Source organism: Myxine glutinosa, chromosome 7 (genome assembly GCF_964187855.1).
Source record: "Myxine glutinosa chromosome 7, kmMyxGlut1.1, whole genome shotgun sequence".
NCBI classification, from domain to species: Eukaryota; Metazoa; Chordata; class Myxini; order Myxiniformes; family Myxinidae; genus Myxine; species Myxine glutinosa.
In genome coordinates, this window is record NC_136267.1 from 24,599,840 (window position 1) to 24,671,928 (window position 72,089).

The following is a 72,089-nucleotide window of genomic DNA, read 5'->3' on the forward strand; positions in this document are numbered from 1 at the left end:
TATCTCATCTGTAATCCTGGGGGAATTATCTCATTTCTAATCCTGGGGGAATTATCCCATCTGTAATCCTGGGGAAATTATCCCATCTGTAATCCTGGGGGAATTATCTCATCTGTAATCCTGGGGGAATTATCTCATCTGTAATTCTGGGGGAATTATCTCATCTGTAATCCTGGGGGAATTATCCCATCTGTAATCCTGGGGGAATTATCCCATCTGTAATCCTGGGGGAATTATCCCATATGTAATCCTGGGGGAATTATCTCATCTGTAATCCTGGGGGAATTATCCCATCTGTAATCCTGGGGGAATTATTCCATATGTAATCCTGGGGGAATTATCTCATCAGTAATTCTGGGGGAATTATCCCATCTGTAATCCTGGGGAAATTATCCCATCTGTAATCTTGGGGGAATTATCTCATCTGTAATCCTGGGGGAATTATCCCATCTGTAATCCAGGGGGAATTATCCCATCTGTAATCCTGGGGGAATGATCTCATCTGTAATTCTGGGGGAATTATCCCACCTGTAATCCTGGGGGAATTATCCCATCTGTAATCCAGGGGAATTATCCCACCTGTAATCCTGGGGGAATTATCCCATCTGTAATCCTGGGGGAATTATCCCATCTGTAATCCTGGGGGAATTATCCCATCTGTAATCCTGGGGGAATTATCTCATCTGTAATCCTGGGGGAATTATCTCATCTGTAATCCTGGGGGAATTATCCCATCTGTAATCCTGGGGGAATTATCCCATCTGTAATCCTGGGGGAATTATCCCATCTGTAATCCTGGGGGAATTATCCCATCTGTAATCCAGGGGAATTATCCCACCTGTAATCCTGGGGGAATTATCCCATCTGTAATCCTGGGGGAATTATCTCATCTGTAATTCTGGGGGAATTATCTCATCTGTAATTCTGGGGGAATTATCCCATCTGTAATCCTGGGGGAATTATCCCATCTGTAATCCTGGGGAAATTATCCCATCTGTAATCCTGGGGGAATTATCTCATCTGTAATCCTGGGGGAATTATCTCATCTGTAATCCAGGGGGAATTATCCCATCTGTAATCCTGGGGGAATTATCTCATCTGTAATCCTGGGGGAATTATCTCATCTGTAATCCTGGGGGAATTATCCCATCTGTAATCCTGGGGAAATTATCCCATCTGTAATCCTGGGGGAATTATCTCATCTGTAATCCTGGGGGAATTATCCCATCTGTAATCCTGGGGAAATTATCCCATCTGTAATCCTGGGGGAATTATCCCATCTGTAATCCTGGGGGAATTATCTCATCTGTAATCCTGGAGAAATTATCTCATCTGTAATTCTGGGGAAATTATCTCATCTGTAATTCTGGGGAAATTATCTCATCTGTAATCCTGGGGGAATTATCTCATCTGTAATTCTGGGGAATTATCTCATCTGTAATCCTGGGGGAATTATCTCATCTGTAATTCTGGGGAAATTATCTCATCTGTAATTCTGGGGAAATTATCTCATCTGTAATTCTGGGGAAATTATCTCATCTGTAATTCTGGGGAAATTATCTCATCTGTAATTCTGGGGAAATTATCTCATCTGTAATCCTGGGGGAATTATCCCATCTGTAATCCTGGGGGAATTATCTCATCTGTAATCCTGGGGGAATGATCTCATCTGTAATTCTGGGGGAATTATCTCATCTGTAATCCTGGGGGAATTATCCCATCTGTAATCCTGGGGGAATTATCTCATCTGTAATCCTGGGGGAATTATCTCATCTCTAATCCTGGGGGAATTATCCCATCTGTAATCCTGGGGAAATTATCCCATCTGTAATCCTGGGGGAATTATCTCATCTGTAATCCTGGGGGAATTATCTCATCTGTAATCCTGTGGGAATTATCTCATCTGTAATTCTGGGGGAATTATCTCATCTGTAATCCTGGGGGAATTATCCCATCTGTAATCCTGGGGGAATTATTCCATCTCTAATCCTGGGGGAATTATCTCATCTGTAATTCTGGGGGTATTATCCCATCTGTAATCCTGGGGGAATTATCCCATCTGTAATCCTGGGGGAATTATCCCATCTGTAATCCTGGGGGAATTATCCCATCTGTAATCCTGGGGGAATTATCTCATCTGTAATTCTGGGGAAATTATCATCTGTCATCCTGGGGGAATTATCCCATCTATAATCCTGGGGGAATTATCCCATCTGTAATCCTGGGGGAATTATCTCATCTGTAATCCTGGAGAAATTATCTCATCTGTAATTCTGGGGAAATTATCTCATCTGTAATTCTGGGGAAATTATCTCATCTGTAATCCTGGGGGAATTATCTCATCTGTAATTCTGGGGAAATTATCCCATCTGTAATCCTGGGGGAATTATCTCATCTGTAATCCTGGGGGAATTATCCCATCTGTAATCCTGGGGGAATTATCTCATCTGTAATCCTGGGGGAATGATCTCATCTGTAATTCTGGGGAAATTATCATCTGTCATCCTGGGGGAATTATCCCATCTATAATCCTGGGGGAATTATCCCATCTGTAATCCTGGGGGAATTATCCCATCTGTAATTCTGGGGAAATTATCTCATCTGTAATTCTGGGGAAATTATCTCATCTGTAATCCAGGGGGAATGATCTCATCTGTAATTCTGGGGAAATTATCTCATCTGTAATTCTGGGGAAATTATCATCTGTAATCCAGGGGGAATTATCTCATCTGTAATCCTGGGGGAATGATCTCATCTGTAATTCTGGGGAAATTATCTCATCTGTAATTCTGGGGAAATTATCATCTGTAATCCAGGGGGAATTATCCCATCTGTAATCCTGGGGGAATTATCCCATCTGTAATCCTGGGGGAATTATCCCATTTGTAATCCTGGGGGAATTATCCCATCTGTAATCCTGGGGGAATTATCCCATCTGTAATCCTGGGGGAATTATCCCATCTGTCATCCTGTGGGAATTATCCCATCTATAATCCTGGGGGAATTATCCCATCTGTAATCCTGGGGGAATTATCTCATCTGTAATCCTGGAGAAATTATCTCATCTGTAATTCTGGGGAAATTATCATCTGTAATCCAGGGGGAATTATCCCATCTGTAATCCTGGGGGAATTATCCCATCTATAATCCTGGGGGAATTATCCCATCTGTAATCCTGGGGGAATTATCCCATCTATAATCCTGGGGGAATTATCCCATCTGTAATTCTGGGGGAATTATCTCATCTGTAATTCTGGGGAAATTATCTCATCTGTAATTCTGGGGAAATTATCTCATCTGTAATCCTGGGGGAATTATCTCATCTGTAATTCTGGGGAAATTATCCCATCTGTAATCCTGGGGGAATTATCTCATCTGTAATCCTGGGGGAATTATCCCATCTGTAATCCTGGGGGAATTATCTCATCTGTAATCCAGGGGGAATTATCCCATCTGTAATCCTGGGGGAATGATCTCATCTGTAATTCTGGGGAAATTATCATCTGTAATCCTGGGGGAAATATCTCATCTGTAATCCTGGAGAAATTATCTCATCTGTAATTCTGGGGAAATTATCATCTGTAATCCAGGGGGAATTATCCCATCTGTAATCCTGGGGGAATTATCCCATCTGTAATCCTGGAGAAATGATCTCATCTGTAATCCTGGGGGAATTATCCCATCTGTAATCCTGGGGGAATTATCTCATCTGTAATTCTGGGGAAATTATCATCTGTAATCCAGGGGGAATTATCCCATCTGTAATCCTGGGGGAATTATCCCATCTGTAATCCTGGGGGAATTATCCCATTTGTAATCCTGGGGGAATTATCCCATCTGTAATCCTGGAGAAATTATCTCATCTGTAATTCTGGCGAAATTATCTCATCTGTAATCCTGGGGGAATTATCCCATCTGTAATCCTGGGGGAATTATCTCATCTGTAATTCTGGGGAAATTATCATCTGTAATCCTGGGGGAATTATCCCATCTGTAATCCTGGGGGAATTATCTCATCTGTAATTCTGGGGAAATTATCATCTGTAATCCTGGGGGAATTATCCCATCTGTAATCCTGGGGGAATTATCCCATCTGTAATCCTGGGGGAATTATCCCATCTGTAATCCTGGGGGAATTATCCCATCTGTAATCCTGGGGGAATTATCCCATTTGTAATCCTGGGGGAATTATCTCATCTGTAATCCTGGAGAAATTATCTCATCTGTAATTCTGGGGAAATTATCTCATCTGTAATTCTGGGGAAATTATCTCATCTGTAATTCTGGGGAAATTATCTCATCTGTAATTCTGGGGAAATTATCATCTGTAATCCAGGGGGAATTATCTCATCTGTAATCCTGGGGGAATTATCCCATCTGTAATCCTGGGGGAATTATCTCATCTGTAATCCTGGGGGAATGATCTCATCTGTAATTCTGGGGAAATTATCATCTGTAATCCAGGGGGAATTATCCCATCTGTAATCCTGGGGGAATTATCCCATCTGTAATCCTGGGGGAATTATCTCATCTGTAATCCTGGAGAAATTATCTCATCTGTAATTCTGGGGAAATTATCTCATCTGTAATTCTGGGGAAATTATCTCATCTGTAATCCTGGGGGAATTATCTCATCTGTAATTCTGGGGAATTATCTCATCTGTAATCCTGGGGGAATTATCCCATCTGTAATCCTGGGGGAATTATCTCATCTGTAATCCTGGGGGAATGATCTCATCTGTAATTCTGGGGGAATTATCTCATCTGTAATCCTGGGGGAATTATCCCATCTGTAATCCTGGGGGAATTATCCCATCTGTAATCCTGGGGGAATTATCTCATCTGTAATTCTGGGGGAATTATCTCATCTGTAATCCTGGGGGAATTATCCCATCTGTAATCCTGGGGGAATTATCCCATCTGTAATCCTGGGGGAATTATCTCATCTGTAATCCTGGGGGAATTATCCCATCTGTAATCCTGGGGAAATTATCCCATCTGTAATCCTGGGGGAATTATCTCATCTGTAATCCTGGGGGAATTATCCCATCTGTAATCCTGGGGGAATTATCTCATCTGTAATCCTGGGGGAATTATCCCATCTGTAATCCTGGGGGAATTATCCCATCTGTAATCCTGGAGAAATTATCTCATCTGTAATTCTGGAGAAATTATCCCATCTGTAATCCTGGGGGAATTATCCCATCTGTAATCCTGGGGGAATTATCCCATCTGTAATCCTGGAGAAATTATCTCATCTGTAATTCTGGGGAAATTATCATCTGTCATCCTGGGGGAATTATCTCATCTGTAATTCTGGGGAAATTATCTCATCTGTAATTCTGGGGAAATTATCTCATCTGTAATTCTGGGGGAATTATCCCATCTGTAATCCTGGGGGAATTATCTCATCTGTAATTCTGGGGGAATTATCTCATCTGTAATTCTGGGGGAATTATCCCATCTGTAATCCTGGGGGAATTATCCCATTTGTAATCCTGGGGGAATTATCTCATCTGTAATTCTGGAGAAATTATCCCATCTGTAATCCTGGGGGAATTATCTCATCTGTAATTCTGGGGAAATTATCTCATCTGTAATTCTGGGGAAATTATCTCATCTGTAATCCTGGGGGAATTATCCCATCTGCAATCCTGGAGAAATTATCTCATCTGTAATTCTGGAGAAATTATCTCATCTGTAATTCTGGGGAAATTATCATCTGTCATCCTGAGGGAATTATCCCATCTATAATCCTGGGGGAATTATCCCATCTGTAATCCTGGGGGAATTATCCCATCTGTAATCCTGGAGAAATTATCTCATCTGTAATTCTGGGGAAATTATCTCATCTGTAATTCTGGGGAAATTATCTCATCTGTAATCCTGGGGGAATTATCTCATCTGTAATCCTGGGGGAATTATCCCATCTGTAATCCTGGGGGAATTATCTCATCTGTAATCCTGGGGGAATGATCTCATCTGTAATTCTGGGGAAATTATCATCTGTCATCCTGGGGGAATTATCCCATCTATAATCCTGGGGGAATTATCCCATCTGTAATCCTGGGGGAATTATCTCATCTGTAATTCTGGAGAAATTATCATCTGTAATCCAGGGGGAATTATCCCATCTGTAATCCTGGGGGAATTATCCCATTTGTAATCCTGGGGGAATTATCCCATCTGTAATCCTGGGGGAATTATCTCATCTGTAATCCTGGGGGAATGATCTCATCTGTAATTCTGGGGAAATTATCATCTGTCATCCTGGGGGAATTATCCCATCTATAATCCTGGGGGAATTATCCCATCTGTAATCCTGGGGGAATTATCTCATCTGTAATTCTGGAGAAATTATCATCTGTAATCCAGGGGGAATTATCCCATCTGTAATCCTGGGGGAATTATCTCATCTGTAATTCTGGGGAAATTATCATCTGTAATCCAGGGGGAATTATCCCATCTGTAATCCTGGGGGAATTATCCCATTTGTAATCCTGGGGGAATTATCCCATCTGTAATCCTGGGGGAATTATCCCATCTGTAATCCTGGGGGAATTATCCCATTTGTAATCCTGGGGGAATTATCCCATCTGTAATCCTGGGGAATTATCTCATCTGTAATCCTGGGGGAATTATCTCATCTGTAATTCTGGGGAAATTATCTCATCTGTAATTCTGGGGAAATTATCTCATCTGTAATCCTGGGGAAATTATCTCATCTGTAATTCTGGGGAAATTGTCCCATCTGTAATTCTGGGGGAATTATCCCATCTGTAATCCTGGGGGAATTATCCCATCTGTAATCCTGGGGAAATTATCTCATCTGTAATTTTGGGGAAATTATCCCATCTGTAATCCTGCGGGAATTATCCCATCTGTAATCCTGGGGGAATTATCCCATCTGTAATCCTGCGGGAATTATCCCATCTGTAATGCTGGGGGAATTATCCCATCTGTAATCCTGCGGGAATTATCTCATCTGTAATTCTGGGGAAATTATCCCATCTGTATTTCCTGGGGGAATTATCCCATCTGTAATCCTGGGGGAATTATCCCATCTGTAATCTTGGGGGAATTATCTCATCTGTAATCCTGGGGGAATTATCATCTGTAATCCTGGGGGAATTATCTCATCTGTAATTCTGGGGGAATTATCTCATCTGTAATCCTGGGGGAATTATCATCTGTAATCCTGGGGGAATTATCCCATCTGTAATGCTGGGGGAATTATCCCATCTGTAATCCTGCGGGAATTATCCCATCTGTAATCCTGGGGAAATTATCCCATCTGTAATCCTGGGGGAATTATCCCATCTGTAATCCTGGGGGAATTATCCCATCTGTAATCTTGGGGGAATTATCTCATCTGTAATCCTGGGGGAATTATCATCTGTAATCCTGGGGGAATTATCTCATCTGTAATTCTGGGGGAATTATCTCATCTGTAATCCTGGGGGAATTATCTCATCTGTAATCCTGGGGGAATTATCTCATCTGTAATCCTGGGGAAATTATCTCATCTGTAATCCTGGGGGAATTATCCCATCTGTAATCCTGGGGAAATTATCCCATCTGTAATCCTGGGGGAATTATCTCATCTGTAATCCTGGGGGAATTATCTCATCTGTAATCCTGTGGGAATTATCTCATCTGTAATTCTGGGGGAATTATCTCATCTGTAATCCTGGGGGAATTATCCCATCTGTAATCCTGGGGGAATTATTCCATCTCTAATCCTGGGGGAATTATCTCATCTGTAATTCTGGGGGTATTATCCCATCTGTAATCCTGGGGGAATTATCCCATCTGTAATCCTGGGGGAATTATCCCATCTGTAATCCTGGGGGAATTATCCCATCTGTAATCCTGGGGGAATTATCTCATCTGTAATTCTGGGGAAATTATCATCTGTCATCCTGGGGGAATTATCCCATCTATAATCCTGGGGGAATTATCCCATCTGTAATCCTGAGGGAATTATCTCATCTGTAATCCTGGAGAAATTATCTCATCTGTAATTCTGGGGAAATTATCTCATCTGTAATTCTGGGGAAATTATCTCATCTGTAATCCTGGGGGAATTATCTCATCTGTAATTCTGGGGAAATTATCCCATCTGTAATCCTGGGGGAATTATCTCATCTGTAATCCTGGGGGAATTATCCCATCTGTAATCCTGGGGGAATTATCTCATCTGTAATCCTGGGGGAATGATCTCATCTGTAATTCTGGGGAAATTATCATCTGTCATCCTGGGGGAATTATCCCATCTATAATCCTGGGGGAATTATCCCATCTGTAATCCTGGGGGAATTATCCCATCTGTAATCCTGGGGGAATTATCTCATCTGTAATCCTGGGGAAATTATCTCATCTGTAATTCTGGGGAAATTATCTCATCTGTAATTCTGGGGAAATTATCTCATCTGTAATTCTGGGGAAATTATCTCATCTGTAATTCTGGGGAAATTATCTCATCTGTAATTCTGGGGAAATTATCTCATCTGTAATCCTGGGGGAATGATCTCATCTGTAATTCTGGGGAAATTATCTCATCTGTAATTCTGGGGAAATTATCTCATCTGTAATTCTGGGGAAATTATCTCATCTGTAATTCTGGGGAAATTATCTCATCTGTAATCCTGGAGAAATGATCTCATCTGTAATTCTGGGGAAATTATCTCATCTGTAATTCTGGGGAAATTATCTCATCTGTAATTCTGGGGAAATTATCTCATCTGTAATTCTGGGGAAATTATCATCTGTAATCCAGGGGGAATTATCTCATCTGTAATCCTGGGGGAATGATCTCATCTGTAATTCTGGGGAAATTATCTCATCTGTAATTCTGGGGAAATTATCATCTGTAATCCAGGGGGAATTATCCCATCTGTAATCCTGGGGGAATTATCCCATCTGTAATCCTGGGGGAATTATCCCATTTGTAATCCTGGGGGAATTATCCCATCTGTAATCCTGGGGGAATTATCCCATCTGTAATCCTGGGGGAATTATCCCATCTGTAATCCTGGGGGAATTATCCCATCTGTCATCCTGGGGGAATTATCCCATCTATAATCCTGGGGGAATTATCCCATCTGTAATCCTGGGGGAATTATCTCATCTGTAATCCTGGAGAAATTATCTCATCTGTAATTCTGGGGAAATTATCTCATCTGTAATTCTGGGGAAATTATCTCATCTGTAATCCTGGGGGAATTATCTCATCTGTAATTCTGGGGAAATTATCCCATCTGTAATCCTGGGGGAATTATCTCATCTGTAATCCTGGGGGAATTATCTCATCTGTAATCCTGGGGGAATTATCCCATCTGTAATCCTGGGGGAATTATCTCATCTGTAATCCAGGGGGAATTATCCCATCTGTAATCCTGGGGGAATGATCTCATCTGTAATTCTGGGGAAATTATCATCTGTAATCCTGGGGGAATGATCTCATCTGTAATTCTGGGGAAATTATCCCATCTGTAATCCTGGGGGAAATATCTCATCTGTAATCCTGGAGAAATTATCTCATCTGTAATTCTGGGGAAATTATCATCTGTAATCCAGGGGGAATTATCCCATCTGTAATCCTGGGGGAATTATCCCATCTGTAATCCTGGAGAAATGATCTCATCTGTAATCCTGGGGGAATTATCCCATCTGTAATCCTGGGGGAATTATCTCATCTGTAATTCTGGGGAAATTATCATCTGTAATCCAGGGGGAATTATCCCATCTGTAATCCTGGGGGAATTATCCCATCTGTAATCCTGGGGGAATTATCCCATTTGTAATCCTGGGGGAATTATCCCATCTGTAATCCTGGAGAAATTATCTCATCTGTAATTCTGGCGAAATTATCTCATCTGTAATCCTGGGGTAATTATCCCATCTGTAATCCTGGGGGAATTATCTCATCTGTAATTCTGGGGAAATTATCATCTGTAATCCTGGGGGAATTATCCCATCTGTAATCCTGGGGGAATTATCTCATCTGTAATTCTGGGGAAATTATCTCATCTGTAATCCTGGGGGAATTATCCCATCTGTAATCCTGGGGGAATTATCTCATCTGTAATTCTGGGGAAATTATCATCTGTAATCCAGGGGGAATTATCCCATCTGTAATCCTGGGGGAATTATCCCATCTGTAATCCTGGGGGAATTATCCCATTTGTAATCCTGGGGGAATTATCCCATCTGTAATCCTGGAGAAATTATCTCATCTGTAATTCTGGCGAAATTATCTCATCTGTAATCCTGGGGGAATTATCCCATCTGTAATCCTGGGGGAATTATCTCATCTGTAATTCTGGGGAAATTATCATCTGTAATCCAGGGGGAATTATCCCATCTGTAATCCTGGGGGAATTATCCCATCTGTAATCCTGGGGGAATTATCCCATTTGTAATCCTGGGGGAATTATCTCATCTGTAATCCTGGAGAAATTATCTCATCTGTAATTCTGGGGAAATTATCTCATCTGTAATTCTGGGGAAATTATCTCATCTGTAATCCTGGGGGAATTATCTCATCTGTAATTCTGGGGAAATTATCCCATCTGTAATCCTGGGGGAATTATCTCATCTGTAATCCTGGGGGAATTATCCCATCTGTAATCCTGGGGGAATTATCTCATCTGTAATCCTGGGGGAATGATCTCATCTGTAATTCTGGGGAAATTATCATCTGTAATCCAGGGGGAATTATCCCATCTGTAATCCTGGGGGAATTATCCCATCTGTAATCCTGGGGGAATTATCCCATTTGTAATCCTGGGGGAATTATCCCATCTGTAATCCTGGGGGAATTATCCCATCTGTAATCCTGGGGGAATTATCCCATCTGTAATCCTGGGGGAATTATCTCATCTGTAATCCTGGGGGAATTATCTCATCTGTAATCCTGGGGAAATTATCTCATCTGTAATTCTGGGGAAATTGTCCCATCTGTAATTCTGGGGGAATTATCCCATCTGTAATCCTGGGGGAATTATCCCATCTGTAATTTTGGGGAAATTATCCCATCTGTAATCCTGCGGGAATTATCCCATCTGTAATCCTGGGGGAATTATCCCATCTGTAATCCTGCGGGAATTATCCCATCTGTAATGCTGGGGGAATTATCCCATCTGTAATCCTGGGGGAATTATCCCATCTGTAATCCTGGGGAAATTATCTCATCTGTAATTTTGGGGAAATTATCCCATCTGTAATCCTGCGGGAATTATCCCATCTGTAATCCTGGGGGAATTATCCCATCTGTAATCCTGCGGGAATTATCCCATCTGTAATCCTGGGGGAATTATCCCATCTGTAATCCTGGGGGAATTATCCCATCTGTAATCCTGGGGGAATTATCCCATCTGTAATTCTGGAGGAATTATCCCATCTGTAATCCTGGGGAAGTTATCTCATCTGTTATCCTGAGGGAATTATCTCATCTGTAATCCAGGGGAAGTTATCCCATCTGTTATCCTGGGGGAATTATCTCATCTGTTATCCTGAGGGAATTATCCCATCTGTAATCCTGGAGGAATTATCCCATCTGTAATCCTGGGGAAGTTATCTCATCTGTTATCCTGGGGGAATGATCTCATCTGTTATCCTGAGGGAATTATCCCATCTCTAATCCAGGGGAAGTTATCCCATCTGTTATCCTGGGGGAATTATCTCATCTGTTATCCTGAGGGAATTATCCCATCTGTAATCCTGGGGAAATTATCCCATCTGTAATCTTGGGGGAATTATCTCATCTGTAATGCTGTGGGAATTATCTCATCTGTAATCCTGGGGGAATTATCTCATCTGTAATCCTGTGGGAATTATCTCATCTGTAATCCTGGGGGTATTATCCCATCTGTAATCCTGGGGAAATTATCCCATCTGTAATCTTGGGGGAATTATCTCATCTGTAATGCTGTGGGAATTATCTCATCTGTAATCCTGGGGGAATTATCTCATCTGTAATCCTGGGGGAATTATCCCATCTGTAATCCTGTGGGAATTATCTCATCTGTAATCCTGGGGGAATTATCCCATCTGTAATCCTGGGGGAATTATCCCATCTCTAATCCAGGGGAAGTTATCTCATCTGTAATCCTGGGGGAATTATCCCATCTGTAATCCTGGGGGAATTATTTCATCTGAAATCCTGGGGGAATTATCCCATCTGTAATCCTGGGGGAATTATTTCATCTGAAATCCTGGGGGAATTATCCCATCTGTAATCCTGGGGGAATTATCCCATCTGTAATCCTGGGGAATTATCCCATCTGTAATCCTGGGGGAATTATCCCATCTGTAATCCTGGGGAATTATCCCATCTGTAATCCTGGGGAATTATCCCATCTGTAATCCTGGGGAATTATCCCATCTGTAATCCTGGGGGAATTATCCCATCTGTAATCCTGGGGAATTATCCCATCTGTAATCCTGGGGAATTATCCCATCTGTAATCCTGGGGAATTATCCCATCTGTAATCCTGGGGGAATTATCCCATCTGTAATCCTGGGGAATTATCCCATCTGTAATCCTGGGGAATTATCCCATCTGTAATCCTGGGGAATTATCCCATCTGTAATCCTGGGGGAATTATCCCATCTGTAATCCTGGGGAATTATCCCATCTGTAATCCTGGGGAATTATCCCATCTGTAATCCTGGGGGAATTATCCCATCTGTAATCCTGGGGAATTATCCCATCTGTAATCCTGGGGGAATTATCCCATCTGTAATCCTGGGGAATTATCCCATCTGTAATCCTGGGGAAATTATCCCATCTGTAATCCTGGGGGAATTATCCCATCTGTAATCCTGGGGAATTATCCCATCTGTAATCCTGGGGGAATTATCCCATCTGTAATCCTGGGGAATTATCCCATCTGTAATCCTGGGGAAATGATCCCATCTGTAATCCTGGGGAATTATCCCATCTGTAATCCAGGGGAATAATCCCATCTGTAATCCTGGGGGAATGATCTCATCTGTAATCCTGGGGAAATTATCCCATCTGTAATCCTGGGGGAATTATCTCATCTGAAATCCTGGGGGAATTATCCCATCTGTAATCCTGGGGGAATTATCCCATCTGTAATCCTGGGGGAATTATCCCATCTGTAATCCTGGGGGAATTATCCCATCTGTAATCCTGGGGGAATTATCATCTGAAATCCTGGGGGAATTATCCCATCTGTAATTCTGGGGGAATTATCCCATCTGTAATCCTGGGGGAATTATCATCTGAAATCCTGGGGGAATTATCCCATCTGTAATCCTGGGGGAATTATCCCATCTGTAATTCTGGGGAAATTATCATCTGAAATCCTGGGGGAATTATCATCTGAAATCCTGGGGGAATTATCCCATCTGTAATCCTGGGGGAATTATCCCATCTGTAATCCTGGGGGAATTATCATCTGAAATCCTGGGGGAATTATCCCATCTGTAATCCTGGGGGAATTATCCCATCTGTAATTCTGGGGAAATTATCATCTGAAATCCTGGGGGAATTATCCCATCTGTAATCCTGGGGGAATTATCCCATCTGTAATCCTGGGGGAATTATCTCATCTGTAATCCTGGGGGAATTATCTCATCTGTAATCCTGGGGGAATTATCCCATCTGTAATTCTGGGGAAATTATCTCATCTGTAATCCTGGGGGAATTATCCCATCTGTAATTCTGGGGGAATTATCTCATCTGTAATCCTGGGGGAATTATCCCATCTGTAATCCTGGGGAAATTATCCCATCTGTAATCCTGGGGAATTATCCCATCTGTAATCCTGGCGGAATTATTTCATCTGAAATCCTGGGGGAATTATCCCATATGTAATCCTGGGGGAATTATCCCATCTGTAATCCTGGGGAAATTATCCCATCTGTAATCCTGGGGAAATTATCCCATCTGTGATCCAGGGGAAATTATCCCATCTGTAATTCTGGAGGAATTATCCCATCTGTAATCCTGGGGGAATTATCCCATCTGTAATCCTGGGGAAATTATCCCATCTGTAATCCTGGGGGAATTATCCCATCTGTAATTCTGGAGGAATTATCCCATCTGTAATCCTGGGGAAATGATCCCATCTGTAATCCTGGGGGAATTATTTCATCTGAAATCCTGGGGGAATTATCCCATCTGTAATCCTTGGGAATTATCTCATCTGTAATCCTGGGGGAATTATCTCATCTGTAATCCTGGGGGAATTATCCCATCTGTAATCCTGGGGGAATTATCCCATCTGTAATCCAGGGGAATTATCCCATCTGTAATCCTGGGGGAATTATCCCATCTGTAATCTTGGGGGAATTATCTCATCTGTAATCCTGGGGGAATTATCTCATCTGTAATCCTGGGGGAATTATCCCATCTGTAATCTTGGGGGAATTATCTCATCTGTAATCCTGGGGGAATTATCTCATCTGTAATCCTGGGGGAATTATCTCATCTGTAATCCTGGGGGAATTATCCCATCTGTAATCTTGGGGGAATTATCCCATCTGTAATTCTGGAGGAATTATCCCATCTGTAATCCTGGGGAAATGATCCCATCTGTAATCCTGGGGGAATTATTTCATCTGAAATACTGGGGGAATTATCCCATCTGTAATCCTGGGGAATTATCCCATCTGTGATCCAGGGGAGGTTATCCCATCTGTAATCCTGGGGGAATTACCCCATCTGTAATTCTGGAGGAATTATCCCATCTGTAATCCTGGGGAAATTATCCCATCTGTAATCCTGGGGGAATTATCCCATCTCTAATCCAGGGGAAGTTATCTCATCTGAGGCTGTTGCCTGTTGCCCAGAAACAGTGAGGCTGTTGAGGTGAGGCTGTTGCCCAGAAACAACTTGCCTTCGTCTCCTGGAAAGCAAATCCAACGGAAGGAAATCTCATTTCCTTTCACAAAGCCCGAAACAAGTGTGTGTCCACCCTCAGGAGAGCCAGGAAACAATATCTCTCCGTTCTCAAGACCGAACTCTCTTATCTGTCTCCCTCTTCCAAATCCTGGTGGCGTCTGGTCAAATCCGTTTCTGGTGTTTGTTCCCCCTCCATCCCCTCCCTTACCTCAAACGGCTACACAGCTGACTCCGCACGTGAAAAAGCTGAATGCCTCAACTCTGTGTTTGCCTCTAAATCTTGTGTCCCAAACCCATCCCTCTCTGTACCCACCATACCCAGTCGTACCCTGCTGCTCCTGGACTCCGTGTCCTTTCCTCCTGACAAGGTGGAAAAGTTTCTGTCAACCCTCGACTCTGATTCTGCAACTGGACCCGACGGCATCAGCCCACGGGTCCTAAAATCCTGCTCTGCTGCTCTATCTCACCCTCTCTCTGTTCTCTTCACCCTCTCTTTTGCTCAAGGTCAACTGCCATCTGCTTGGAAATCAGCCAACATCACCGCTTTGCACAAAAAAGGTGCAAAAACAGATCCTAGCAACTACAGACCAATCAGCCTTCTCCCAATTATCAGCAAAGTCATGGAATCCATCATTGCTTCGGATATGAAATCTTTCCTCTTCTCCAATGGCTTGATCTCTGATCATCAATTTGGTTTCAGACCAGGTCACTCTACTCTGGACATGCTGCTTCTGCTGTCTCAACAATGGATGGAGGTCCTCAATGCCAAACAGGAAATTAGAGCTGTCTCCCTCGACATATCACGTGCCTTCGACACGGTCTGGCACCCCGCTCTGCTCACCAAACTCTCCTCCTTTGGTATCCATGGAAATCTCCACGCATGGCTGGCGGACTTCCTCTCTAGTCGTTGTCAACGTGTGGCCCTGAATGGGTTTCTCTCATCTCCTCTTCCTGTTCAGGCTGGAGTTCCCCAAGGCAGTGTTCTGGGCCCCGTGCTTTTTCTGGTCTTCATCAATGATCTCTCTGACTCTCTCGAAAATCCTCTCTATCTCTTTGCTGATGACTCCACTCTTTGCCGCTCCATTCCTCTTCCCTCAGATCGGCAGTCTGCTGCCTCCTCACTCTCTGAAGACCTGGACAAAATCACAGACTGGTCAAGCAAGTGGAACATGTCTTTCAATCCTGACAAATCTCACACTCTTACTATGTCTCTCCGAAAAGATCGACTGGACAACCCTCCCATCTACTTTCTCAACAATCCTCTCCAAGAAGTTCTGTCGCTCAAGATTTTGGGTCTCACTATCTGCCATGATCTTTCTTGGGAAAACCACATTTCCAAGCTGGCCTCCAAAGCCAGTCGCCGTCTGGGCATCCTCCGTCGTGCGAAGTCCTTCCTCGGCACACCTGAGCTCCTCACCACATACAAGGCTTTCATCCGCAGCTCAATGGAATACTGTTCTCCCCTATGGGCCGGTGCTCCTGCCTCACACCTAGCTCGGCTTCACGCTGTTGAAACCAAAGCTTTCAGAATTATTGGAATCTCCCGCGATGAAGCTATCTCTGAGGGCCTTTCACTCACTCACCGCAGGCAGGTAGGTGGTCTTTCTGTCTTCTACCGACTCCTCTCCGGCCTTGCACCCCCAGCTCTCTCTGTGCTCTGTCCCCCAAATATTCCTACAGGTCGCACAAGATCTGCCAGCAACCCTCTGATGGTTAAACTGCCGAAATCTCGGCTCTCTGCTCACCTTCACTCTTTCATTCCTCTTTTCTCCCGCCTCTGGAACAAACTCCCTCACTCCCTTCAATCCCACTCCTCCCTCCACGTCTTTAAAACAGCTGTTCACCACCATCTCTTATCTTCCCCCATCCAAAACCTTGATCTTTTCTACCCCCGCTAATTCACCCCAGATCCACCTTGTTTGAAATTCCAACTTCTTTCCTGGAAGTCCTGGCAGTGTCCATATGTTTTATACCTCTCCCACCGCCCCCTTCCCATGCTCCCCCCCCCCCCCCCAAAGCCCTCGCCCTCTCTCAGATCTCTCGATGTCTCCATGTCTCTCGGTCCCTGCTCTCAAATGTTGTGTTTGTGTCCTTCCCCCTCTCTCCCCATCTTGTCTACCGCTCCCGATGTTATATGTTTTATGTGTCGGTTTGTCTTTCTGTGTGATTAATGTTCGCTCTTTCACGAGCCTCGATCTTGTATACAAAAAAAAAAAAAAAAAAAAAAAAAAAAAAAAAAAAAAAAAAAAAAAATCTGTAATCCTGGGGGAATGATCTCATCTGCAATCCTGGGGGAATTATCCCATCTGTAATCCTGGGGGAATTATCTCATCTGTAATCCAGGGGGAATTATCCCATCTGTAATCCTGGGGGAATGATCTCATCTGTAATTCTGGGGAAATTATCATCTGTAATCCTGGGGGAATTATCCCATCTGTAATCCAGGGGGAATTATCCCATCTGTAATCCTGGGGGAATGATCTCATCTGTAATTCTGGGGAAATTATCCCATCTGTAATCCTGGGGGAAATATCTCATCTGTAATCCAGGGGGAATTATCCCATCTGTAATCCTGGGGGAATGATCTCATCTGTAATTCTGGGGAAATTATCCCATCTGTAATCCTGGGGGAAATATCTCATCTGTAATCCTGGAGAAATTATCTCATCTGTAATTCTGGGGGAATTATCCCATCTGTAATCCAGGGGGAATTATCCCATCTGTAATCCTGGGGGAATTATCCCATCTGTAATCCTGGAGAAATGATCTCATCTGTAATCCTGGGGGAATTATCCCATCTGTAATTCTGGGGGAATTATCTCATCTGTAATCCTGGGGGAATTATCCCATCTGTAATCCTGGGGGAATTATTCCATCTGTAATCCTGGGGGAATTATCTCATCTGTAATTCTGGGGGAATTATCTCATCTGTAATCCTGGGGGAATTATCCCATCTGTAATCCTGGGGGAATTATCTCATCTGTAATTCTGGGGAAATTATCATCTGTAATCCAGGGGGAATTATCCCATCTGTAATCCTGGGGAAATTATCCCATCTGTAATCCTGGGGGAATTATCCCATCTGTAATCCAGGGGAATTATCCCATCTGTAATCCTGGGGGAATGATCTCATCTGTAATCCTGGGGGAATTATCTCATCTGAAATCCTGGGGGAATTATCCCATCTGTAATTCTGGGGGAATTATCTCATCTGTAATCCTGGGGGAATTATCTCATCTGTAATTCTGGTGGAATTATCCCATCTGTAATCCTGGGGAAATTATCCCACCTGTAATCCTGGGGGAATTATCCCATCTGTAATCCTGGGGGAATTATCCCATCTGTAATCCTGGGGGAATTATCCCATCTATAATGCTGGGGGAATTATCCCATCTGTAATCCTGGGGGAATTATCCCATCTGTAATCCTGGGGGAATTATCTCATCTGTAATCCTGGGGGAATTATCTCATCTGTAATTCTGGTGGAATTATCCCATCTGTAATCCTGGGGAAATTATCCCACCTGTAATCCTGGTGGAATTATCCCATCTGTAATCCTGGGGGAATTATCCCATCTGTAATCCTGGGGGAATTATCTCATCTGTAATCCTGGGGGAATTATCTCATCTGTAATCCTGGGGGAATTATATCATCTGTAATCCTGGGGGAATTATCTCATCTGTAATCCTGGGGGAATTATCTCATCTCTAATCCTGGGGAAATTATCTCATCTGTAATTCTGGGGAAATTATCCCATCTGTAATCCTGGGGAAATTATCCCATCTGTAATCCTGGTGGAATTATCTCATCTGTAATCCTGGGGGAATTATCCCATCTGTAATCCTGGGGGAATTATCCCATCTGTAATCCAGGGGAATTATCCCATCTGTAATCCTGGGGGAATGATCTCATCTGTAATCCTGGGGGAATGATCTCATCTGTAATCCTGGGGGAATTATCCCACCTGTAATCCTGGGGGAATTATCCCATCTGTAATCCTGGGGGAATTATCCCATCTGTAATCCTGGGGGAATTATCTCATCTGTAATCCTGGGGGAATTATCTCATCTGTAATCCTGGGGGAATTATCCCATCTGTAATCCTGGGGGAATTATCCCATCTGTAATCCTGGGGGAATTATCCCATCTGTAATCCTGGGGGAATTATCCCATCTGTAATCCAGGGGAATTATCCCACCTGTAATCCTGGGGGAATTATCCCATCTGTAATCCTGGGGGAATTATCCCATCTGTAATCCTGGGGGAATTATCCCACCTGTAATCCTGGGGGAATTATCCCATCTGTAATCCTGGGGGAATTATCCCATCTGTAATCCTGGGGGAATTATCTCATCTGTAATCCTGGGGGAATTATCTCATCTGTAATCCTGGGGGAATTATCCCATCTGTAATCCTGGGGGAATTATCTCATCTCTAATCCTGGGGAAATTATCCCATCTGTAATCCTGGGGAAATTATCCCATCTGTAATCCTGGGGGAAGTATCTCATCTGTAATCCTGGGGGAATTATCTCATCTGTAATCCTGGGGGAATTATCCCATCTGTAATCCTGGGGGAATTATCCCATCTGTAATCCAGGGGAATTATCCCATCTGTAATCCTGGGGGAATTATCCCATCTGTAATCCTGGGGGAATTATCCCATCTGTAATCCTGGGGGAATTATCCCATCTGTAATCCTGGGGGAATTATCCCATCTGTAATCCTGGGGGAATTATCTCATCTGTTATCCTGGGGGAATTATCCCATGTGTAATCCTGGGGGAATTATCTCATCTGTAATCCTGGGGAATTATCCCATCTGTAATCCAGGGGAATTATCCCATCTGTAATCCTGGGGGAATGATCTCATCTGTAATCCTGGGGGAATTATCTCATCTGAAATCCTGGGGGAATTATCCCGTCTGTAATCCTGGGGGAATTATCCCATCTGTAATCCTGGGGGAATTATCCCATCTGTAATCCTGGGGGAATTATCCCATCTGTAATCCTGGGGGAATTATCCCATCTGTAATCCTGGGGAATTATCCCATCTGTAATCCAGGGGAATTATCCCATCTGTAATCCTGGGGGAATGATCTCATCTGTAATCCTGGGGGAATTATCTCATCTGAAATCCTGGGGGAATTATCCCATCTGTAATCCTGGGGGAATTATCCCATCTGTAATCCTGGGGGAATTATCCCATCTGTAATTCTGGGGGAATTATCTCATCCGTAATCCTGGGGGAATTATCTCATCTGTAATTCTGGTGGAATTATCCCATCTGTAATCCTGGGGAAATTATCCCACCTGTAATCCTGGGGGAATTATCCCATCTGTAATCCTGGGGGAATTATCCCATCTGTAATCCTGGGGGAATTATCCCATCTATAATTCTGGGGGAATTATCCCATCTGTAATCCTGGGGGAATTATCCCATCTGTAATCCTGGGGGAATTATCTCATCTGTAATCCTGGGGGAATTATCTCATCTGTAATTCTGGTGGAATTATCCCATCTGTAATCCTGGGGAAATTATCCCACCTGTAATCCTGGGGGAATTATCCCATCTGTAATCCTGGGGGAATTATCCCATCTGTAATCCTGGGGGAATTATCCCATCTGTAATCCTGGGGAAATTATCCCATCTGTAATCCTGGGGGAATTATCCCATCTGTAATCCTGGGGGAATTATCTCATCTGTAATCCTGGGGGAATTATCTCATCTGTAATCCTGGGGGAATTATCTCATCTGTAATCCTGGGGGAATTATCTCATCTGTAATCCTGGGGGAATTATCTCATCTGTAATCCTGGGGAAATTATCCCATCTGTAATCCTGCGGAAATTATCCCATCTGTAATCCTGGGGGAAGTATCTCATCTGTAATCCTGGGGGAATTATCTCATCTGTAATCCTGGGGGAATTATCCCATCTGTAATCCTGGGGGAATTATCCCATCTGTAATCCAGGGGAATTATCCCATCTGTAATCCTGGGGGAATTATCCCATCTGTAATCTTGGGGGAATTATCTCATCTGTAATCCTGGGGGAATTATCTCATCTGTAATCCTGGGGGAATTATCCCATCTGTAATCTTGGGGGAATTATCTCATCTGTAATCCTGGGGGAATTATCTCATCTGTAATTCTGGGGGAATTATCTCATCTGTAATCCTGGGGGAATTATCTCATCTGTAATCCTGGGGGAATTATCTCATCTCTAATCCTGGGGGAATTATCCCATCTGTAATCCTCGTGAAACTATCCCATCTGTAATCCTGGGGGAATTATCTCATCTGTAATCCTGGGTGAATTATCTCATCTGTAATTCTGGGTAAATTATCCCATCTGTAATCCTGGGGGAATTATCTCATCTGTAATCCTGGGGGAATTATCTCATCTGTAATCCTGGGGGAATTATCCCATCTGTAATTCTGGGGGAATTATCTCATCTGTAATCCTGGGGGAATTATCCCATCTGTAATCCTGGGGGAATTATCCCATCTGTAATCCTGGGGAAATTATCCCATCTGTAATCCTGGGGAATTATCCCATCTGTAATCCTGGGGGAATTATTTCATCTGAAATCCTGGGGGAATTATCCCATCTGTAATCCTGGGGGAATTATCCCATCTGTAATCCTGGGGAAATTATCCCATCTGTAATCCTGGGGAAATTATCCCATCTGTGATCCAGGGGAAATTATCCCATCTGTGATCCAGGGGAAGTTATCCCATCTGTAATCCTGGGGAAATTATCCCATCTGTAATCCTGGGGAATTATCCCATCTGTAATCCAGGGGAATTATCCCATCTGTAATCCTGGGGAAATTATCCCATCTGTAATCCTGGGGAAATTATCCCATCTGTGATCCAGGGGAAGTTATCCCATCTGTAATCCTGGGGAAATTATCCCATCTGTAATCCTGGGGAATTATCCCATCTGTAATCCAGGGGAATTATCCCATCTGTAATCCTGGGGGAATTATCCCATCTGTAATCTTGGGGGAATTATCTCATCTGAAATCCTGGGGGAATTATCCCATCTGTAATCCTGGGGGAAGTAACTCATGTGTAATCCTGGGGGAATTATCTCATCTGTAATCCTGGGGGAATTATCTCATCTGTAATTCTGGGGGAATTATCCCATCTGTAATCCTGGGGAATTATCCCATCTGTAATCCAGGGGAATTATCCCATCTGTAATCCTGGGGGAATGATCTCATCTGTAATCCTGGGGGAATTATCTCATCTGAAATCCTGGGGGAATTATCCCATCTGTAATCCTGGGGGAATTATCCCATCTGTAATCCTGGGGGAATTATCCCATCTGTAATTCTGGGGGAATTATCTCATCTGTAATCCTGGGGGAATTATCTCATCTGTAATTCTGGTGGAATTATCCCATCTGTAATCCTGGGGAAATTATCCCACCTGTAATCCTGGGGGAATTATCCCATCTGTAATCCTGGGGGAATTATCCCATCTGTAATCCTGGGGGAATTATCCCATCTATAATCCTGGGGGAATTATCCCATCTGTAATCCTGGGGGAATTATCCCATCTGTAATCCTGGGGGAATTATCTCATCTGTAATCCTGGGGGAATTATCTCATCTGTAATTCTGGTGGAATTATCCCATCTGTAATCCTGGGGAAATTATCCCACCTGTAATCCTGGGGGAATTATCCCATCTGTAATCCTGGGGGAATTATCCCATCTGTAATCCTGGGGGAATTATCCCATCTGTAATCCTGGGGAAATTATCCCATCTGTAATCCTGGGGGAATTATCCCATCTGTAATCCTGGGGGAATTATCTCATCTGTAATCCTGGGGGAATTATCTCATCTGTAATCCTGGGGGAATTATCTCATCTGTAATCCTGGGGGAATTATCTCATCTGTAATCCTGGGGGAATTATCTCATCTCTAATCCTGGGGAAATTATCCCATCTGTAATCCTGCGGAAATTATCCCATCTGTAATCCTGGGGGAAGTATCTCATCTGTAATCCTGGGGGAATTATCTCATCTGTAATCCTGGGGGAATTATCCCATCTGTAATCCTGGGGGAATTATCCCATCTGTAATCCAGGGGAATTATCCCATCTGTAATCCTGGGGGAATTATCCCATCTGTAATCTTGGGGGAATTATCTCATCTGTAATCCTGGGGGAATTATCTCATCTGTAATCCTGGGGGAATTATCCCATCTGTAATCTTGGGGGAATTATCTCATCTGTAATCCTGGGGGAATTATCTCATCTGTAATTCTGGGGGAATTATCTCATCTGTAATCCTGGGGGAATTATCTCATCTGTAATCCTGGGGGAATTATCTCATCTCTAATCCTGGGGGAATTATCCCATCTGTAATCCTCGTGAAACTATCCCATCTGTAATCCTGGGGGAATTATCTCATCTGTAATCCTGGGTGAATTATCTCATCTGTAATTCTGGGGAAATTATCCCATCTGTAATCCTGGGGGAATTATCTCATCTGTAATCCTGGGGGAATTATCTCATCTGTAATCCTGGGGAATGATCTCATCTGTAATCCTGGGGGAATTATCTCATCTGTAATCCTGGGGAATGATCTCATCTGTAATTCTGGGGAAATTATCATCTGTCATCCTGGGGGAATTATCCCATCTATAATCCTGGGGGAATTATCCCATCTGTAATCCTGGGGGAATTATCTCATCTGTAATTCTGGGGAAATTATCTCATCTGTAATTCTGGGGAAATTATCTCATCTGTAATCCTGGGGGAATTATCTCATCTGTAATCCTGGGGGAATTATCTCATCTGTAATCCTGGGGGAATTATCCCATCTGTAATCCTGGGGGAATTATCTCATCTGTAATCCTGGGGGAATTATCCCATCTGTAATCCTGGGGGAATTATCTCATCTGTAATCCTGGGGGAATGATCTCATCTGTAATTCTGGGGAAATTATCATCTGTCATCCTGGGGGAATTATCCCATCTATAATCCTGGGGGAATTATCCCATCTGTAATCCTGGGGGAATTATCTCATCTGTAATCCTGGAGAAATTATCTCATCTTTAATTCTGGGGAAATTATCCCATCTGTAATCCTGGGGGAATTATCCCATCTATAATCCTGGGGGAATTATCTCATCTGTAATCCTGGGGGAATTATCCCATCTGTAATCCTGGGGGAATTATCCCATCTGTAATCCTGGGGGAATTATCTCATCTGTAATCCTGGGGGAATTATCCCATCTGTAATCCTGGGGAAATTATCCCATCTGTAATCCTGGGGGAATTATCCCATCTGTAATTCTGGAGGAATTATCCCATCTGTAATCCTGGGGAAATTATCCCATCTGTAATCCTGGGGGAATTATCCCATCTGTAATCCTGGGGGAATTATCCCATCTGTAATCCTGGGGGAATTATCCCATCTGTAATCCTGGGGGAATTATCTCATCTGTAATCCTGGGGGAATTATCCCATCTGTAATTCTGGGGGAATTATCTCATCTGTAATCCTGGGGGAATTATCCCATCTGTAATTCTGGGGGAATTATCTCATCTGTAATCCTGGGGGAATTATCCCATCTGTAATCTTGGGGGAATTATCCCATCTGTAATCCTGGGGGAATTATCTCATCTGTAATCCTGGGGGAATTATCTCGTCTGTAATTCTGGGGAAATTATCTCATCTGTAATTCTGGGGAAATTATCTCATCTGTAATCCTGGGGAATTATCCCATCTGTAATCCAGGGGAATTATCCCATCTGTAATCCTGGGGGAATGATCTCATCTGTAATCCTGGGGGAATTATCTCATCTGAAATCCTGGGGGAATTATCCCGTCTGTAATCCTGGGGGAATTATCCCATCTGTAATCCTGGGGGAATTATCCCATCTGTAATCCTGGGGGAATTATCCCATCTGTAATCCTGGGGGAATTATCCCATCTGTAATCCTGGGGAATTATCCCATCTGTAATCCAGGGGAATTATCCCATCTGTAATCCTGGGGGAATGATCTCATCTGTAATCCTGGGGGAATTATCTCATCTGAAATCCTGGGGGAATTATCCCATCTGTAATCCTGGGGGAATTATCCCATCTGTAATCCTGGGGGAATTATCCCATCTGTAATTCTGGGGGAATTATCTCATCCGTAATCCTGGGGGAATTATCTCATCTGTAATTCTGGTGGAATTATCCCATCTGTAATCCTGGGGAAATTATCCCACCTGTAATCCTGGGGGAATTATCCCATCTGTAATCCTGGGGGAATTATCCCATCTGTAATCCTGGGGGAATTATCCCATCTATAATTCTTGGGGAATTATCCCATCTGTAATCCTGGGGGAATTATCCCATCTGTAATCCTGGGGGAATTATCTCATCTGTAATCCTGGGGGAATTATCTCATCTGTAATTCTGGTGGAATTATCCCATCTGTAATCCTGGGGAAATTATCCCACCTGTAATCCTGGGGGAATTATCCCATCTGTAATCCTGGGGGAATTATCCCATCTGTAATCCTGGGGGAATTATCCCATCTGTAATCCTGGGGAAATTATCCCATCTGTAATCCTGGGGGAATTATCCCATCTGTAATCCTGGGGGAATTATCTCATCTGTAATCCTGGGGGAATTATCTCATCTGTAATCCTGGGGGAATTATCTCATCTGTAATCCTGGGGGAATTATCTCATCTGTAATCCTGGGGGAATTATCTCATCTGTAATCCTGGGGAAATTATCCCATCTGTAATCCTGCGGAAATTATCCCATCTGTAATCCTGGGGGAAGTATCTCATCTGTAATCCTGGGGGAATTATCTCATCTGTAATCCTGGGGGAATTATCCCATCTGTAATCCAGGGGAATTATCCCATCTGTAATCCTGGGGGAATTATCCCATCTGTAATCTTGGGGGAATTATCTCATCTGTAATCCTGGGGGAATTATCTCATCTGTAATCCTGGGGGAATTATCCCATCTGTAATCTTGGGGGAATTATCTCATCTGTAATCCTGGGGGAATTATCTCATCTGTAATTCTGGGGGAATTATCTCATCTGTAATCCTGGGGGAATTATCTCATCTGTAATCCTGGGGGAATTATCTCATCTCTAATCCTGGGGGAATTATCCCATCTGTAATCCTGGGGAAATTATCCCATCTGTGATCCAGGGGAAGTTATCCCATCTGTAATCCTGGGGAAATTATCCCATCTGTAATCCTGGGGGAATTATCTCATCTGTAATCCTGGGTGAATTATCTCATCTGTAATCCAGGGGAATTATCCCATCTGTAATCCTGGGGGAATTATCCCATCTGTAATCCTGGGGGAATTATCTCATCTGTAATTCTGGGGAAATTATCTCATCTGTAATTCTGGGGAAATTATCTCATCTGTAATCCTGGGGGAATTATCTCATCTGTAATCCTGGGGGAATTATCTCATCTGTAATCCTGGGGGAATTATCCCATCTGTAATCCTGGGGGAATTATCTCATCTGTAATCCTGGGGGAATTATCCCATCTGTAATCCTGGGGGAATTATCTCATCTGTAATCCTGGGGGAATGATCTCATCTGTAATTCTGGGGAAATTATCATCTGTCATCCTGGGGGAATTATCCCATCTATAATCCTGGGGGAATTATCCCATCTGTAATCCTGGGGGAATTATCTCATCTGTAATCCTGGAGAAATTATCTCATCTTTAATTCTGGGGAAATTATCCCATCTGTAATCCTGGGGGAATTATCCCATCTATAATCCTGGGGGAATTATCTCATCTGTAATCCTGGGGGAATTATCCCATCTGTAATCCTGGGGGAATTATCCCATCTGTAATCCTGGGGGAATTATCTCATCTGTAATCCTGGGGGAATTATCCCATCTGTAATCCTGGGGAAATTATCCCATCTGTAATCCTGGGGGAATTATCCCATCTGTAATTCTGGAGGAATTATCCCATCTGTAATCCTGGGGAAATTATCCCATCTGTAATCCTGGGGGAATTATCCCATCTGTAATCCTGGGGGAATTATCCCATCTGTAATCCTGGGGGAATTATCCCATCTGTAATCCTGGGGGAATTATCTCATCTGTAATCCTGGGGGAATTATCCCATCTGTAATTCTGGGGGAATTATCTCATCTGTAATCCTGGGGGAATTATCCCATCTGTAATTCTGGGGGAATTATCTCATCTGTAATCCTGGGGGAATTATCCCATCTGTAATCTTGGGGGAATTATCCCATCTGTAATCCTGGGGGAATTATCTCATCTGTAATCCTGGGGGAATTATCTCGTCTGTAATTCTGGGGAAATTATCTCATCTGTAATTCTGGGGAAATTATCTCATCTGTAATCCTGGGGAATTATCCCATCTGTAATCCAGGGGAATTATCCCATCTGTAATCCTGGGGGAATGATCTCATCTGTAATCCTGGGGGAATTATCTCATCTGAAATCCTGGGGGAATTATCCCGTCTGTAATCCTGGGGGAATTATCCCATCTGTAATCCTGGGGGAATTATCCCATCTGTAATCCTGGGGGAATTATCCCATCTGTAATCCTGGGGGAATTATCCCATCTGTAATCCTGGGGAATTATCCCATCTGTAATCCAGGGGAATTATCCCATCTGTAATCCTGGGGGAATGATCTCATCTGTAATCCTGGGGGAATTATCTCATCTGAAATCCTGGGGGAATTATCCCATCTGTAATCCTGGGGGAATTATCCCATCTGTAATCCTGGGGGAATTATCCCATCTGTAATTCTGGGGGAATTATCTCATCCGTAATCCTGGGGGAATTATCTCATCTGTAATTCTGGTGGAATTATCCCATCTGTAATCCTGGGGAAATTATCCCACCTGTAATCCTGGGGGAATTATCCCATCTGTAATCCTGGGGGAATTATCCCATCTGTAATCCTGGGGGAATTATCCCATCTATAATTCTGGGGGAATTATCCCATCTGTAATCCTGGGGGAATTATCCCATCTGTAATCCTGGGGGAATTATCTCATCTGTAATCCTGGGGGAATTATCTCATCTGTAATTCTGGTGGAATTATCCCATCTGTAATCCTGGGGAAATTATCCCACCTGTAATCCTGGGGGAATTATCCCATCTGTAATCCTGGGGGAATTATCCCATCTGTAATCCTGGGGGAATTATCCCATCTGTAATCCTGGGGAAATTATCCCATCTGTAATCCTGGGGGAATTATCCCATCTGTAATCCTGGGGGAATTATCTCATCTGTAATCCTGGGGGAATTATCTCATCTGTAATCCTGGGGGAATTATCTCATCTGTAATCCTGGGGGAATTATCTCATCTGTAATCCTGGGGGAATTATCTCATCTGTAATCCTGGGGAAATTATCCCATCTGTAATCCTGCGGAAATTATCCCATCTGTAATCCTGGGGGAAGTATCTCATCTGTAATCCTGGGGGAATTATCTCATCTGTAATCCTGGGGGAATTATCCCATCTGTAATCCAGGGGAATTATCCCATCTGTAATCCTGGGGGAATTATCCCATCTGTAATCTTGGGGGAATTATCTCATCTGTAATCCTGGGGGAATTATCTCATCTGTAATCCTGGGGGAATTATCCCATCTGTAATCTTGGGGGAATTATCTCATCTGTAATCCTGGGGGAATTATCTCATCTGTAATTCTGGGGGAATTATCTCATCTGTAATCCTGGGGGAATTATCTCATCTGTAATCCTGGGGGAATTATCTCATCTCTAATCCTGGGGGAATTATCCCATCTGTAATCCTGGGGAAATTATCCCATCTGTGATCCAGGGGAAGTTATCCCATCTGTAATCCTGGGGAAATTATCCCATCTGTAATCCTGGGGGAATTATCTCATCTGTAATCCTGGGTGAATTATCTCATCTGTAATCCAGGGGAATTATCCCATCTGTAATCCTGGGGGAATTATCCCATCTGTAATCTAGGGGGAATTATCTCATCTGTAATCCTGGGGGAATTATCTCATCTGTAATCCTGGGGGAATTATCTCATCTGTAATCCTGGGGGAATTATCCCATCTGTAATCCAGGGGAATTATCCCATCTGTAATCCTGGGGGAATTATCCCATCTGTAATCTTGGGGGAATTATCTCATCTGTAATCCTGGGGGAATTATCTCATCTGTAATCCTGGGGGAATTATCCCATCTGTAATCTTGGGGGAATTATCTCATCTGTAATCCTGGGGGAATTATCTCATCTGTAATTCTGGGGGAATTATCTCATCTGTAATCCTGGGGGAATTATCTCATCTGTAATCCTGGGGGAATTATCTCATCTCTAATCCTGGGGGAATTATCCCATCTGTAATCCTGGGGAAATTATCCCATCTGTGATCCAGGGGAAGTTATCCCATCTGTAATCCTGGGGAAATTATCCCATCTGTAATCCTGGGGGAATTATCTCATCTGTAATCCTGGGTGAATTATCTCATCTGTAATTCTGGGTAAATTATCCCATCTGTAATCCTGGGGGAATTATCTCATCTGTAATCCTGGGGGAATTATCCCATCTGTAATTCTGGGGGAATTATCTCATCTGTAATCCTGGGGGAATTATCCCATCTGTAATCCTGGGGGAATTATCCCATCTGTAATCCTGGGGAAATTATCCCATCTGTAATCCTGGGGAATTATCCCATCTGTAATCCTGGGGGAATTATTTCATCTGAAATCCTGGGGGAATTATCCCATCTGTAATCCTGGGGGAATTATCCCATCTGTAATCCTGGGGAAATTATCCCATCTGTAATCCTGGGGAAATTATCCCATCTGTGATCCAGGGGAAATTATCCCATCTGTGATCCAGGGGAAGTTATCCCATCTGTAATCCTGGGGAAATTATCCCATCTGTAATCCTGGGGAATTATCCCATCTGTAATCCAGGGGAATTATCCCATCTGTAATCCTGGGGAAATTATCCCATCTGTAATCCTGGGGAAATTATCCCATCTGTGATCCAGGGGAAGTTATCCCATCTGTAATCCTGGGGAAATTATCCCATCTGTAATCCTGGGGAATTATCCCATCTGTAATCCAGGGGAATTATCCCATCTGTAATCCTGGGGGAATTATCCCATCTGTAATCTTGGGGGAATTATCTCATCTGAAATCCTGGGGGAATTATCCCATCTGTAATCCTGGGGGAAGTAACTCATGTGTAATCCTGGGGGAATTATCTCATCTGTAATCCTGGGGGAATTATCTCATCTGTAATTCTGGGGGAATTATCCCATCTGTAATCCTGGGGAATTATCCCATCTGTAATCCAGGGGAATTATCCCATCTGTAATCCTGGGGGAATGATCTCATCTGTAATCCTGGGGGAATTATCTCATCTGAAATCCTGGGGGAATTATCCCATCTGTAATCCTGGGGGAATTATCCCATCTGTAATCCTGGGGGAATTATCCCATCTGTAATTCTGGGGGAATTATCTCATCTGTAATCCTGGGGGAATTATCTCATCTGTAATTCTGGTGGAATTATCCCATCTGTAATCCTGGGGAAATTATCCCACCTGTAATCCTGGGGGAATTATCCCATCTGTAATCCTGGGGGAATTATCCCATCTGTAATCCTGGGGGAATTATCCCATCTATAATCCTGGGGGAATTATCCCATCTGTAATCCTGGGGGAATTATCCCATCTGTAATCCTGGGGGAATTATCTCATCTGTAATCCTGGGGGAATTATTTCATCTGTAATTCTGGTGGAATTATCCCATCTGTAATCCTGGGGAAATTATCCCACCTGTAATCCTGGGGGAATTATCCCATCTGTAATCCTGGGGGAATTATCCCATCTGTAATCCTGGGGAAATTATCCCATCTGTAATCCTGGGGAAATTATCCCATCTGTAATCCTGGGGGAATTATCCCATCTGTAATCCTGGGGGAATTATCTCATCTGTAATCCTGGGGGAATTATCTCATCTGTAATCCTGGGGGAATTATCTCATCTGTAATCCTGGGGGAATTATCTCATCTGTAATCCTGGGGGAATTATCTCATCTCTAATCCTGGGGAAATTATCCCATCTGTAATCCTGCGGAAATTATCCCATCTGTAATCCTGGGGGAAGTATCTCATCTGTAATCCTGGGGGAATTATCTCATCTGTAATCCTGGGGGAATTATCCCATCTGTAATCCTGGGGGAATTATCCCATCTGTAATCCAGGGGAATTATCCCATCTGTAATCCTGGGGGAATTATCCCATCTGTAATCTTGGGGGAATTATCTCATCTGTAATCCTGGGGGAATTATCTCATCTGTAATCCTGGGGGAATTATCCCATCTGTAATCTTGGGGGAATTATCTCATCTGTAATCCTGGGGGAATTATCTCATCTGTAATTCTGGGGGAATTATCTCATCTGTAATCCTGGGGGAATTATCTCATCTGTAATCCTGGGGGAATTATCTCATCTCTAATCCTGGGGGAATTATCCCATCTGTAATCCTCGTGAAACTATCCCATCTGTAATCCTGGGGGAATTATCTCATCTGTAATCCTGGGTGAATTATCTCATCTGTAATTCTGGGGAAATTATCCCATCTGTAATCCTGGGGGAATTATCTCATCTGTAATCCTGGGGGAATTATCTCATCTGTAATCCTGGGGAATGATCTCATCTGTAATCCTGGGGGAATTATCTCATCTGTAATCCTGGGGAATGATCTCATCTGTAATTCTGGGGAAATTATCATCTGTCATCCTGGGGGAATTATCCCATCTATAATCCTGGGGGAATTATCCCATCTGTAATCCTGGGGGAATTATCTCATCTGTAATTCTGGGGAAATTATCTCATCTGTAATTCTGGGGAAATTATCTCATCTGTAATCCTGGGGGAATTATCTCATCTGTAATCCTGGGGGAATTATCTCATCTGTAATCCTGGGGGAATTATCCCATCTGTAATCCTGGGGGAATTATCTCATCTGTAATCCTGGGGGAATTATCCCATCTGTAATCCTGGGGGAATTATCTCATCTGTAATCCTGGGGGAATGATCTCATCTGTAATTCTGGGGAAATTATCATCTGTCATCCTGGGGGAATTATCCCATCTATAATCCTGGGGGAATTATCCCATCTGTAATCCTGGGGGAATTATCTCATCTGTAATCCTGGAGAAATTATCTCATCTTTAATTCTGGGGAAATTATCCCATCTGTAATCCTGGGGGAATTATCCCATCTATAATCCTGGGGGAATTATCTCATCTGTAATCCTGGGGGAATTATCCCATCTGTAATCCTGGGGGAATTATCCCATCTGTAATCCTGGGGGAATTATCTCATCTGTAATCCTGGGGGAATTATCCCATCTGTAATCCTGGGGAAATTATCCCATCTGTAATCCTGGGGGAATTATCCCATCTGTAATTCTGGAGGAATTATCCCATCTGTAATCCTGGGGAAATTATCCCATCTGTAATCCTGGGGGAATTATCCCATCTGTAATCCTGGGGGAATTATCCCATCTGTAATCCTGGGGGAATTATCCCATCTGTAATCCTGGGGGAATTATCTCATCTGTAATCCTGGGGGAATTATCCCATCTGTAATTCTGGGGGAATTATCTCATCTGTAATCCTGGGGGAATTATCCCATCTGTAATTCTGGGGGAATTATCTCATCTGTAATCCTGGGGGAATTATCCCATCTGTAATCTTGGGGGAATTATCCCATCTGTAATCCTGGGGGAATTATCTCATCTGTAATCCTGGGGGAATTATCTCGTCTGTAATTCTGGGGAAATTATCTCATCTGTAATTCTGGGGAAATTATCTCATCTGTAATTCTGGGGAAATTATCTCATCTGTAATTCTGGGGAAATTGTCCCATCTGTAATTCTGGGGGAATTATCCCATCTGTAATCCTGGGGGAATTATCCCATCTGTAATCCTGGGGGAATTATCTCATCTGTAATCCTGGGGGAATTATCTCATCTGTAATTCTGGGGGAATTATCTCATCTGTAATCCTGGGGGAATTATCTCATCTGTAATCCTGGGGGAATTATCTCATCTGTAATCCTGGGGGAATTATCTCATCGTAATCCTGGGGGAATTATCTCATCTGTAATCCTGGGGGAATTATCTCATCTGTAATTCTGGGGAAATTATCTCATCTGTAATTCTGGGGAAATTATCTCATCTGTAATTCTGGGGAAATTATCTCATCTGTAATTCTGGGGAAATTGTCCCATCTGTAATTCTGGGGGAATTATCCCATCTGTAATCCTGGGGGAATTATCCCATCTGTAATCCTGGGGGAATTATCCCATCTGTAATCCTGGGGAAATTATCTCATCTGTAATTCTGGGGAAATTATCCCATCTGTAATCCTGCGGGAATTATCCCATCTGTAATCCTGGGGGAATTATCCCATCTGTAATCCTGCGGGAATTATCCCATCTGCAATCCTGGGGGAATTATCCCATCTGTAATCCTGCGGGAATTATCTCATCTGTAATTCTGGGGAAATTATCCCATCTGTAATCCTGGGGAAATTATCCCATCTGTAATTCTGGTGGAATTATCCCATATGTAATCCTGGGGAAATTATCCCACCTGTAATCCTGGGGGAATTATCCCATCTGTAATCCTGGGGGAATTATCCCATCTGTAATCCTGGGGGAATGATCTCATCTGTAATCCTGGGGGAATTATCTCATCTGTAATCCTGGGGGAATTATCCCACCTGTAATCCTGGGGGAATTATCCCATCTGTAATCCTGGGGGAATTATCCCATCTGTAATCCTGGGGGAATTCTCCCATCTGTAATCCTGGGGGAATTATCCCATCTGTAATCCTGGGGGAATTATCCCATCTGTAATCCTGGGGGAATTATCCCATCTGTAATCCTGGGGGAATTATCTCATCTGTAATCCTGGGGGAATTATCTCATCTGTAATCCTGGGGGAATTATCTCATCTGTAATCCTGGGGGAATTATCTCATCTGTAATCCTGGGGGAATTATCTCATCTCTAATCCTGGGGAAATTATCCCATCTGTAATCCTGGGGAAATTATCCCATCTGTAATCCTGGGGGAAGTATCTCATCTGTAATCCTGGGGGAATTATCTCATCTGTAATCCTGGGGGAATTATCCCATCTGTAATCCTGGGGGAATTATCCCATCTGTAATCCAGGGGAATTATCCCATCTGTAATCCTGGAGGAATTATCCCATCTGTAATCCTGGGGGAATTATCTCATCTGTAATCCTGGGGGAATTATCTCATCTGTAATTCTGGGGGAATTATCTCATCTGTAATCCTGGGGGAATTATCTCATCTGTAATCCTGGGGGAATTATCTCATCTGTAATCCTGGGGGAATTATCTCATCTGTAATCCTGGGGGAATTATCTCATCTCTAATCCTGGGGGAATTATCCCATCTGTAATCCTGGGGAAATTATCCCATCTGTAATCCTGGGGGAATTATCTCATCTGTAATCCTGGGGGAATTATCTCATCTGTAATTCTGGGGGAATTATCTCATCTGTAATCCTGGGGGAATTATCCCATCTGTAATCCTGGGGGAATTATTCCATATGTAATCCTGGGGGAATTATCTCATCTGTAATTCTGGGGGAATTATCTCATCTGTAATCCTGGGGGAATTATCCCATCTGTAATCCTGGGGGAATTATCTCATCTGTAATCCTGGGGAAATTATCCCATCTGTAATCCTGGGGAATTATCCCATCTGTAATCCAGGGGAATTATCCCATCTGTAATCCTGGGGGAATGATCTCATCTGTAATCCTGGGGGAATTATCTCATCTGAAATCCTGGGGGAATTATCCCATCTGTAATCCTGGGGGAATTATCCCATCTGTAATCCTGGGGGAATTATCCCATCTGTAATCCTGGGGGAATTATCCCATCTGTAATCCTGGGGGAATTATCCCATCTGTAATCCTGGGGGAATTATCTCATCTGAAATCCTGGGGGAATTATCCCATCTGTAATCCTGGGGGAATTATCCCATCTGTAATCCTGGGGGAATTATCCCATCTGTAATCCTGGGGGAATTATCCCATCTGTAATCCTGGGGGAATTATCCCATCTGTAATCCTGGGGGAATTATCTCATCTGTAATCCTGGGGGAATTATCCCATCTGTAATTCTGGGGGAATTATCTCATCTGTAATCCTGGGGGAATTATCCCATCTGTAATTCTGGGGGAATTATCTCATCTGTAATCCTGGGGGAATTATCCCATCTGTAATCCTGGGGGAATTATCCCATCTGTAAATCTCAGTTCCTTCCACCAAGCTCGGAACAAGTGTGTGTCTACCCTCAGGAGTGCCAGGAAGCACTATCTCTCCTCACTCAAGAATGAACTCTCAAACCTGTCTCCTTCCTCCAAATCCTGGTGGCGTCTGGTCAAATCCGTTTCTGGTGTTTGTTCCCCCTCCATCCCCTCCCTTACCTCAAATGGCCACACAGTTGACATCGCACATGACAAAGCCGAATGCCTCAAATCTGTGTTTGCCTCAAAATCCTTAGTCCCAAACCCATCTCTCTCTGTTCCCACCTTTCCCAGTCGAACCAAACTGCTCCTGGACTCTGTGACCTTCTCTCCTGACAAGGTGGAGGAGTTTTTGTCAAACCTCGACTCTGATTCTGCAACTGGACCAGATGGCATCAGCCCACGGGTCCTAAAATCCTGTTCTTCCGCTCTTTCACTCCCTCTCTCTGTTCTCTTCACCCTCTCTTTTGCTCAAGGTCATCTGCCAGCATCTTGGAAATCAGAAAACATTACCACTTTCCACAAAAAAGGTGCAAAAACAGATCCTTGCAACTCCAGACCAATCAGCCTGCTCCCAATTATCAGCAAAGTCATGGAATCGATCATTGCTTCAGATATCAAATCCTTCCTCTTCTCCAATGGCTTGATCTCCGATCATCAATTTGGATTCAGACCAGGTCATTCTACTCTGGACATGTTGCATCTGCTGTCTCAACAATGGATGGAGGTCCTCAATGCCAAACAGGAAATCAGAGCTGTCTCCCTTGACATATCACGTGCCTTCGATACGGTCTGGCACCCAGCTCTGCTCACCAAACTCCCCTCCTATGGTATCCATGGAAATCTCCTTGCATGGCTTGTGGACTTCCTCTCTGGTCGTAGTCAATGTGTGGCCCTGAATGGATTTCTTTCATCTCCCCTTCCTGTTCTGGCTGGAGTTCCCCAAGGTAGTGTTCTGGGCCCTGTGCTATTTCTGGTCTTCATCAATGATCTCTCCGACTCTCTGGAAAATCCTCTCTATCTCTTTGCTGATGACTCCACTCTCTGCCGCTCCATACCTCATCCCTCAGATCGGCAGTCTGCAGCCTCCTCACTCTCTGCAGACCTGGACAAAATCACAGTCTGGTCAAACAAGTGGAACATGTCTTTCAATCCTGACAAATCTCACACTCTTACTATGTCTTTCCGAAAAGTCCGACTGGAAAACCCTCCCATCCACTTCCTCAACAATCCTCTCCAAGAAGTTCTGTCGCTCCAGCTTTTGGGTCTCACTATCTGCCATGATCTTTCTTGGGAAAACCACATTTCCAAGCTGGCCTCCAAAGCCAGTCGCCGACTGGGCATCCTCCGTCGTGCGAAGTCCTTCCTTGGCACAACTGAGCTCCTCACCACAAACATGGCTTTCATCCGCAGCTCAATGGAATACTGTTCCCCCCTCTGGGCCTGTGCTCCTGCCTCACACCTGGCTCGGCTTCACGCTGTTGAAACCAAAGCTTTCAGAATCATTGGAATCTCCCGAATAACAGGCGAACTATCTCCGGAATCATGGCCAAATTGCAAATTCGTGCCTCGAGTTTGGATTCCTGCACGAAGCAGGAATTGAAAATCAAATCGGAGAAGTGAAAATCCACCTGATGAGCAAGCAGATAAGCCGCGAAAATCCACCTGAAGATAAGCCGCGGTTGAATCCGGATGATTGATACCTGGTAATCAGGGAGCCATTGTTAAGTACGTGAAGCGATTGTGCATGGACGTGCAATGGCGACGGTGAATGAATGCGATGAGCAGGGATATTGGGCTTGAGATAACGACTTTGCTAAATTACCGCACAATTACAACTTTCCATTCGAGTCTGCGGAGGTTTAAAGTTGGAGAGGATATTTAAGAGCAGGGCGTAACGAATACGCAATTAACGTGACCAATGGGGTAAATTAACGATCTCACTTAAAGAAGAAACAAGCAAAGTGCAATTGACTGATGTGCAAGATCGGGCTCGGGGGATTCGCACTCCGGACCCTCCGGGTTTCCTCGCACGGAATTGGGTCGAAAACGAATATTCGTTAAATCGTACGACTTGCGATAAAATGATGGCGCGATGAAAGAGTGCTCGGTGTTTACCGTGTAAGCACGCAGGTGTCGCTTCTATTTGAGTTTTAAAAGGCCAGATAAACAACGCCATCGGATGGTTAAAAGGGAGAGCAGAGATTAGACATCCTCCGTCCACCTCCATCATTCATAGGAGGAGGTGATTAAGATTGGCCCTTCAATTTTGGGGCATTAAGAGGTAACAACAGAATTAATCAGTGTCCCATTATTCGACCACTGTACACTTAACTGCAAGTGAGCAGGCCTGCATCAGGGCAGATCCAGGATTTTCGCCTCATCTGGGATTTTAACTTCATCTGTGATTTTGACTGCATCTAGCATTTTCACCTGATATGGAATTTTAACCTCATGACAGCATTTTAACCTGATCCAGGATTTTCACTTGATTCAGGCCGGCATTCCATCACAAACATGCATTCCATCACACACACACACACACACACACACACACACACACACACACACACGCTTGTGTGTGTGTGTGTGTGTGTGTGTGTGTGTATTATGTCGGTGGGGTAGAGTGATATATAGAGTCATGTAGATCTGTATAGGTAGTGTGCTCCGATTATCGTGATAGGGAACGCCACATGTAATACGTTTGTTGAGGCGGTTTGTTCGCGTAAGTGTATCTCCGTGGTCATGCAAGGATGACCCTTGTGCTAATAATTATCGTAGGGATTATGTTAATTCCCCTGTCCGTACAACCTGGTAATCATCCCGTTGTCCCTTATCGCACTGCACAAAGACACGAGTGAGAATGGCTCAGGTACACTAATTAAAGAACCCTCCCCCCACACTCAAACCACCCAACAAGTCAGTTCGACATCACCGGCTACATCATCAACTTGTATGGCAACATCGAGCAAGCAGGCAAAAGATACGCCCAGAGGGGCAGCGATTGGACGAGACACCACCAATAGGGAGATGAGGCAGGATGAAGCCCGCCGATTGGTAGAGGGAGGAGCAAGAAGCGACTCGCTATTGGGCGGGAGTTGACCAATGGGAAGGACGGAGTAAGGAAGGACGCATGATTGGTCGGAGGTGAGCAAGAAGCGGTGCGCTGATTGGAGGAGAAGTGCCGGTGACGTCACGAGCTGACGTTAAAAAGCACTCGAGGATGGACATTTTCTCTTCTCCTTGCGTTGGACTCTTTTCTTCTTGCCCTCCGCCTTGCTCGCTGACTCTGGACCCTTGCTTGCTTATTGCCCTTCCTTGCTTCTCGCTCACCCCTGGCCCTAGACACCCTTGCTGACACCGGCATCGTCTCATCGTTCCCCTGTTCTACTGACGCGAGCGAGGAGAGAGCTGCAGTTTACCAGGCAGAAACGAACCGTGGACGAACACTTGGGCCTGCGCGCTCGAGGCCTGTTTTGCCGCCAACAACCAGCGGTTCCCGCCAACACCAGAGCCGCATCCGGACTGCGCGCTCAAGTTTGACGAACCCTGACGAGACTCCGAGCCAGTTGAGCTAAGTGCAAGAATTACATGTTTATATTTCCAACGTCCGTCTATTCGCCCCCCCCCCCGCCCCCCCGTTTATGTTTAAGGCTGGGGTGGAGGATCCATATTGGAACATTATTCATTATCGTCGCGCTTTCCTTGTCCCGTCATCGTTATAATAAATCTTTCCATTATTTTCCCTGTACATTTCTAAATCCGTGTTTGTGTGAGTTCTTTTTTTTTGCAGGCTTTGGAACTGCCGGCGATCGTGAAGGTAAGCTTCATCTTCCCCTCCCCCCTTTATTCCACCGGCGCGTATATAGTACAATCCGCTATTGAACTAAACACCTTTGGAGTTAAAGCTGGTTTTGGCTATCCGTGATTTCCCCGGTATTAACCAAGGGGGAGTCCCGCGACAGTATATATATATATGTATATATATATATATATATATATATATATATATATATATATATATATATATATATATATATATATATATATATATATATATATATATACTATATATATATAGGCTACGGTGAGTCAGTCTGTCTGTCTGTCCGGGGGTGTGGCTTACTCCGTTTACACAGTAGCTCCACGCATTCTTGGAGAGGCTTCATGTAAACAAATATCCACCATTTTATTAACTCGCATAGCTTTGAGGCCTGTTTAGTTAGGCCCGTGCTGTCTTTCTCTCTCACACAGGTTTATTTCCACTCAAATTCGATATATCATTTCATTTTTAACAGTCGCTAACATAGTTTTAGACTCGGTTGAAAAAAAACGGGAAGAGAATCCCATGAAAGTTTCCGTTTATAGAATGAAATGATTTCTCAAAGGCCTGGAAAATAAAGCCCATTCATTGAGTCACCCTCACGATTTTATCTCGAATTCACCATCTGATTTATTTTTTATCAATGGTTTTAGACTCGGTGTCAGAAATCATTGAGGACATTCACGCACACACGGGAAAATGCAGAGATATATTTTTTAAAATCACGCTACGATGATACACGAAAATACACTGCCTAAAATAACAGTCACGGAAAATGTCGACATATATTAAAAATTCGCTTTTTCTTTTCCGTTAAGATATATTACTTTTACTTTTGATGACAGTCGTCACAAAACGACATATATTTCTTCGTTCTTATTTCATTCAACATTATTATCGGGAAGTAAAAACTAAAATATGTTTCAGGAAATTACCGAGAGATATCTCTTCTTTTTTTATTTATTAGTTATGTGCGCATACACTTTAAATAGGTTTATTTGAAATCTTTAATTTTCACAATGTAATTTACTTTCCATTTGTCATTTGATGATTACGAGACACTTCCTCTTGAGGATCGTGACAATTCATGCGTTCCGTGGAAACTTCCATTTCCAAAATGAATGAGACGGGAGAGGAGCAAGGAGTTGACACACACACACACACACACACACACACACACACACACACACACACACACACACACACACACACACACACACGGCCTGCATGGGTCTCTGCTGATTATACACTGTCCGGTTTTGTTGTGTCAGACTTCCATTGGCTTTCTTTGTGTCGAGTGTTAAATTATTAATGAGGTTTAAGCAAGCCCATACATGCCTCCCGAAAAAAATAGTTACGTAATTTTTGACGGTGCCTCATGTGCATCAAATATGCGTGTCCCAATTGGCCGTTAAGTGAGGAGCGAGGGGTTGGAGAGTGAGGAGCGAGGGGTTGGAGAGTGAGGCGCGAGGGGTTGGAGAGTGAGGCGCGAGGAGTTGGAGAGTGAGGGGCGAGGGTTTGGAGAGTGAGGAGCGAGGGGTTGGAGAGTGAGGGGCGAGCAGTTGGAGAGAGGAGCGAGGGGTTGGAGAGAGGAGCGAGGAGTTGGAGAGTGAGGAGCGAGGAGCGAGGGGTTGGAGAGTGAGGAGCAAGGGGTTGGAGAATGAGGAGTGAGGGGTTGGAGAGTGAGGAGCGAGGGGTTGGAGAGTGAGGGGCGAGCAGTTGGAGAGAGGAGCGAGGGGTTGGAGAGAGGAGCGAGGGGTTGGAGAGTGAGGAGCGAGGGGTTGGAGAGTGAGGGGCGAGGGGTTGGAGAGTGAGGAGCGAGGAGTTGGAGAGTGAGGAGCAAGGAGCTGGAGAGCGAAGAGTTGGAGAGCGAGGAGCGAGGGGTTGGAGAGCGAGGAGCGAGGGGTTGGAGAGTGAGGAGCTAGGGGTTGGAGAGCAAGGAGCGAGGGGTTGGAGAGCTAGGGGTTGGAGAGCGAGGAGCTAGGGGCTGTGGAGTGAGGAGCGAGGGGTTGGAGAGCGAGGGGCGAGGGGTTGGAGAGCGAGGAGCGAGGGGTGGAGAGCGAGGAGCTAGGGGTTGGAGAGCGAGGAGCGAGGGGTTGGAGAGCGAGGAGCTAGGGGTTCGAGAGCGAGGAGCGAGGGGTTGGAGAGTGAGGAGCGAGGGGTTGGAGAGTGAGGAGCGAGGAGTTGGAGAGTGAGGTGTGAGGGGCGAGGAGTTGGAGAGAGGGGGGAGGGGTTGGAGAGTGAGGAGTGAGGGGTTGGAGAGTGAGTAGCGAGGGGTTGGAGAGTGAGGGGCGAGTGGTTGGAGCGTGAGGAGCGAGGAGTTGGAGAGTGAGGAGCGAGGAGTTGGAGAGCGAGGAGATGGAGAGCGAGGGGTTGGAGAGTGAGGAGCGAGGGGTTGGAGAGCGAGGAGCTAGGGGTTGGAGAGCGAGGGGTTGGAGAGCGAGGGGTTGGAGAGCGAGGGGTTGGAGAGCGAGGAGCTAGGGGTTGGAGAGCGAGGAGCTAGGGGTTGGAGAGCTAGGAGCGAGGGGTTGTAGAGCGAGGAGCGAGGGGTTGGAGAGTGAGGAGCCAGGGGTTGGAGAGCGAGGAGCTAGGGGTTGGAGAGCGAGGAGCGAGGAGTTGGAGAGCGAGGAGCTAAGGGTTCGAGGGTGAGGAGCTAGGTGTTGGAGAGTGAGGAGTCAGGGGTTGGAGAGCGAGGAGCGAGGGGTTGGAGAGCGAAGAGCGAGGGGTTGGAGAGCGAGGAGCGAGGGGTTGGAGAGCGAGGAGCGAGGGGTTGGAGAGCGAGGAGTGAGGTGTTGGAGAGCGAGAAGGGAGGGTTGGAGAGTGAGGAGCAAGGAGTTGGAGAGTGAGGGCCGATTGGAGCGGAGAGTGAGGAGCGATTGGAGAGGAGAGTGAGGAGTGATTGGAGAGGAGAGTGATGAGTGATTGGAGGGGAGTGCGAGGAATTGGAGAGGAGTGTGAGGGATTGGAGAGGAGTGTGAGGGATTGGAGAGGAGTGTGAGGGATTGGAGAGGAGTGTGAGGGATTGGAGAGGAGTGTGAGGAAGTATTGGAGAGGAGTGTGAGGAGGTATTGGAGGGGAGTGTGAGGATGTATTGGAGGGGAGTTTGAGGAGGAGTGGGATTGGAGAGGCATGAGGGTGGAGAGAGGAGAGTGTCGGGTGGAGAGGAGTGAGGGGTCACATATTATGTGAAATAAATAAATTGTGTTCATTACACCATTTCTGGATCTGATGAATTGCCAGTAACCATTTTGTAAAATTTAATGTGCAGCATCTAAATCAAGATGTCCAAATGTCACACACGTCCATGCCGGTGGGATTCCCATGGGTGACCCCACTAGTATATATATATATTGCATAGAAAATGAGGGGGGGGGGTCCATAGCCAGAGTGTGGTAAGTGTCGTATATTCCGTATGTTTCGAGTAGCGGTTAGATTGCCATGACAGGGACCTATCAGGTTAAGTCGTTTGTTGCATGTGATGCTGAGGAGGCAGTGTATGTAATTTACAGACAGTTTAGACCTTAATTTGTGGGCGGGAACACCTCATGTGGTAGGCTTGGCTAATGGGCAAAAGCATCTCATGAGAGAGACACACATCTGTCTGGCCATCACGATCCGTCTGATTTTAACCTGATGACGGAATTTTAACTTGGGATTGACCCAAGTTGGGATCACCCTGTGTTTGTGGAGCATGGAGGGAGAAGACGCAAAGCAGACCAGGAGGCGATCGCAAAAAGAACAAAGGGGTCCACAATGCCTGGTTTAGGAGACGAATCATCGCTGGCATTGCACACCAAACACCATCTTCATCATGCTCGTTTTGGCTCTTGGGAGCTATTATCTCGCACCTGTTTCCCAAAGCGATCTCTTTTGAGTCTGGCATCCATCAGAAAATGGGAAGTCTTGCCTACAATTGTTTTGTTGCATGAGTGTGATCTGTGGAGCCGAGTGGGTTAGGAATTCCTTTTTTCCAATCATTGTACATAAGTTTGAATATTGCCTTTTACCTCTTTGTGTGTGTGCATTTGCGTTGCTTGGTTCATTTGTTTCTGTCTATAGCATCGTGTTGCCCTCTTCCGTGTTTACTTTATAAATAAATCCTTTAAAAGGTAAGAAAAGGTGTTTCAGCCATATGTTTTTGTGTGTGTTTGCCACCATTATTTTAGCCCAATTGAATGAACCAATGAGAACAGTAAAGTCAGAATCAATTAATTGAACACAGTGCAATAAAAGATCGTATGGTACATTTCCTGAAACTATGGTCTCGGCGCTGAGGTTTTGTGTTAATGGGAGCTGCAGACGTGACTATATATATATATATATATATATATATATATATATATATATATATATATATATATATATATATATATATATACATATATATATATATATATATATATATTGTTGCGGGGGCCGGAGGTACGAGGTGCTGCTGCGGTGAGAGCGTCTAATCCTAACCACTAGACCACACCTTATTCAATTGCGTGCCGAGCGGTTTTGCACGGTGTGGAAAGCGGCGTTACCCCACGAGATTTATGGACCTGAGTCTAGCCAAATTCGGTCCCGGATGATGCTAGGCCAATGTAGAAAATACGTACCGAACAGGTTGGAAGTATGAACAAAATGTACAGCCTTTTATTTGGAAGGCACAGAGAAACAGAGATGAAGATTTACCTTAACCATTCTTACCTATCCTAAGAAACCCCACTGGCACCTTCACACTCTGACACACACTCATGGAATAGCACTCTGGTTAAAGGGCGTACCGATGTACGTGCTGGGATTCCTTGCTGGTGAGCACATGGTCTGGTGTGTGCGGCTCGCAGTTCGATGAAGTCAGGTCCGCCGGGACGAACCGCCGCCTCGAAGTTGGCACAGACGAACTTCGCACAGGTAGATGAACTTCAGCGCAGATGAGTCGTGTAGAAAATGCCAACGCTTGCGGGTCAGCCAGATGGCGCAAAAGATCGGCGCAGATGCGATGGTTGTCGGGCGTCGAACAAAGGCCAAACACGTGTTGTGGGAGATATGAAAAAGCAAGCGAGGTCTCGTCCTGGGCGTGGCGAAAGGGGCAAGAGCTCAGGTATGTCCTCCGTCAAGTCCCATAAAGCAAGAGGATGATAATGCCTGCGCGTGGGCTATTATCAGAACTGGTCCCGCCCTTCAAAATGTTCCAGAGCCTCCCATTGGCTGAGGCTTGTCGCATCATGGCGACGGGTTCCCGGCTCGCCATTGGTCACGTGGGCCGTGCTTTTGGCCATGCCTTTCTGCACATCTGGTGTTATGGCTTCCCTTAACCAACCAAGGTTCGACATCCTGCCTAACTCAACGCATATTTGGTCTTTTTTTTACGACTCAATGGGAAAGGGCTAATCTTTACATTCAATAAGACATAACTGACTACTGCAGGCTACATGCTGTTGTGCAAATTGACTATAGGGAGTTTGCCTTTATGGCACAATCCCAACAATATATATATAAATATATATATTGTTGTGGATTTGAGAATTGCTGTGTTTTTTTTTATTGTTGTGTCATGAGAATTGTTGTAAATATCACCCTCCGTGTTGTGTGTAAAGGTCAAAGGTCGTCCTCCTAGTTAAGCCATGAACATGCACGTAGCAAATCATATATCCTTCTAAACAGTTATCTCCTTAGTCTATGTAGTTGAAGGCTCTGTTCCCACTAGTTAACACTGCATTGCATCAAATTGAAATAAGATAGATTCCCTTTCATTCCCATTCCCAAAACCTCCATTTCCAACTGCGTCATTGCCATTCGCATTGCCAACTACATTTGCCGCCATCACCCGAGGTAATCTCGGAGAAGAAAGGCGTGTCTCCACCTCGTTATAGAGGGGAGGAGTGAGCCAACCCCGAACAACCAACCAAGTACAAGGGGTTTGGCTTGAGAGGGTGGAGAGAGAACGCTCGGGGAGGTTCGCGAAGGTTCGAGGGTGTGGCCTATATAACCCGCGGCCCCGACGCCCCCACGAGAGATGAGTAGAGGAGCCCCACGAGCAGTTCTGCAGAGAGAGAACCCGTCACGCAACGCCCCCACGAGAGAGATGCGGCAGATGGGAGATGAGCTTTGAGTCCACCACGCAGCTTTGAATCCACCACGCAGCTTTGAATCCACCACGCAGCTTTGAGACCACGCAGCTTCGACCCGCTGCTACGCGGGAACCAGATTGCAGTGGCATCGGTGGCCGTCGAGGTCCAGCCCGACGTCCCGTGCGGGATCAAGCTCCAGCCAGCGTCCAGCTGAACCTTCCTCTCCTTCCAGCCATTCGTTCCTGCTTCCATTCCCCATTCGTGTGAGTTTGATTGTCGTCTGTTTTGTGTGTCTTGTCCTGGGTTAAGTAAGACTGTTTATAGGTAAGCTAAATATTTGCACTGTGTCTTCTGGTTCTTCCATCCTTCTGTATTTATTTTATTATCCTTCCTCCTCCTTGGTTCTATTTATTGTGTAAATAATAGCAAGTAATAAATTATATTTGTATTTCCTACCTTTGTTCTTCTTTCCTTTACATCCGTTTCGCCCTTGTCTTTTCCCTCATTGAATACCTGTGGCACGATTTGGCCAACGTTACGAATCGGGTCTAGTTCTTGTTAATAGTTCGTGCCGCGGTTGCTAAACCGCTCGGCAATTAACATCTGTCCACGGTTGCGAACGGGGTTGCGCACCTGTCTCTCCGGAGGGAGCTGTGCAGCGTCAGGGACCACGTCGGTCAGTCATAGACGAGGGGATTAATCCCCCCTCGATAAGGGGAACAGAGGCCGACGTTGGGTTCCGTAACAATATATATATATATATATATATATATATATATATATATATATATATATATATATATATATGTATATATATATATATATATATATATATATATATATATATATATATATATATATGTATATATATGTATATGTATATATATATATATATATATATGTATATGTATATGTGGAGAACTGTTATGCCTTCTTAAGGTAAAGGTAAAAAATACCGTTATGTATTTTTACCAATAACCAAAATATGTTTCGTTTTAACTGATTGCTGTATGCTCCGAAGAGTTGTCGTAAAGCCAAAGGGGGGACATGGGGGGCACACCACGTGACAGAGGGCACCTGAGAAATATATATTTAATTGTGTCTTTCTTTTGCTTGCTTCAAAAAACTAGATTCACTGCAAAACATGTTGATTCACGACTCGGTCATATCCAACCTTGGGGACATTTTTCCACCATCTTCTAAGGAAGAAAGTTATGGGAATAGTTGTAAGTTAACCTCGAACAGGGGATGATGTAATATGTATCCCTTGATCTTTGTGTGCCTGGTTTCTTATGTTTCACTACCAAATGTTCACATCATAGAACTTTATTATGGGAATGCATCGCTGGGCCTTGGAAAGCCCAGCTTGTTTGGAATTAGAGCCTGAGAAATATCTTCCTTTTTGTGTCTTCAAAGGCCCTCTCTTGTCTGAGGTCATAATTAGCGCAGCGTTTTTCCTGTTATTTCATGTATATAACAAATTGTATTTTGCGGAGTTTTTAGAGGGTGGCTTGGACTTGCAGGTCTTGTGTGACAAGGCCCTGTGATTTCAAGGCATGCTCCACAATATTGTGTTTGCTCGATTTTGTATTAAACCTCATTTTGCTGCTTCAAGGTGCCCCTTCTTGAGTTCCAAAGGGGGGGCCAAACCGTCATCTGGTGTCAGAAGTGGGATTCATCCAGGTGCATGTCGACGGGGGCCACGCTCCTCAGGTCAGGGAGAGGCCAAAAAGCCAGCGCTGGCACCATTTGGGCTGAGGTAAGCATATTTGCACTCCCAAATTTAAAGCCTCTCTTTTCCATTTGGATGCGTGGGGCCTCTGGACTGTACTTGAGCATGTATCTCGAACCAAATTGAAGCAACCAGTGGATTAATGAATCGAGCAAGGAGGGCGCCCTAGGTTAGGAGGGATAGCCCTCGAGGGATAGCCTCAGGATAAGGTACCCCCGGCGTGGGAGTAGTTAACTAGCCCCCGGCGAGGGAAGGAAGAATAGACCCAGGCGTGGGTGGATATGGATAAGGATATGGATAAGGATATGGAAGAAGAAGGATAAGAATGGGTAATAGATATTGGTGTTAAGAATACTCCGGCGTGAGTACTGTGTTAAGAGAAGGGTATTAGAGATCGGGGGGCGGCCCGATCTTCGACCCGCTGGAGGGACTAGCCCAAGGAAGGTAGGACGATGAGTATTTTAAGTTAAGCTACGCACTGGATGTGTGTATCTGATAAACCCCCCCCCCCCCCCCCTCAAGGCCTTCTTTGTCCTGTCTCAGGATTTAAGGCATGCACATCCGGTGCAGTTTTTACCCAAAGGAAGGAGTTCTGACAATATGCTATAGGCAGGTCAAGTATTAGCTCTTTCTGGACAAGAGATGAGGTTAGATCTGGAGAAATAAAACAGAGAGGATTATAATGTACGAGGTGTGTGGAATCCAGCTGTGAACACGTGAGCCGAGACATGCAGGCAGGTTACCGGGGCAACCGAGTAGCTGCCTCGCGGGGAACAGCGAGGTGGGACGGAATCGAGACAGGAATGTGGACCATGCTGTGCACAAGCAGGGGACGCATTCGTGTGTGTGAACAATGCGAGTGATGAGGTGGCTTGAAGTGATGTGTTGGAGTGAGCACATGTATGTTGTGTGCTGAGTGGAAGCGGTGCTGCATTGTCGAGCATGCTTCCAAGGAAGACTTTGGGATGCTAGAGTTGGAAGCGTTTTTGTTTTGTATCTCAAGGGAGATATTGGTTATTTCTTATATGTGGAAATAGGAAATGTTTATGTGATTTTTGGAGAAGGATAAATTAAACTGGAATCAGAAAAGCGCAGGTACCAGATAGGAGAAAGGCAGGAGAAGTGCTGAGACTTCAAGAGCAGAGGAAGAAGCAGATAAAGCACAGGAAGAAAGAAATCCAGGTAGAAACCAAGGGATGGATAGGCTCACAGCAAGGGGCCAGGTAAGTTCACAGGTAGGTAGGATTGGAGTGTGCATGAGTGTGCATGAATTTATACTGTATTGTATGGAGAATGAAGGGTCAGTCACATGGTATGTGTGTATAAGGGAATGAATGATCTGTCATTGCAGCGTGTATTTGTGTTTATTGTGTGTGTGTCATTGATGTGTGTCATTGATTGACAAGGGGTTCCCCAAATTGCCTGCAGGCGTTGGGCAATCCGGATGAGTACTTTGGAATGATATTATTTATATGTTGTGAAGGTGAAAATTGATTGAGTAAATTTGGGGAAGAAATAAAAGGTATCAGTTTAGATTTTGAGATGCCATGTGGGACTCAGTCTGCTGGGGAAAATTGGCAGGGAATAATGAGTATGTTATGGAGAGCATGTGTAGACAGGGCTTTAAAACAAGTCTTCAATTACATCCCCACATTAACGGCTCTCCAGATGTAGCAAGGGAGAATGGGAGTAAAAGTCAAAAATGATAGGCTGTCAACCGACTGGGTGTTTATTCAACGGCATGGCCGGGGCTTGTATTTGGCCGACTTGGGATGGCAGAATGCGTTGAATGAAGGCAAGAATGACATGTGATGCTGGCGTGAGTCCAATCGGAAGGATGGATGGTTATGGTTTCACCCGGTCTGTTTATCTGTCTGTCTGTCCGGACACGGAGCTCTTGGGGAGAGCCAGGATGGGTTGGGGTGACCAAGATGAATGTGGACAATATATTAATTGTTTGCCATTGTGAAAATTTGCCCTCGATTTGGGACGAAGACATATGGCATTTGCTGTCCGGCTCATTGATACTCCTATGTGATGCAGGGTATGTGTGTGGTGATGGTGTCTGGGGCCTCGGGGTTTGCCCCTGCCTATTTGCCGGTCCGTCTTGGCTGTCTGTTACATTTGACCCTCAGAAAAGGTTTCGTGAAAGGGGTTACACTTGATGGGCCAACTTATGGACAGGAACATGGAATTTGTACAGAATGCAGGCGATAACCCACCTGTGTCTATCTGTGTGTGTGTGTGTCCGTATTTGTCTGGCTTTCTGGCTGTCCATGGAGTCATGTCTCTGAACACTGATTTTGAGGGAGTTGCGGGTGTGCCATGGAGTTCAGGTGCACCTGCGGTGGTTGGAAGGTGGTGGTGGAGCGGGTGCGAGGATGCACGCTTGGATTAAAACATGTATTTAATTATCTGAGGATGTGTGCCGAGGTGCAGTGTGGATCAATTAAGGGAGAGGGCACTTCGACTTTGTACATCCGTGGACTTTGCCATGCGTGTGAAAGCGCAAGTCGATGATAATAATGTCTTGTCCAGCACAATATTTTCGCAGCTATGGAATGTGCTCGAATTCCATGTTGGTGCAATACGAGTGTGATTCCCGCCATGCATGCCGCGAGAGATACGTTGTTTGTGATGGGACTGTGGCGAAAAGTTGGATAGCAATGTGTAGAATATAAGATGCGTCGGTACATTTGTGTTGATCGATGCGCCGAAAAAGAAGTTGGAGGCGCGTGATGGAGTTGCAGGTGCGGACCAAAGCGGTGTCCGCAGTGTTTACTGGGGGTCGAATGTCACTCCCTCAGTGTCTGCAGACTTGTCGTTCGGCAGTGTCGAAAGACAGGTTCGATTGTCGGTCTGTCTGCTTGATTTTCGGGTCTTACTCTGAGTATATGGTATATACTCTGAGTATATGGTCGTTTTCTGTTTTGTGCTTTAATGGTGGTTGATTTGACTTCCCTGAAAGGGGGACAATAAATATTTGGTGTTAGCTGTTGTCATTTCGGATGTTTGCAGTTGTAATGTGGAGCCAGTCTGTCTGTCCGACTGGGTGTGTCTGACTGCGTCTGCAGATATGGATCAAGGAGGAGCAGTGTCTGCGGTGTCTGTTATGGTGTCGAATGTCATTCACTGTGTCTGCTGACGTGTCGTGTGACTATGGTGACTATGATGGTGTGTCCTGGCGGGAAGAATCGTGGCAGCCTACAGATTTGAATGGAATGGCCTCTGTGAGACCATCCTGTTAGTACGTTGGGGGTTCGTCTGTCTGTCTGTCTGTGAATGGAAACTCAGAAAATTGGACTGGACTTCGACAGAAGGCAGGTGGGTGGTCACCTGCTGTGAATTGTGGTGGAACATTTGTGATGTCCCCTAATACGAGGGGACGAATTGGTTTGTAAATGTGTTGTGCAGGTACTTTCTCTGTAGGTAGCCAAATTCTACCTGGGGTAAGTCCAGGTGGAGAGGGGAGTTGTCTCTGATGCCTTGCTCCACGGGGCAGTACTATTGTTGTCAAGTCTCATGTAACCTTGGTTAACGTATATCTACGGACAAGAGCTGCACTTTATTTTAGTAAGTGACTGGGAAAGTTTGTTTTAAAAAGTGCCAGTGGAGTTGTTTAGAGTTATGGAGGTCACAGCTCACTGGAACCTCTTTGTTTATGTTTGGCTGACTTACACTGGCTAGTGTATGGGAAAAAGGGGGACTGAAAATGCTTTGAATTTGCAGCCTGGCAGACAAGAGCTGTGTTTGGGAAGGTTAGAATCCAGCATTTTGCAGCCCTGAGCAGAGGGGATTGCCCATTGGGCATGTTTAGGATTTAACAAAGTGGTGGAGTTCTGTGGAAATATGAATCCAATGTTTGATGGATACCATGTCGGTGTGCTCTGAGTTCGAAGGAAGATGATGCGATTATTTCAGATTTATCATAGTTAAGTTTGAGAAAGTTGATTTGAAGCCAGGATTTTATTTCAGTGATGCAGTCCATCAGGATAGAGTTGAGCAGTGGATTTGTGTCTGTCAGAGGTAAGATTTGAACCAAGAAAGGGCGGTGGTTAAAGGTGCGATTCCAGGGAGGGCTATTCGGGTACTTTGAAGTGATTTACATCGGAATGCATCTCTTGGAGGACTCCCGCTGTTCAAGGGAGGAAAGGTGTGAAATAGTGACGTCATCCTCGCTGGAAATGAATCGCAGACGAGCATTCCCGACATTCTCCGCGCTCCTGCGAGGCCCACCTCGGAGAAGAATGACCGGCGGAGGACCCGTCGAGCTAGCTCCAGCTACGGAGCTCCGACTACTCTCGCTGCCGGTCTGCCTCGAAAGGACCGGATGCGATGGGGACCTCGCAAGCCTTTTGCGGGACCGCGTCGTCAAAAGGCGAACTGCTCTCCTGAGGCCCGAACGCCGGAGCAGGCATGACGGACTCCGGCAAGACGCCTGGAGAACGATGCTACTGGGCAACGTCCTGCGGCCGAAACCCCGTCGGAACGACGGACCCGCTTGGAGCCGACGGCCTACCCGACCAACTGATTTGCGTGCCTCGGCCCGAGATGAGATGTCCACGCGAGTGTTCACGACACCCTTGACTGTCATGCCGCGCTCGGAAGCACCTCCACGCGCGAATCGCGCGCGCGGCACCCATCGCGTGCACTGCTCTGTGAGGCCTACGATTCCGATCGCTGCTCGGAATCACCTCCTCCTACGCGACGCCGCACGCTGCACCCATCGCGTGCACTACTCTGTGCCCGACCGAACGCTGCTCGGAAGCACCTCCCCGCGCGAATCGCGCGCGCTGCACCCGTCGCGTGCACTACTCTGTGAGGCCTACGATTCCGATCGCTGCTCGGAATCACCTCCTCCTACACGAAGCCACGCTGCGCCCAACACGGGCACCACTCTGCAAGGCCGGCGATTCCAATCGCTGCACGTCGGAATCACCTCCTCCCACGCGAAGCCACGCTGCGCCCAACGCGGGCACCACTCTGCGAGGCCGGCGATTCCAATCGCTGCACGTCGGAATCACCTCCTACGCGCGAATCGCGCGCTGCCCCATCGCGGGCACAACCCGATCAATCGCTGCTCGGTGGAATCACCTCCTACGCGCAAATCGCGCACTGCGCCCTTCGCGGGCACCACTCTGCGAGGCCGGCGATTCTGATCGCGGCTCGTCAAAATCCCACCTACATGTGGCTACTCAAATGAGGCCGGCGAACTCCGCTGCCCGGAATCGCCTCAATGGAGGCTCGCTTGGCACCATACGAGGACTCGCGCAGCACGGATGAGTTTCTAAGGACGTCGAGCGGGACCTTCATAGCCTTTCACGACACTCGGGCTCATGCTTATGATAGATGATCGTATACGATGTGTATTCTATATGACTAACTATGTCTAAAACTCCGGACAAAACACGGCCCGAAAGCTAAACAAACGAGACGCTACTTCAGGTCGTGATATGTATTCGATCCTTTGACCCGACAGCTAAACAAACGAGACGCTACTTCAGGTCGTGCAGTTTATCGCTGCCAAGCATGCTCGCCCACTCGACTCGGCGTGCTCGCCCACTCGACTCGGCGTGCTCGCCCTCTCGACTCGGCTTGCTCGCCCTCTCTACTCGGCGTGCTCGCCCTCTCGACTCGGCGAAGCCGCACTGGTTCAAGGGCCGAGCTCAACTTTCGGTTTCCCTCATACGCGGTGCCCCCTAGATAAGACATTTCACTCGTCGGCCGGGTTCGTATTCCGTACACCAATCTCGAGCCCGCCCGAATGCTGCTGCCCAATGGACGCGAGACTATAGATTTCGGTGTGCTACTTTACTCCGTCTGGGGATACCGCTCAGCTGGAACTCGCCGTCAAACCCGCCCGCACGCGCCCGAACCAATTGATGACGTCCTCGACTAAATCACGCGTTTGCTCTACAGCACCATTAACTGCTTCCCACGCTAGCGTCATCAGAGTACGTCTACCTGAGTTCGTCTACCTGGGTACCTCTACAGATAGCAGAAATACTCAACCTGACCGCCCCTGCCCGAACGTGCGTGTCATAACGTGGCGGCCTTCGAGGGCGACTAGCCAACATTGAGGATTTATGCCGTTAATCGATAAGGCACGGGGCATTTGGGGGTGCACGGTGACCCCCACGACACGGTAACATTGAGCGTTGCGCCCGACTCCCTCGTCTCCTGAGCAAGCCACGTGGGCACCGGCCCGCCGGATCGCCCTTGACTCTGGGCTTGTTGCTTCTAGGACTGGTCTCTTGGCTCGCCTCCACACATTTCGAGACTGCGAGACGCCTCGCCCGGTCGCTGCCTGATTGCGTTCCCTCTGACCCAGACTGTGAAGGTCGCTCGACTTCGGTGCGCGGTGCGCGGCTGCTATCTCACACTTCACAACGGGGGGGGGGGGGGGGGAGGATGAGGGAGGGGGTGAGATGATGGTCCATCCATCCGGGCCATCCTCTCGGTATGTCGATCCATCCATCCGGGCCATCCTCTCGGTATGTCGATCCATCCATCCGGGCCATCCTCTCGGTATATCCTCTCGGTATGTCGATAGGACGGGCCATGGATGGACCATCATGGATGGCCGATCCCTCCGGAACGTTTTCCATTTCTCGATCTCGACGTTTTCTCAATCCATCCGGGACAATCCCTCCGGGACGGTAGCCGGTATAGCCGGTATCGCCGCGTAGTCAATAGGACGGGCCATGGATACAATCCATCCGGGACGTCTCTCGGTAGCCGGTATAGCCGAACGGGCCATGGATGGACAATCCCGTTCTCTCGGTAGCCGGTATAGCCGAACGGGCCATGGATGGACAATCCATCCGGGACGTTCTCTCGGTCGCCGGTACAGCCGGTGGTATAGCCGAACGGGCCCTGGATGGACAATCCATCCGGGACGTTCTCTCGGTAGCCGGTAGCCGGTATAGCCGATCTTCTCCGATCCTCTGCGCGCTGTGCTGCAGGTCGGGAGATTCTGCGCGCTTCGCTGGGAAGGCGCATTTTGGTCGTTTTGTGCGTCGTCGTAATCTGCCATGCCGGTCGTTCGGGCAGCCTTCGGAGGGCACTCGTGGCAAACGTTTTGCTTGTAAAACTATTTGCCGGAGCTTGTAATTCGTACGCACTGCCGTCAGAGGGCGCTCGAGTCTCGTGATTTCAAAACGGGGAACTCCGGGGTATCGAGTAACTCTCGTTATGGCTCTCGTCGGTTCTCTCCCTCGGCAATTCCATGACGTGGATCTAACGTGGATCGACCATGTACCCTTGGGAGCCAAGGCAGGTACAGACTTACTGTAATGGACTTACTGTAATGGCCTCCTGTCATGTAATCTTACTTACTGTTACAACTCCTAGGCCGGTACAGACTTACTGTAATTGACTTACACTGTCATGGCCTCCTGTCATGTAATCTTACTTACTGTTACAGCTTACTGTAAAGAGGCTTACTGATTTACACATCTTCCACATCGACACATCTGCCTGAAATGCGTTGCATTGCGACGAATGGACATTCGCTCTTCGACAAGGTACACCTTACATGCAAGGTACACCTTATGTAATGGGTTGCATATCGAAAAGGTACACCTTATCCAGCACATAGGCCTGTGAGACTAGACTATTGTGACCCACAGGCTCATCGTCTGCCAGTATCGGACATGTTTGCTAACCAGGCTATGAGTGTGCCTTGAGAACATCCGCCGTCCCTCCCTTCGCCTGATACACCCCTGCCTGAAGCGGTGAGGGCACTGAGGTGCCCCTCCGACACCTGCCTCCAGCGGCTACTCCGAAGCAGGGGACTCCGGGTTTAGGGACGTCGTACCCGGTAGTTTCCGAATCTGTGCTGGCAGGGTAATTCGCCACACTGACCGCTACGGATGGACCGACTGACCTGTACTACTGATAATGGATTTGTTTCGTATAGCGCTTTCCAGGAAGCCCTGAAGACACTTTGACAGTGTGCGAAACATAACACAATGGCGCAAAGACAAGAATCAATAGGAATATTTATTTGACACCCCAATAATGATATAATGACGTCCTCTACCCATTAATGCTGACGCGCGCTCGCTTCCTGCCTAGTGGCAGCATAATTCTAACGGCGGGGAGAATGTGGTGAAAATGGATTAAAGTTGAACCCAGGTGTGACGCTCACTTAAACCACTGGGCGGTGTCTATAAGACCTCGGGACGTCCGCGACTCGAGGCCACTCCTGCGACTTTATACAATGACATGTAGAATTGAATGGTACGTACCCACTTATATTCTAGGCTTGCTTGCATTGACTGATATATCCAATCTTTCTCATATGATGCCTTGATCCTGACATATATATTGCATGGTGTATTTTACAGGATGATGTCACGATCTTATTGAAATTAAACCTAACTATGGGACGAGTTGTGGATTTGGTTGATTTTCACAACAGTGTCTGTTATGGTGTCGAATGTCATTCACTGTGTCTGCTGACGTGTCGTGTGACTATGGTGACTATGATGGTGTGTCCTGGCGGGAAGAATCGTGGCAGCCTACAGATTTGAATGGAATGGCCTCTGTGAGACCATCCTGTTAGTACGTTGGGGGTTCGTCTGTCTGTCTGTCTGTGAATGGAAACTCAGAAAATTGGACTGGACTTCGACAGAAGGCAGGTGGGTGGTCACCTGCTGTGAATTGTGGTGGAACATTTGTGATGTCCCCTAATACGAGGGGACGAATTGGTTTGTAAATGTGTTGTGCAGGTACTTTCTCTGTAGGTAGCCAAATTCTACCTGGGGTAAGTCCAGGTGGAGAGGGGAGTTGTCTCTGATGCCTTGCTCCACGGGGCAGTACTATTGTTGTCAAGTCTCATGTAACCTTGGTTAACGTATATCTACGGACAAGAGCTGCACTTTATTTTAGTAAGTGACTGGGAAAGTTTGTTTTAAAAAGTGCCAGTGGAGTTGTTTAGAGTTATGGAGGTCACAGCTCGCTGGAACCTCTTTGTTTATGTTTGGCTGACTTACACTGGCTAGTGTATGGGAAAAAGGGGGACTGAAAATGCTTTGAATTTGCAGCCTGGCAGACAAGAGCTGTGTTTGGGAAGGTTAGAATCCAGCATTTTGCAGCCCTGAGCAGAGGGGATTGCCCATTGGGCATGTTTAGGATTTAACAAAGTGGTGGAGTTCTGTGGAAATATGAATCCAATGTTTGATGGATACCATGTCGGTGTGCTCTGAGTTCGAAGGAAGATGATGCGATTATTTCAGATTTATCATAGTTAAGTTTGAGAAAGTTGATTTGAAGCCAGGATTTTATTTCAGTGATGCAGTCCATCAGGATAGAGTTGAGCAGTGGATTTGTGTCTGTCAGAGGTAAGATTTGAACCAAGAAAGGGCGGTGCCGGTAATGTTAAAGGTGCGATTCCAGGGAGGGCTATTCGGGTACTTTGAAGTGATTTACATCGGAATGCATCTCTTGGAGGACTCCCGCTGTTCAAGGGAGGAAAGGTGTGAAATAGTGACGTCATCCTCGCTGGAAATGTGGTTGGGAATGGCAGGATTGACGCGAGAGTCACAGTGGGTGAAAAAATTGACCAACATGAGAATTAGGTCTATTTCAATAAATAGATCAGGTTATTTTCTTTTTATTATTTGTTTATTGGGCAGCTATTGGGCCAGAGGCTAAAACAGGTGTCTGCAACAGGTGCATGGGATGCTAAGAGAGGTATTAGAGGACATTGGATTGACTTTAAATTGAAATGAGAATTGAACAGGTGGATTAGGAAAATGGGTTTGTTAAAATAATCGTGGCATCTGTGGGATGCAACAATTTTGTGCCAGAATAGTGTATGGGGAACCGTCATCTGGGAAGCGTCGTTAAATGGCAGTAGGTTTAGACAGGTATTGAAAGGGTTCGTGCAATGTCATTTTGGGGCATCACTCGACACAAGAGTGGTAGAGAGCTGAAGTGAATTCTGCCAATATGGTGCAATAGGGTGACAACTGAGTTTTGTTTGGAAAACTATTTGTTTGCAATCTTGGTTCGTACATAAGCTGGCAAAGAGATTATGCCAGTCTGAGGGAGTTTGTGTCCTTTGGATGGGAGCTGGAGCCTTGTAGGGTTGGGGCTTGTGGCTCGCCATTGTCTGTCTGCCAGTTATGGTGGGCAGATGGAAGAGGGAGTGATACTGCTCTGGCCTCTTGCTTGGCAGAATTGAGTATTGCTGGTTTTACCCCTGTTCAAAATTGAGCTCTCGAGAGCTGATTAACATTAGGATGCATCTCTCAAGGGACCCCTGGGTGGTCTCGAGAGCTGAGGTGTGAAATATGATGATTTTGTCTTGTGGACAATTTGTGGGTGGCTAGACAGACGCGCCTGGAAGGGGACATTGTATTGATGTGGGTTGAGTCTGAAGGAAAGGATTTGCTGAGGAAGTGTTGAAGAAGGTTGTTGGAAGTGCAAAGATGATAGAGGAAAGATGTGTAAATAAATGTTTACTCTACATGGGTGACTCTAGGTTCTAGAACCTAGGACAAAGCGCAGGGAAAGGAAATATTTTTCCAGTGGATTATACTGGTGCGAAATTCGCTTGATACCAGTTGATGTATTTTGATATTTAACTACCAGCTGCTAATAACGTGAATTATGGTATGAGTCAGTGGATAATTTGTTTACACAGGATGATTAGTGAGATGAGTGAATGATATTAGATGCAGGGAAAAAAATATAGGAAAAATTGTGCTTCAGATTTTGAGACACTGATGGGATGGAAGCAATACGAGATGATGTTTACAAATATGTGTTTACAAAAAATGATGGTTGCACATAGGAAGACAACAAAGCAAGATGGAGACAATATAGTGAGTTTCTCCATTGACTGATCATAATTGGGGGGGGCTAGGAATTGTGATTTGTAGTGTACTAACCAAGGCTTTAGTCCTTGCATGTGTGAGAAAGTTTACCACAGGATGGACCCTAAAGACGACCCCGGAAAGGGCCATGGTGATGACCGCCAAGCTGACCACGGATCCAGATGCTACTCCGGCTGTCGACGTGACTGCAGACTACGGATCCTGGAACAACGACCCGAACGAGTCACTGGGCAGCAATGATGAGATCTCCGCTTCCGAAGATTGTTCTTCCTTGATTGATTTGCCTGAAAAGGATTATATTACTGATGACTATTTTAACTGCATTGACAAACTGGATTTGGATTCAGATGTGAACGTGCTCTGGCCCTCGCGGGCGTCGCTTAATGATTTTTGTGCTGTTGCTGTCTCACGAGCTCACAGTAAATCAACCATTGTTGACCCGGCCCCGGCTTTGGACTCAACTCCGACCGAAGAGGCATGGCGGGACTTCAGAGCATTGCGGGCTGCCTGGAAGCCGAATGCTCTAGGCCCCAACGCGTCACATGCAGACACCATGACCTACCTAAGGGCGGTCTCTCTCTTTATTTCGAAGGGGAGGGCTTGACTGCTGCTGACCATCTGTGCCACAGCCCTAAGCCACCCGAGGATGATGTTACGGATGATGAATCCGATGATGATGTGGACCACTCGCGTGAGTCTGATACTGATGTTTATGTCTCAATGACGGCTTTGCCTCTTTCTGCTTCACAAGCTCACCTCTGCTCCTTAAAGTCTCGCAGTAGTTCAGTCGTCACTGACCCACTTTTGGATGCCGACCCAACACCGGACCCGACTGCAAATCCGGGCTTGGGTGGCAAGGAACTCGACAATGACAATGCTCCGAGCTCCGATTCTGATTGCTTCGACGATTCATTCATGGATAATGACGATGGAAGCAGCAACGACTCGGACAACTTCGACCTTGACTCAAAGGAAGTTTCTCTCCCTCCTTTGGACCGTTATGCTTTGTTGTTTGGCCATAGGGTTAAGCCACCTGATACTAATGTTGTGTATTCCCCTGCAGAACAAACGCACATTCGAGGCCTAAGGGCCATGAATATCGATTGAGCACCGAAGATCGACAGGGATTGCGCCTGGGGATGCTTGGGCGAGCTCCAGTCGGGGGGGAGTCCCGGCCGCACCTCTGTGGGCAAAGGGTGGGTCGGGAGATCATCCTGGGTGTGGACCCCGGTCGACTCAGACGCCTTTGCTGTGGATTTGACACGCTATTCGATCTTCATGCCCCTACGGACTCACACGACATACTCACAGTCTCACACACTCACATTACCCACTCACCCACCCACATGCTACGCGAATCATCCCGCTGAGTGCGATGTGAGGTGCATGGAGGCGCGTGACATGCTCACTGGGCTGCCTTCGCGTGATATGTTGAATGCACCTTTGTTGCTTCTTGCTTCTTTTGCTTTGTTGACAATAAAGGCCTTTGATTGGCTCGTAGATAACGTTGTATCTTAGATCCAAAAGGGCGGTATGTGGAGAACTGTTATGCCTTCTTAAGGTAAAGGTAAAAAATACCGTTATGTATTTTTACCAATAACCAAAATATGTTTCGTTTTAACTGATTGCTGTATGCTCCGAAGAGTTGTCGTAAAGCCAAAGGGGGGACATGGGGGGCACACCACGTGACACAGGGCACCTGAGAAATATATATTTAATTGTGTCTTTCTTTTGCTTGCTTCAAAAAACTAGATTCACTGCAAAACATGTTGATTCACGACTCGGTCATATCCAACCTTGGGGACATTTTTCCACCATCTTCTAAGGAAGAAAGTTATGGGAATAGTTGTAAGATAACCTCGAACAGGGGATGATGTAATATGTATCCCTTGATCTTTGTGTGCCTGGTTTCTTATGTTTCACTACCAAATGTTCACATCATAGAACTTTATTATGGGAATGCATCGCTGGGCCTTGGAAAGCCCAGCTTGTTTGGAATTAGAGCCTGAGAAATATCTTCCTTTTTGTGTCTTCAAAGGCCCTCTCTTGTCTGAGGTCATAATTAGCGCAGCGTTTTTCCTGTTATTTCATGTATATAACAAATTGTATTTTGCGGAGTTTTTAGAGGGTGGCTTGGACTTGCAGGTCTTGTGTGACAAGGCCCTGTGATTTCAAGGCATGCTCCACAATATTGTGTTTGCTCGATTTTGTATTAAACCTCATTTTGCTGCTTCAAGGTGCCCCTTCTTGAGTTCCAAAGGGGGGGCCAAACCGTCATATATATATATATATGTATATATATATATATATATATATATATATATATATATATATATATATATATATATATATATATATATATATATATATATATACAGTCACGTGAAAAAGTAAGTACACCCCATGTAAAGTTTTGACTTTTTCAACATATTTCAACATACAGCTATTTGATCTTCATTTCAACAATATGGAGAAAAGAAAGAAAACCAGAGAATTGTTTGAGGAGGTCAGACACAAGATTGTAGCCAAGCATGGACAATCTCAAAGCTACAAGTCCATCTCCAGATACCTGGATCTTCCAGTGTACACCATACGCAATGTTATCAGGAAGTGTAAGGCCCATGGCACTGCAACCAACTTCCCTGGACGTGGCCGTGAGAGAAAACTTGATCGAAAATTGCAGCGAAAGATTGTTCAAATGGTGGAGAAAGCATTTTGATCAAAGGCCAAACAGATTCAAGCTGACCTTCAGACACAAGGTACGGCAGTTTCAACTCGCAGCATCCATCAACAAGTCGATGAAAGAGGGTTCTTTGATAGAACCCCACTGCTGCGAGAGAGACAAAAGAAAGCCCGAGTGGAGTTTGCCAAAACACACCTGAACAAGCCAAATTACTTCTGGGAGAATGTCCTGTGAACCGATGAGACCAAATTAGAGCTTTTTGGCAAAGCACATCATCTGTTTACAGAAAACAAAATGAAGCCTTCAAAGAAAAGAACACCTTCCCTACAGTCAAACATGGAGGAGGATCAGTGATGTTTTGGGGTTGCTGTGCTGCCTCTGGCACTGGGTGCATTGAATGTGTGCATGGCATCATTAAATCAGGAGATTACCAAGACATTTTGTAGCACAATGTTCAACCCAGTGTCAGAAAGCTAAGTCTCCGTCGAAGGACATTGGGCTTGCAGCAGGACAATGACCCCCAAACAGACTTCAAAAGCACCCAGGAATGGTTCAAGACAAAACGCTGGACTGTTCTGAAGTGGCCAGCAATGAGTCCAGATCTAAATCCCATTGAACACCTGTGGGGAGATCTGAAAACAGCTGTTGGGAGAAGGCACCCTTCAAATCTGGGAGAACTGGAATAGTTTGCAAAAGAGTGGGCCAAACTTCCAGTAGAGAGGTGGAGGAAGCTCATTCATGGCTGGAGGAAGCGCTTGACTGCAGTTATTTCTTTTTCTTTATTTATTTTTATTTTCCATTTCATTCTCCAAAATTCATTTTCCAAAATGCCATTTCTTTTTATTTTCTGATTTAAAAGGACTAGTGAGGTACCCGTGCTACGCATGGGTGAGAGGCCAGAAGCAAACAGACAATGCAGAAACGACGAATGCTAAAGCATGAAACCAATAAATTCCATATTCCTGTAGCACCTTCAGTCACACGTCAAACATGGACAGCAAGTTCGGGAAGGACTTCCATGAAAAACATTATCGTACGCAAACAAACGGGTACATTCACGTATAGAAACATCGATCGTGGGACCATGGTGAATCTGCATATGGCGATCCGCGAATTTCACATTTAGAAAGTCGAAACCATCACGGCATTTCCTCATTCACTTGAACTCGATATCTCTTTTTTCATTCCAAACAACATAACGCCAATCACCACGGTCCCACAAATTAATCACAAAATAAACTTTTAACAACATTATTAATGTTTCCTTCATTGTAAAAACTACCAAGTCAACAGTTAAAAGGATTTTGAGCCGATAGGTGTTACGGCCTTGGCAAGATTGATGGAGACAGTGATCTATTAGCTTATACACCGCCCAAACAGCTGTGTGGAATTATCTCATGGAGAGATTAAACCCATGTCATTTGAACTTTGGCCGAGGTCATTATTTACTTTTAATGATGTTTATATACGAATCAAAAAGAAGATAATTGGTTTTGGGTCGTCCTTTCCGCATATCTCGTGGGATTGTGAGTTGGAGAGACGACCGTGATGGTGGGGAGGAGGGGGGTAGGCAATCTCTCAAGCAGGGATTCAACCCATGTCCTAATGAAAGGTCTTTGTCCGAGGTAATTATTTTTAACTGTGTGTTTTCATTCGTCAGGTTGCAATCGGTGCAGCCATTTGTGCGGTACCCATGAAAATAACGTTATGCGGGAGTCCAAACCTGAAAATGCTGTTGACCAAAAGTGAAATTGGAAAAACAATATAGCCTATTTTACTCCATGGCGTCCCATGATTACCCACCCAAAATATCGTTGCGATCGGTTCAGCTGTTTTTTGCGGTACCTGTGAACGGACGGACGGACAGACGGACATTTGGTGAATGATAGTAAGATGCTTCAATTACGCAATGATATCGATCGTGTTTCCAAGGCACATTTGAGGGGGCCAAAACAAAATGGCGGCTTAAGAACCCAGCTAGGTGCAGTAGCCAGCAAGGTGCCAAGATGGCCGGCCGACATATTGGTAAACCACCACATCGGGTTTTTTTTCTTACGAGCACCTCGTTAATCATCTTCAAAAAGGGTGTTTCACACACGAAAACACCCAGTTTTCATCATTGCAATCAGTTGGAGGTCCAGGTGGATGCATGCATGCAAAGTTTGGGGCCGCTAGGTTTCGTCGTTTTGGAGTTATGGAGGAGACAGACGGACGAAAGGATGGACACTGCCTTTTATTATTATAGGTATATACACACACACACACACACACACACACACACAAACACACACACACACACACACACACACACGCACAACCTCCTTAAAACTGTCTGCAAAACCCCGTCTCCTTAAACCACTTTCTAAAGGGTTCCAGGTAATTTTAATGGGTTCCAAAGGGTAATTTTAATGGGTTCTAAAAGACAATTTTAATGGGTTCTAAATGGTAATTATAAATGGTAATGAAGCGCGGTGTTATGCGCGCTGCTTATAAGCAAGGAGGAAGCGGACAACGCGGTAAGTTGTAAGAGTCTTTATTCAAGAGCTCCACTGTAACACTGCAGCGTTCCGGGCTGCGCGCCCGGTGTATATCCCGCGGCCACGCCTACCACTCGGGTGTGGCCGCCGCCCACTTGGTGCGCGGAATGATGCCCTCGCGCCAGTGAGCTTTCGTGTCCGCCACACACGCCCCCCCAGAATTCCCGAGCACGCGCGCGTGTGGCGGACAACAAATCCCTCGCCTTGTGGCCAAACCTGGTGTGGAAATGGCACCAGGTTTGCGGCGAAGGCGGAGGCCGCGGTTTTCGCGGTGGTGGTGGGCGTGGCGTGGCGGCCGCCACGCGGCGTGCGTCAGCCTCGGGATCCCCGAGGTGTGGTGCATCAGCATCAGGGTCAGCCTCGGGATGCGTGGCGTCTGCGCCAAAACTCGCCTGCGCGTCCAAAGCCGCGAAGAACCTGTCGGCTTCGGCAGCGAGAGCCCGGGGTTCTGTCGTCACAGAACCGGCCAACGCGAGGCGGACTCGTGCCGGCAGCTGGCGTCGAAATAACGCCCGGAAAAGAGCGTTCGGGGTTTCATCGCCCAACAACGACAGCATATGGTCCATGCGGACCGACGGTCGCGTGTCACCGAGCTCGGGGAGGTCCAGGAGGCGGTCGGCCCGTGCGTCCACCGTGAGGCCGAACGTGGCGAGGAGGAGACGCTTGATCGCCTCGTACCTGCCGTCGGCCGGTGGATTCCTCAGGACCGACACGACGCGGCTGGCCGTGCCGGGCCCGAGGGAAGCGACCACGTGGCAGTACCTGGTCTCGTCCACCGTGATGCCTCGAAGTCGGAACTGGGCTTCTGCCTGCAGGAACCAGACTTCGGCTTGCGTCTCCCAGAACTCGGGGAGTTTCATTTGGACCGCGTTGTTTGCCATTGCGATGGCATATTCGGGTGGTCAGCGACGGCTGACCAGAACGTCGGAGGGTCACCAATGAAGCGCGGTGTTACGCGCGCTGCTTGTAAGCAAGGAGGAAGTGGACAACGCGGTAAGTTGTAAGAGTCTTTATTCAAGAGCTCCACTGTAACACTGGAGCGTTCCGGGCTGCGCGCCCGGTGTATATCCCGCGGCCACGCCTACCCCTCGGGTGTGGCCGCCGCCCACTTGGTGCGCGGAATGATGCCCTCGCGCCAGTGAGCTTTCGTGTCCGCCACACGGTAATACATTTTCATGAGATACCCCTCACCACAAAGCCTTGAAGGCCACTGAAGTTAGGCGGTTCCAACAAAGGATAGTGTGGATATTAGCTACAAAGGAGGAATCGATTGACATTCCTCTTGAATTGAGGTAGTTTGGTATCGAGGGGAAAGCAAGATGCAGGTAAACTGCTCCAGTGATGGCGAGCGGGGGGGAAAAAACGAGAAGAATCCCTCATAGTCTTAGTCCTTGGGACAGACACGGTATATGGACAGGAAGAAACTGCCAAACGTGTCGGGCGACTGAAAGAATGACCAGTGGAACAACCTGTGATAGACCCTCAGAGCACATTCTGTGGTAATATCTGTTGAAAAGGCTGAAGGAAAGAACAGAGCGGCGGACTGAGAGAGGTTCCAGAGATGTTGCCAACTCCTGTCCCACCAGAATGGCCGCATGTCGCTGGATATTGTCAAAAAGAGAAAGGTGACAAGCTGAAGCACCAGCCCACATATGGCAATGACAAGGGGACGGGGGGGGGGGGGACTCGGAGGAATACGAATGAGAGTGGCATTACCTGGGATTGTCCAGTATTTTCCAGTATAATTACGAATGAGTATTGTCCAGATCAGATCCGGCCTATCAGTGGAATACAAAATGAAAACTGTTCAGCCTGATGGAGGTTTGCGCTCTTCCTCGTGCCCTTCTAGTTTATATTAGAGTCCCTGTATAAAGAGAGTTGCGCCATGTGCTGACCCGAGATTTCTGGTCACGTGATTTCGTGGCGCCATTTTGTGTCTAACTTCACCGTGCGTGAACGTCAGCTTGGTACGGGAATGTTGTTTATTGCCAAACAAAATGACTGGTTGTTCTGCTTTTGGTTGTTCAAACCAATCTGGGAAATATAAGATGTATAGATTTCCAAGTGATAAAGTCAGAAGACAAATTTGGGAAGCGAAAGTCAGACGAAAGAGCTGGAAAGCGATCGACTCCTCGAGACTCTGCCAGGTAGGCCCACGCCGCTTGATGATCGATGTTCAAAAGCAATTCTATCTGCTCCGTTTTTTTTTGGTTGTCTGTCCGTTGAAAACCCTTTTAAAGGGAAGTGATTTGTGTTTGTTTATAATCTTCAAGGAGCTGACCAAAAATGCATTTCCGTGGGAAGAACCCTGCTCAATTTTTTTCGGGTAGTCCTAGCGGACCGCATATTGTCATTGATTGATGAAATGTCCCGGTACAGTGACATTGCCTGGTCTGCGGTTGGGTAGTCTGCGGGCAATGTCACTGTACTTTTTCAGAGGGAATTAATTTTGATTTTATAGGGGTGGGAAACCCATGGTCCGTTTTGTTTTCAGTTGTCTGTCCGTCCATTCAAAACTTATTCCGAGGCAAGTTATTTTTTTGGTTTAAAATCTTTAGCCTAATCGGAAATCATAAAAGCAATTTTAGGGGGGGGCCTGCTCAATTTTTTTGCGGGTTGTGCAGCCATCCATACGTCCAAAATTTGACGAGTTATTGTTTGCTTTGTACAGTGCTCATGCGTCTTGTGGCATATTTGCTCAAATATTTCCCACCCCGGGATTTATGACCAAATTGTAATGATGGAAGATTTTGCACATTGGACAATCCCTATATATTTAACCTGGTGACAGCTATCGTTCCCAAAACATACAATATTTCTCGGTGATTAATGCAGTAAAACAGGTGTATTTGTGTACCCACATTTAAAACTGGCTCAACTTTCAAAAGCTGTTATCCCTGTTTGATATCAATATACATGTGGTCGATAGAGCTCGCGATTTGTCTGGCCATCTTCCGGAAGATTGTCCATGTGATTTTCTGTTGTGGAAGTACTAGTACATGACAGCTCATTAAAATTAAACTGTGTTGTGTTAGAATAAAAATTTCAATAAATAAATACATCAAGGACACTCATTGTATGATTGCAGGAACATTTCGATGTGAATCAGTTTGAGAGGGGGCGAGCTGATGACAAAAAGAGGTTGAAGATGAGTTTCACTTGTGAGGAGTGAACGTAGTGGGATGAAGTGTTGGTCTGGTCAGAGTGTTGTATTACGGGCAGAGTTTTCTTACGGTCTGAATGTATGAATCATGTTCTGTACTGAATGTATGAACCAAGTTTTGTACTGAATGTTTACTGTGTTGGCCTCATCGTGTTCCTGGTGAAATTAAACAAGTTATGGTGAATACGACGTCGTATCTGTGCTTTTCCATATCTGTTCGACTAGACGAACCGTGCACACTGCAGGTATTTTTTAAAGTTTTTTCTCTGTTTAATTACGGCTTGGCGCAGTCGAAAATTAAGTGTTAATTAAGTCGCCAGCTATGAAACATATTAATCGATCAGGCAATATCCATCAGAGTTCTGGGCAAGGGTGTAGTAATAAATGAACGTTTCAATCTTACTAGATGCCAATGACGTTTTCCTTATGTCAGAGACAGAAGCTGACTTGCAGCTTGTTAAATCATTACAATGGAAATTGAATATAAATGTCGATAAAACTAAAGTTGTACACTATAGAAATATGACAATACCACGTACAGAATTTGTTTTAAGTGTGTTAGACTATATGTCGGCTGGAAGTCCTACACCGGAATTGCTCTCGGCACCCTTTAAAAAATATTGGATATGCCCACACTCCTTTCTAAAAGTTATTAAAATTCAGAGAACGACAGCATTGGTTTGTCTTACTTATAATGTTAGCTCTTATATGCAGTGTTGGCTTGTAATATGCATTGCCATACCACTTTTAATATCACCACACAGCTCTTTTTCACGGCAATAGCTGAGTTTTTGACAAAACAAATATCACCTGTATGTAATAATAAGACTAAATATGTGTAGTAATTTTTTTTTTAGCAGGTTTAGAATATATCACCCCATATCGCGAATGTACATGTATATCTAATCCGACACACTTAGACACAAAATGGCGTCCAAATTTGAGTTGCCACAACTCTCTTTATACAGGGACTCTAGTTTATATACAGTCGGGCCCCGACAATCGTGGGGGATGCGTTCCTGGTAAATGGCGCGAATGTCGAAATCACAAATGTGGGAACATTGTTTCATTGGGAAAAGGGGAGATAGGTTTCCGGTGGATTGCGATTCACAGAAAATCCCACGAACGTTGACATCGCGAATGTCGGGGCGTTGCATCAATGCGGAAAAGAGGGATAGGTTCCCTGTGGTTCCTGATTCACAGGGTAAACTTTTTCAACATAAAAATGTTTTCAACCGCGAATGCACATGATTACAGTTTCATAAAATATGCTTAAATAAAAAAACAACACAACACCAGGTGCCGTTTCCAATGTTTATTAAAGGAATGCGATTTCCGTTCATTAAATGTGCTTAACCTCACGGTACTAAAAAAACATCATGTACCGTTTCAAATTTTCATTTCACAAACACAATTTTTCAGAAGATGGAGATGATGATGATGAGTTAACATGCAGCAAACTGCTCGAACTCTGAGCACGACCCAGGAGTGGATGTTGATGAGTTGTGCACTGAAATGAATGTTGTTTCAGACTCGGGTGCAAAAAAGAAAAAACAGGAAGAATATTGAATGAAAGTTCCCGTCTATCTACGACAAATGGATGAGTTATGTGCATGTTTGTGTGTGTGTGTGTGTATATATATATATATATATATATATATATATATGTATATGTTTGTATGTGTTTGTATGTGTGTGTGTGTGTGTGTGTGTATATATATATATGTGTGTGTGTATGTATATATGTGTGTGTGTGTATGTATATATGTGTGTATGTATTTGTTTGTATATGTGTGTGTGTGTGTGTATGTGTGTATGTGTACGTGTGTGTGTGTATGTATATATGTGTGTTTGTATGTGTGTATGTATATGTGTGTGTGTGTGTGTGTGTGTGTGTATGTATATATGTGTGGACTTGACGTTGAGGTTCGACTTTGGCTTTCAAGCTAGCTTGCACACACACCCATGCTCATCTTCTTCTCTTTGTGGAGTACCTTCTTGGTGTAAATCTTTTGCAATTTCTTCATCCACTTTCTTAAACAAAATATATTCAAGCGAAGAGCCAAAATGACTAATATAGCACGAAGGATGCCTTCGAAGGTCACTTCCACCATCTCTTCTTTCTCATCGTCCATGCTTTCTGAAGGATTTGGGTTTGCAATGAGAAAAACGTGGGTCAAAGGAAAGAGAAAATTTTACTTGGATAACTTTGAAATCAAATTAAGCAAAACAAATGCACATCAGTCGTTTCTCTCTCCAAATTTCTCTGAGGTTTAACATGGCGAAAATTGTTGCCACTTGTGAGAGTGGAAAACAATAATGATTCCAACATTTCAGTGTGAAACTGTAACGAGTCCGAATATCATTTAAAATAACAAATCTGATAGTTATAGAAGAAGTTCTTCTCAACCTGTGGTTATATCTGCAATGAAGAAACTATTCCAAAAGCTAATGCAACGAAACAGTCTGCCGAACGTACAAATCACTGCTATTTTCTTGTTCTCTCAACATATTTTCCTTTCAGTATTAAAATCAACTTACCGTGAACATCCATTTCATCCAGAGATGTGGTTTCATTTCCAGCGATCTCAGTGGCTGGAGTAGCGATCTCAGTGGCTGGAGTAGCGATCTCAGTGGCTGGAGTAGCGATCTCAGTGGCTGGAGTAGCGATCTCAGTGGCTGGAGTAGCGATCTCAGTGGCTGGAGTAGCGATCTCAGTGGCTGGAGTAGCGATCTCAGTGGCTGGAGTAGCGATCTCAGTGGCTGGAGTAGCGATCTCAGTGGCTGGAGTAGCGATCTCAGTGGCTGGAGTAGCGATCTCAGTGGCTGGAGTAGCGATCTCAGTGGCTGGAGTTGTCCAATGTGTTGGTGCAGACTTTGGGGAGCTCCATCTGGAGGGTTCGATCTACAAAATATTTTTTTGAAGAAAACTTAATTCAGAAAAAATGTTTCTTCCTTCCACAACACATTTTGACAAAGCCTAATAAAATCCTTCATACATTCCAGTTATGGATCCCATTCCCCCTAATACACAATACTTATGTACATAAATGTGCACATGGACACAAATACGAACATATTTATACATACATAGAAAAAGTAAGCAATTTTTACCTCCGCCACCAAAGGTGCATGGAAGTTATGTTTTCACCCCTTCCTGTCTGTCTGTGAACAAGATATCTCAAAAAGTGTGGACGGATTCGGACAAAATTTGGCAGAAAAGTAGTGTATGTGACACGGACGAAATGATTAAATTTTGGGGAAGATCCGGCTTCAGATCCGCCGAGAATAATTTTTAAGTGATTCTTCACCATTGGGAAATAGGGCCAAAAACAATAAATAGCAGAATGTCTCAAAAAATTAAGGACGGATTTGGATGAAACTTGGTGCATAAATTGGTTCGGTGACAAGAACAAACTGATTCGATTTTGGTTCAGGCCTGCATCCAGATACGACCTATCAGTGGGATACAAAGCGTAAACCGTTCACCTGGCAGAGGTATGGTCTCTACTGAGTGCAAATGTTATCCTGGGTGGTTTGCCATTGCTTTCCCAGCAGTAGTTACATCAGAAATTTGTAATTTTTTCTCACTGGAATCTCACTGTCTCTCCGAAAAGACCATCTGGACAATCCTCCCAGCTATATTCTCAACAATCCCTCAAAGAAGTTCTGTCACTCAAGCTTTTGGGTCTCACTATTCGCCATGATCTTTCCTGGGAAAACCACATTTCCAAGCTGGCCTCCAAAGCCAGTCGCCGACTGGGCATCCTCCGTCATGCGAATTCCTTTCTGGGCACTTCTGACCTCCTCACCACATACAAGGCTTTCATCCACAGCTTAATGGAATAATGCTCTCCCCTCTGGGCTGGTGCTCCTTCCTCACACCTCGCTCAGCTTCCACGGTTGAAACCAAAGCATTCAGAATCATTGGAATCTCCCGCGATGAAGCTGATTCTGAAGGTTTTTGACTCGCTCACCGCAGGCAGGTTGATCGGCTGTCTTCTACCGACTCCTCTCCGGCCTAGCTCCCCTTGCTCTGTCTGTGCTCTGCTCCCCAAATATTCCTCCAGGACGCACAAGATCTGCCAGCAACCCTCCTTTGGTAAAACTGCCAAAATCAAGACTCTCTGCTCACCTTGACTCTTTCATTCCTCTTTTCTCTCACCTCTGGAACAAACTTCCTCACTCTCTTCAATCCCACTCCTCCCTCCAGGTCTTTAAAACAGCTGTTCACCACCATCTCTTATTTTGGTTCAGGCCTGGAGGGAGGGATACCTGGAGGCCTGGAGGGATACCCCATCCAAAACCTTGATCTTTTCTACCCCCGTTAAAACAGCACAAATTCGTCTCTTTCAATCTCCAAATTATTTCCTGAAACTCCTAGTGGTGTGCCTTTGCTTTTTTTTTGTTGTTGTTGTTGTATACTTAATCGACGCTCGTGAAAGAGCTAACATTTACTTCACAGACAAATCAACCAGACAAACAAAATATATAAAAAGAGGGAGCGGAAGACAAGATGGGGAGAGAAGGGGAAGCACACAAACACAACATTTGAGAGCAGGGAGATGTGTGGGAGGGAGAGGGCTTGGGGGGAGGAGGCGTGGGAAGTGGGGTGGGGGGTGGGAGAAGTATAAAACACAAGGACACCAACTTGTACTTTGTACTAACTTGTACTTTATACTGTGTACCACTCCCCTAACCCCTCCCCCAGCTCTCTCCCTTCCACAGATCTACCAACGTCCCTGTTCTCTCCTGCTGTTGTGCTTGTGTGCGTCGTGGGTCACATGTCTGATGAAAGTGGGACGTCTTGGTTACCCGGTCATCACTGCCAAAAAGTTATAAAGTGGCAGTTCCACTGATCACACACATCAAAGTGTTGATCTCCAGAAATTTCAGGCAGATCGGATCATTAAATTTAACTTCTGGTGGAACATTTTATGATAAATTTACTTCATAAATGAAAAAGTCATCCACTGAAACAAGTAAACCTGTTCGAGACCTCACAAAATCTCACAAAACACACACGTGGGATTTCGGCACGTGAGTTGCTTGAAGGATTTCAACCCAAACGATCCAACACTCATCAAAGTAATTTCAACCCAAACTAACTTATACTCGTCAAAGTGACTTCAACCCAAACTAACTTATACGAATCAAATTGACTTCAACCCAAACTAACTTATACTCGTCAAAGTGACTTCAAACCAAACTAACTTATACTCGTCAAAGTGACTTCAACCCAAACTAACTTATACCAGTCAAAGTGTTTTCAACACAAACTAACCAATACTCGTCAGTGACTTCAACCCAAACAAACTTATACTCGTCAAAGTGACTTCAACCCAAACTAACTTATACTCGTCAAAGTGACTTCAACCCAAACTAGCTTATACTCGTCAAAGGGGTTTCAACCCAAACTAACTTATACTCGTCAAAGTGACTTCAACCCAAACTAACTTATACTCGTCAAATTGGTTTCAACCCAAACTAACTTATACTCGTCAAATTGGTTTCAACCCAAACTAACTTATACTCGTCAAAGTGACTTCAACCCAAACTAACTTATACTAGTCAAAGTGTTTTCAACACAAACTAACCAATACTCGTCAGTGACTTCAACCCAAACAAATTTATACTTGTCAAAGTGACTTCAACCCAAACTAACTTATACTCGTCAAATTGGTTTCAACCCAAACTAACTTATACTCGTCAAAGGGGTTTCAACCCAAACTAACTTGTACTCGTCAAAGTGACTTCAACCCAAACTAACTTATACGAATCAAATTGACTTCAACCCAAACTAACTTATACTCGTCAAAGTGACTTCAACCCAAACTAACTTATACTCGTCAAAGTGTTTTCAACACAAATAAACTTATACTCGTCAAAGTGACTTCAACCCAAACTAACTTATACTCGTCAAAGTGACTTCAACCCAAACTAACTTATACTCGTCAAAGTGTTTTCAACACAAATAAACTTATACTCGTCAAAGTGACTTCAACCCAAACTAACTTATACTCGTCAAATTGGTTTCAACCCAAACTAAC